The following is a 72089-nucleotide window of genomic DNA, read 5'->3' as shown; positions in this document are numbered from 1 at the left end:
CTCTGTGTCTTCACCGCGAGGCAGAGTTGTTTTCCCTTTAGCTGTTATCGAAGTTATCCTCTGCTTTAAAATGAGCATAAATGCATTTTTAAAAATAAATAAGAATGGTCAGAAATTCCTGGACATTTTTACAGATGACACTATTGCATTTTAAACCCAAACAACTTCAACTACGTGATTACAACTAATTCTAATGTTTCGAAAAGTGGAAGTAGAAAATAGCAACGCTCCTTTTGGATGAAAACTGTAGTGTTTCATTGCACTTTCGCAATTTATTAACAGTCTGTGTTTTGAGCATAGTCAAATAGTCTGTGTTATTTGAGCCATTCCTTGGGAACAGATTTTACAATAATAACATTTTAAACTGTATTTGTGTCCACTGTGCTCGTAAAGACCAATTTCTAGAAGAGTGAGTAAAACAATGACAGTCCTACTGAATTTTGTGAAGCCTTAACACTGAGTTTCCCATTGTTAAGAATCAAAATGTGTCAGAAATCTACTGACTCAGAATAAAATTGCAGGTTACAATTTCACCCTTGGGCTTAATCAAACATGTGGTGTAATATCAAATTTATTGTGTACTTTTGCTTTGAGCTTTGCTGACATTTCAATGCCATCAGCTATAGAAATGTCGAAAAATGTGATTGTCTTTTTCTGCATTTGGATTTGGTGCCACAGTTCACCGTGGCTTTAACAAGTTTCATGATATTGTCCATTTTTTAAGCTGATAGAGGCCATTTTAAAGATCATATTTGTGTATATAAAGAATCTCATATCACTAAGGTTATTATCATGAAAAAACTACCAATCTGCTTTTTCACATTACTATATTGCTGATTTTAATGTCTACATTTGATGATTACTGTATTTATGAATGCAAAGATTATATGATGTAATACAATGAATAATTTACTGGATGTTTTTCTCTTCCAGGCACTCACAATTGTTGTATTTTAAACTCCAGATATATTTTGTATTTTAATCAAATAAATAGATAAATCTATGAGAAATACAGGTATTTGGTGTCATATTGAAGATATGATTTGTTTTTCAAGCTGATATAAAGCTTTCAGGGTAGCTAGGACATATGCATTATTCCTACATACATATAATATATATATATATATATATATATACTGTTTCAATATGTATATATTACAAATGTATAAAATAAAGTAGGGATTTGAAAGCTTGTTTGCTTTCTATTTTAGTTGCATTATTAGAAAACTGCAGTTTATCTATATTTGGAACTAGTCTTGAGGTTTATGCTATTCATGTCTTATTTAGACATCTCAAATTTTTGAGGCAATCTTAACAGTACTCAGAAGAATATAATCTTTTTCTGTGTTTGATATAGAAATTAAAAAACAAGCCTCTTATTCAACAACATCCTTCCTTCAAGGATCACAAGGATCCTTCATGAATGCTGGAAATGAATATTTGCACACACCGGTGAGGATAATATTATATCTGTATTTTAAAAGCACAACAGATGAGACTGTAGAAGAACTGGATCCAGAGACCGAGGTCTCCAACTACTCCATTTTGAAAGCTCTCTCAGGCCACAGGCTCACATATAATGGTCATGGCAATGGCAACACTCCTATATGGAACAATCCCTGCATGTCCCCACTGCCACTGCAACAGGGGGTAGCAACTGCTTTTGTTGGTGCTGTCTCTCAAGATTTCTTGTGATGAAACCGTTGCCTCTTCTGCTGTCAAATCAGGTTGGTGTTTCTAGTCTTTTTCATAGGAGTTTGCACCATCTAAATTACCTGGTCACCTATGTCCAGACACACTCAAGTCTCGATACTGCTGACGTAGCAGATACCCATCTCATGCAGTATTGCAACTGAAGAATTTTGTTCAACCACAGTGCTGAAGTAGAACTGATGTAAAATGTACTTTACACACTTGCATAGGATCTTGTGTCATAGCTGAGAAAATGCAGAACTCCTGAAAGCCAGTAGTGAAACTTCAGAACTGTTTTTTCTTCATGTTGTGTTGCTGATGTCTTTCAGGAAATCAAAGGCTTTATTTTCGTTTTGGAACTATGAAGTCCATATGAAATGCTACTTATTCAGTGCTGTGTGAATATCAGTGATTACCTTTTAACATAAGTGCAACTCAAAAGACTATTACACTCTGATTAGTGCTTGTTATTATTGTTTGTTTCTCTGCTCCATTTTTCTGCAGACCCTCATCTGCTGCCTACAGAGAATGCTGGAAACCATATGAAATAGAAATGAGCTTTAAGTGACATTCACACATCCTAACCTGAGCCATTTGTAATTATTTTATAATCTTACAAGAGAAGCATTAACAGCTGATTGAAACTACAAATGCTGCAGGTAACAGCCACAATGATAAGCCACTGCGAGCTTGCTGCTGCAGGTCTGGCTAGGATCCTTCAAATTCTAAGCCATATGTTAAACACAATCTATATATGACTGACTAAATTCTGGACTGCTCTTTGGAAACTCTCCTGAATAGGAGTGACTTTGCACTGAGTATTGAAAGCTATCACATTATCCCAACTTCTGTGCTCAATCTCTGCCTCCATTAAGCAAATAAAGTACATCACTGTGTTAGCTGCTACTGCATACTGTAGTATCCCTGACTTTTCTTTAACCATTCTGTAAAAAAATCAGTTGTCATCTCTGTCTACTTCAATGCCATTTTTGCCAGCCTTATTCCAATTTTATCTATTTATTGCTTCCTCTTGTATTTGGTTTAATAAATATATATTTATTCCCAGAAGCCTACTGCTACATTCATGAGGCTCAGAGGCCATGTGCAGAGCGTTCTAGGTTGGAGGACACCCTTGACATCTGATCTACATGCTGGCTAGCATCAGGGCTCATGGAAGGCTCAGTAAAACTGTTGTGACCCTAACGTGCTTTTGTGTATCTCTTTTCAGTAACCATCCCTTCTGCACCATGTATGAGCCATCACCTCAGCAAGCAGCCCTATACAAGGGGTTTGTCTGTCACAGAACTTCACCACCGCAATGACCTCATTGGGGAAATATACTGGAACAAGAAAAAGTGTATCAGAGGAAGGTTTAAAGAAAAAATGAAGCTCTGGGCAAGAAGTGAACATGCAGTGATGTGAGGTAATACCTCAGTATTTGCTACGAGAGCAATCGCTTTCTGACTGGGTCTGAGGGCTGCAAACTAGTGCTGATGTTGGTCTCCAGCTCAGCAACATGCATGGAACATTATCTATCTGTGCAGGCTGCAGCTGATGTCAAAGTTGCACTGAGCCATGATGGTTTTTGGCTATGGGAAAAAGATCGAGAATAAAAGGTTGATATTGCTATGAAAGACATAGATATAATTTATGAACTCAACAACTTTAGAGTAACTCAGATATGAGGAAGCCAGACAATTTACTATATAGTGAAATCTTTTGCTTAAACTGCTTTGATATCTCAGAACTGGAAGGCAAATATGTGATGCTGATTTAAAAAAAATAATTCAAGGAGGATCAAGGAACCTACATGTTCTGGCATGAACTTGGCAAATATGGACAGAATAGAAAAATGGAATTAGCAAACATGTAAATAAATAATATATGTTTTGTAGGGGAAAGCACTGGTCTTTGTAAAGAGGAATCACACATAAAAAATCAAGAATGAATGAAGAGCCAGTGATCAGTTAGAGAAGAGAAATACAGCTGCCAGTTTTCTTGCAATCCCAAAAGGCTTTTTACAATGTTATTAAATATCTGTAAAACAGACTATGTTGCCATTGAGTAAGAAACAAAGTTCTGAATAGATGAATAATCACTTAAAATTTAAAGGAAAAAAACGTAAGTTCATATAGTCAAATTTCTCAGTTGAGAGAAGCAACAAGCAGAGATCTACAAAAGTGTGTGCTAAACCTATGATCTTCAACATTGTCATAAATGAGAATGAAGGGTTGATGAAGAGTGAAACAGTGAAGTTTTTTGGTATTATAAAGTCATTCAAGACAAGAGAGATGAGAACCATCTGAGAAAAATTGCAGAATATAATGTTTAGTAACAAAGCAATTTAAATGAAAGGTAAATAAATATGGGGAAAAATAATCTCAACTTTAATTATATATAAATTCTAACTTAACAGATGCAGCCTGTCAACCAGGAACAAGATCTTCAAATTATAAATAGTAGATAATTGTAGAGAAACAGTTATACGAAAATGTCAGCTCAAAATGGAAAATATTATTATACCTCTCTGTAATTTCACAGTGTGCTCACATCTTGAACACTGTAGATATTTTTGGCCCACTTTCCCCTCACTCTTTCTCCAAGTCAAAATGATACAGAGAGACTCACAAGGATAATCAAAAGTATGAAATAGTTTCAGTACAATGTTTAATTAAATAACTTAAGAATCATAAGGCTAGAAAAAAAAAAAGACAAGAGAAGAGGGATGTTTATGAAAACATCAAGATTATGGAGGATTTAAAAGGGGGCTGACGGCACCAAACAAGTGGCTCTCAGATGAAGTTAGTATATGGCAAGATCAAAACTAAAAAGAAATAACTCTTTGTGCAATTATGTTACTACAGGACGTGTGTGGTGCTAAAAGTTGATATAAGCTTAAAAAAGAATTGGAAGAAAAATCCACAAACTACTCAAAAATGCTGTTGAACAGCAAGAACTGCCCAGTTAGTTCTAAAGTGCAAGTATCTATGGCCTAGAAGAGTAGACTCAGGAAATAAATGAAATTATTATTATTACCTGAGATCTTCTGAAGGGAAGTAATCTCTTTCCTTCATTCCTGTGTCCACAGTTGTTGCATTTGAGCAAATTCTGTCTTGCTGCATCCTAGGACCTTGCTATTCTGATATCATTGTTGTGCTTTCCATTGCATTACGCCAGTATAATGTGATATATGACTTACACCTATGTAACCAAGCTGATCAACTTGGTTGCTTGAAGCTCAGTCTTATCTGATGATCCACTTTGCACATTGGTTAAGTTTCAACCTCAGCTGGAAGCACTTTTGGCAGAGGGATGAGTGAAAAGTTTATGGAAATTTCAACACCCGATCTGCAGTAAGGGAAAACTCTGTACCAGCTTTGTTGAGGTCACAGAGCACTTTCCAATCTGGATTCAAAAGATGAAAGAAAAAAGATCCCTATTTTTCTACCCTGATATCTTTTCTGAGGAATGTTGAAGCAAGGAGTTTAAATCTAATCAGGCACTTCTTCCTAGACAGTATTTTAACAGCACTGTAACTGCCCTTTGCACTTCCAGCACTGAGCTCTGTTTCCCAGCACACATCGTATTTCACATGGCATATGAATTTCCCTTAAATAAATAACAATAATAAAAAAGACAACACCCAGCTCATGAGAATGGAGAAGGCAAGCAGTGGCAGGAAGGCTTCTGAACTCAGGCGCTATTAGGGTCAGAATTCAGGAATTCTTCTCATTCCTGGTTTTGCATTGAGGTCATCTTGCTCTTTGATGTAGCTTAGAAAATGAAATGAACTATTAACATCTGGATATGTTTCTCTGTTGAATTAGAAACATTTACAAATCCAACACTACATGTAAAACTTAGGATTTCTCATGATACACTGCAACTAGAGACTGTTTCTAGTATATTCTGGACTGGGTGACCAGCGGCCTCCCTTCCTCCTTTTGGCTTGCATTTTACTTCATTACATAATTGTTACATCTTCTTAAAGGTCAGCCAAAGTATAATTATATTTCATTGGAGGTGAGATGTAAACAAATGCTTGATCTTGCCCTGCCAGTTTTCTTAGGTCTTCTGCAGAGCTGGCCTATAATGTGCCAGTATTCATAAAAGGAGATCATATTTTCAAATCTGTATTGTATTATTCATAAATATTTCAAGGTACCTGCGAACCTAGGTTAATAGCTATCGTGTCTCAGGAAACTAAAAAGGCAGCTCTTTTGCACTCACTGAATTCTGTACAATAAAAACATGCTTCTGTGCAACTGGACGCATATGAATATTTATTTACAGTGCCCACTTTATTCAGTGCTTCCCCATCCTAGCTTGAAAATAATTAAACTCAGGAATGCAAACAAGGAATTCTTGCAAATCTTGTTTCACTAGATGTAAACTCTAAAGCCAAAATATAAATTATTGAATACTTTGTTTTAAGAACTTAAGCATTTATTCATTGAATTTTTACTTTAAACAGATGCTGTAGATACAGATGTAGCCTTTTTGCATTCACATAGGGCTGATATTATTAGGAATATCCACATGAGAAAAGGTTACAAAGGTGAATTGGCATATATTGTAATTTAGAGTACTTTCTGCTGTAGCTGACTGACAGACGCATTTAGAAAACCAGGTACTTTGATGAGAAGATCAACTGCACGATATTCTCCCAGCATCTTCTCCAGAGTCTCAATGCAAACGAACATAAGCATGCTACGTATGTGTCAAGAGAAATAAACACACATTAAAACAGACATTCATTTTCCTCAAACTCAACTCTGAAACCACATGCAACAAAATACTGGGAAAAGGTAGAACTGCCAACTTTATAGCAACAGTCATATTTCAGATAAAGAAATGCTTTTATATGAAGTTGTATCCACAGTGTCTAGCATAAAATATTAATAGTACCAGTGATGTCATTTATAAATGGGAAGGAAATGTTCACAAGAGAGAAGCATTTGATTTAAACATTCTATTGTTCAAAAAATACACAGCATTTGTAATTAAAAATGTTCATCTGTTGGCCATTACCAATAAGAATTCTGGTGCTATATGTTCAATGATTTTATTCAGGTGTATGACCAGAGCTTAACATAGAGCAGCTTTATATAAAATTGCAAAGTATTCCTGTTGAGCTTGTATACCAATGCATTAAATGACCTTATTCTTAATAACTTAATTAACCTAAAATGATCTTCCTGTTTTTTTTGTTTTTTTGTTTTTTTTTTTTTTTTTTTTCATGCAAGGCTAGCTCTAGTTAAATGTTGTATTCGTTTGTCCTCTTTTCTTAAAATAGCCTGGGAGGAACTGAGCAGCATTGTACTTCCTCTCTATATATGCTGGAGGTCAGGCGGTTTTGTTTCACACAGGGCACCTCTGCTTTACATCGCATCTTTCCTGCACAAGGTCCAGAAGAGGCGGCAAGCAGCTTTTGACAACGTGAACCTTGCTGTCCTCGGTGTGAAAAGGAACCTGGTTGTGGTCAGATGTGGGCAGCAAGCTAGCATTTAGAAAATAGTTCTCAGCTAATGGATAAAGTATTTTTAAGCATGCTGGAATGGCTCCACAGCCAAGCTGTTATAAATGAATAGGCCTTTTGTTGGGAGCCTTGATCTCTTCCCTCCTTCCTCCCTTGCTCCCTCCCCCTTCCCCTTTGTCAGGATGAGTCAATATCTTTCTAATTGGGTGTCCTTTCTGGACTTTTTTTCCAGGTTTTAGGCATTAAGAAAGTTCAAATCCTTAAACACATAGCCTTGGTGCCCAGAAACCATTTTTTCTTTAATGGATTTATTGCTTCAAGAGGTATTCATTGCAGAAGGCTCAACAGTATTGTTATGGTTTTTTTTTTTTTTTGCTGTGCACAGAAAATGTAAAAGGCGCTCACTTGTACTTCAGTGAAATGGCATTATCATCCCAAGAATGAACAAACTGATTTGTTATGTCCTTAACAAGAAGTCAGTCAACTTCTAAATAGTGTTGTGGGATTGTTCTGAAACTGTGCCCTGGTATGCTTTCTGAAATAACTATCCTGCTGTCGCAGTGGTAGCTCTTATTTTGTCATCACATTTTCACTAACTCTTTGAGGAAAGAGAAAGGGGGTAAAGCAATCTCTGTCAATAATTCTGCCAGTAAGACAGGCCAAAACTGAGGACCAGAGTCAGAAACAAAACTGAAAATCCATCAATGGTGCCTCCTAATGGAGCCTCCTGACATCCTCTACAGGATGGCTGCCAGGTACATTTGCTAATTTCCCAGATAGTGGGCTGGAGATTATTAACAAAGAATTACTGCTTGGAGTTCGCTGGTGAGAAGCTAGGCTATAGCTTTCCTAGGAAGTAAATCCTACTATCCTTACTTCATAGGCAACAAAAAGAAGGCATACGCAGACTGTTTTGCTTGTTGAAGCTATGAAAGTTTTAGAGGAGAATTGAAGTATCCTACATTATATTAAACAAACAAACAAACAAAAAAAGATAAAGAAAAAATAAAAGAAACAATGGTAGACAGTGCGAGATTCAGAATAAGCTGGGTATTTATGGAAACATGGCTGGGACTCAGAGTTTAGATGCACTGAGACCATGTGGTCTCACCCTGAGGCTTAAGCAATTTCTAGAGGGAAAAAAAGAAATTCCTCATCACATTAAAATATGATTTTTATACATTTCTTTGTGAAGACTTGAATTGTATGAACAACTTAGGCATACAGATAGTCTCTTAAATGGACGAAGTCTGATGTCAGAGGTAATGGAAGCGCAACTTATTGTAAATTAGTGTAAGATCTCATGATGCGTAGCAGTATAGAAATTAGAGCACATTTTGTTACTAAGTTTTTTTGTATGTTTCCCTGGAATACTTGCTGCTGACTGCTCTGCAGGAGAGCAGATGGCTCTAGGAGAGTTTCTGGAGTGATCCAACATGGCAGTTCCTTCCTCCTTCCCTCTCACTGCAGAAGTGTTATGGAGCACCTCTAAGTGAAGGCGAGTGAAAAACAGGGTCCCCCACAACAGTGTTTCTCTGCTTATTTCTTGTCTACTTTCTGAAATTCTTTAGGGAGAAAGAATTAGACATCCAACAGTTGTATATAGAAGTACTTGTGTATTTTACTTTCGAGTAGTAGTCCTCTCCAGTTTCTCTTAGGATGCTGTTGAAAAAAATCTGCTAGGTATGTTCAGCAATTTAGATTTCCTTCCTTTTACCCATGCAGATCATCACTAGTACATATGAAGAAAACTGAAAGGCAGGAAACTGATGGGGCAAATGAGATCTTTCTTTTTCTACCTACTGCTCAGTAAGAAGTAAAAACATTTTCTATTTCTTTTTGATTAGCATTTATGGAAATGACAGATTACCACCGGAAGCAATGTCACCTGCTTCCAATGTAATCTTTGAGACATTCTCCAAAACAGTCTGTCTGACTCTTTAGCATCTTCCCTTCAATTTTTCCTTTGATTCCACTAAATGAAAAGAGGGTTGAATTTCTTCCCACTCTAGACTGAGGTATGTGAGCTCAGAATACTACAAAGGAGTATCCTGAGCAGAAGTACCACGATGAGATTGGTACAGATTACAGTGTCACATTCTTGGTTTTAATGATTTAGCTGCAGAAGACATTGTCTGTGGGTTTTTTTTTTTTTTTTTTTTTTTTTTTTTTTTCTGCAAGAGTACCGCTGATGCCTTCTTTAAAAATAAAATAAAAATTAAAAAAACAACACAACAAGCATGGTCATTTTGTGGATAGCAGACGACCACATGGGTTCTCTGAATGATTTGTATCTCCTGGTATTCACTGTCTAAATAAATATGGAGTAGGCTCTCAGCACTGGTGTTTTTACTCATGACTCACAGCATTAACTAAAAAAAAATAAATTAAAAATCCCCCAATTCCTCAACTCCTATTTCCTCTCCAAGCTCTCATAAGGGTTTTCCAACAGAGCCTCTGTTCTTCTAATTCCATAGTGGCCTACTTCTACAGTATCATTCCTTACTTACTTTATACTTTTGGAGGTATAAATGAAATGAGCCCATTCTCAGAAGACAGGAGAATTGCAGCCACTTTGAACCTGATTCCAACATGGGCTAGCAGGCCAGCTTAGTAGATGACAGTTGTTACTCATTTACAGTAGCAAAATGAAAACGAATCATAAATCTTGACTCAAATCACATATATTCTCACTTGAGTCTCAGCCCTCAATTTCCACACAGGTAACTCCCTCGCACAATGATTTCACTTTAGCTCAGCTCTTAGGGAGATGATCGTGTTCCTGATGAATTCTTCATGTGCTTTACCTATACCTGCCCTTCACATGAAACAAGTGGGAGCTCTCACCTGCATATGCATCACAGCATTTCAAAGTTTCATTTACCCAGCAAAATCTGTCTTTTTAATCTTGTCCATTGAATGTTCTTATATTGCTGGCTGATGAGAAAAGTGTGGCTTAGAATATTCTACCAATAAATAACTCCTGTGATTATCAAATGCCTCAACTCCACTTCAGCATTTAATCACCCTCAAAAGCCATAAATTGCCTCATATACTCCTCCACTATGAACACTGTCTCTTAATCAAACTGGACTAATAAGTTTAAGAGACATTACCCACTTATATGTGGATTTTGGTAGGTCACAAGAATAATGAGACAGATGCACAGGAGTTGTAAAGAACAATAAAAGTGGCAAGTCCTTAACTTAGAGCTCACACAATATGCACAGAGCAAAAAATACATGGTATTAATAGAAAAGGCTACTAACTGGTTCATGCTCATTTACACATGATGTATTTATTTATTCCAGCATTTAAGTTTTTACGTTATTTTTAATCTGTAAGTGTGTTTAAAAAAACCCAACTAATTTAGACCTGCTAACAAGTCTAATTTTCAATACTGTCTGATAAACTATACACTGATACTGACAGTATTTTTACTTGGGAGAAGTATTATATTCCAAATCAGAGCTAAATCCGTTATGTATTCTACAATACTGTGAAGGAGATTTCGTAAAGTGCTGCATTATGCCCTTTTTGGACACCCTTATTTGTGCATCGATGGCTGTATGTATGTCATTTAATCATATTTTTAATAAAAAGTCTCCTGAATATGTGTTTATACAAGATGCTTTAAGCATTCTTGCTGATGGCTGTCCATAAAAGTCAAGTGTACAAACGTGATTACTGCTCATAAATTGTATTAAGAAATTAAAGTTTTTAACACCTTGCCTATCCCTAAGCACTAAAACTCAACAATGTGAACTATCATGAGTTACAAGATAAGCAAACCACAGCTGTATGAGGCAGCACAGTGTGTGAGTGTTTGTGTTTTGAGTCATAAAGTTGCAATGAAATTACATTATGGTAGGATCCTCTCAGTTCCTGTTCAAGTCACAAATTCCGGCTGCAATAATCTAAGTATAATGCTGACTTGGTACAGTATTGTATGTGTTAGCAACTGGAAATAAAAATCTGTGGCTTTCTGTATGCTTGGAGGCATAGCCTATGCTTTGTGAAGAAAAGTGAGATATCATAAACTGAACAGTTTTAAATCTTTTCTGATTTTGCTCAGATGGTGACGATTCTACAACTTTTCTGAACTCAATAGAGCCATATCTCCTTTAATTGAGTTATATTCCCAATTTGCCAAATTGCACATGGCATGCAGAAAGCTGATTCTCTTCCAACAGTGGTATTTCATGAGATTGAATGTAGGTTTATAAACAGCCAGAGTATTTTAAGAGGAGAGCAAAGTCTGAAGACTGAATGGAAAAGTAAAGTAGGAAGAACCTTGTCATAAATTAATGAGCCTAAATGTTCTTCATACATTAAAAAATAAATTGTAGTATTGATTAATGCAGTGAGCAGCCCAATTTAATCCCATGTTATTGTCACTTCAACCTGAACTTGCAATTTTCACATGTTTCAGCATTTATCTTTGGAACAGTCACCTGTCATGCTTAATGAAACTAAGTGACAATTGTATTTCTTTTAGTACATTAATATAATTAGGGTTTTTTGAAACCAACTTCAGGGTTAAAATAAATCATAGAACTTCATTAACTACTAAGATAAGAAATACAGCTTTCTGCTTTTTTCTTAAATATTGTAAGCTTTGCCTTACTGTTACTTTGTCTCCTTTAATAAATATTGATTAGGATTAAATACTTTATAATATATCTTTTCCCATTCAAGAGTTCTAGGCCTCCACCTTCACAAATGAGGATAAATGTATAATCTCATGGTCTATTGTGGCATATCCTTTACATATACACAATGTGAGTATAGTTAACTGTGGGTGTCTAGACAGAATCTTACACAAACATTAATGTATATGAACAGAAGTCTGCTGCGTATTTCTAAGACATCCACCTTATTTTACCACACAGCACATTTCTTGGCAGAGCAAGTTAATATTGTATTTTGCACATTGCTATATCCATGGACCCAGATTCTCATTTTGTTTTCATCACAGAGAGGCAAGAGTCACGGTAATGTTCTCAAGTTCACTCATTTATGTTGAGTAGGGAAGATCCAATGTGTTCTGCTTTATTTTAAGAAGTCTCTGTTGTCACAGGAGATGGTCGCTGGTATTCACCACTTCACGTTCCAGAACAAATGTTATACAGAAATAGAATTTGAAGTGTTACAAGACATAAGAAGCAGCAGATATTATGTGAGAGGGTTTGCTGTTGTTTTTTCTTTTGTACCATAAAGGAAAAAATTATTTATCTATGTGTTTCTCCTACCCTTATGTTTTTGTATGTCTAGCTTCAATTTTATAAATGGAGAAATTGATGACCAACAGCCCAGATGATTCCAAAGATTTAGTTTTTGGATACTAATCCTTGTGCATGTTTTTGCAGTATGATTTGCAATAATTTAAAACTTTTCTTTTTTTTAAAAAATATTTTATTTGTTAGTATACTTGATTCCATTACTACATCAGGCATAACGAGGCACATATCGAATAGAAGACACATTCCTACATTGAAAAGACTTTCTTTGCTGCACAGCTTTACCGTCACTTTAGTCAATGACTAAACCTGGGCTGTGGGATGAAGAGCATCATGCATACATTTTTGAACTAGTGCTATGTTTTGGATCTCCAAGCTGCTGATGAGTAGGAGAGTTCATACTAGTTTGAGTGCTCTGCAACAGAAATTTTTGATGTAAATCATATTTTTTCCCTTAGGAAAATGACACCGTGGTGATGCTACAGTGTTTTGAGAGAACACTTCAAAAACTCTTCTCTAAATTAGCTACGATTTTTTTCAGAACTATTCACAAATGGTAACATGAGGAGGCAAGACATCATCAGACAGTCAGCAGCATTTACTGCTTTGGAGTGCAGGGTCACCACAGGAGAAGAACTCCTACTTACAGCCACAGAACAGACTGATGGTGATGGAAAATGGAGGGGGCTGGAAGTCTCATGTCCTTGCTGCTAGTGACAAATAGCTGAGAAAAAAATGGCAGTACTCTTTGTGTGAAAAAATATTCTGTCTTAATTACATTTATGGTTAAAATAATTAGAAGTATAACTCTGACCCTAGAAACAGGTGTGCAAAACTTAAACTAGTCTGTGTAAAGTATTGGATCAAGTTCAGGATAGGTCCAGTACTACTGAATTAAAAAATCCAACATCTTTTTTTCCATTTTACTAAAACAAAACTGGGCAAAAATTGGAGGAATGGATAGATTTCCAGGACTGGAAAACCAGTGACTCTACTTTGCAGTGAAACCAGCAGTGATACAGTGCTGAGGTTGATTCAATTTTACTTGGCTGTAGGAGATGGTTACCAGAACTTTACTTTTATTACAATAAAACATATTGGATGAAAATACAAACGATTTATTGCAGAGATATAAAAGTCACCTTGGAAAACTACAGAATTTATTTAATTTTTTTTCTGATTCTTGACGATCACAGTAATTTGTGAACTGCTGGCATTTGTATCTTGAAACAATCTGAGACAGAACAGCTAGCATGTTAGAAACCTAAAATAACTGAGTACAAACTATCTTACTTTTATTTACAATCATAAAAGAAAGAAAAAAACAGCTCAGACCTCAAGATAACTGGTTGTATAAGTTTACTACAGCCTGTTTATAGCTTTTATATGTAAAACAATGTTAAATAAAATTATACTTTAACATTATAACTTTTATGGTATTTTCATTAATACTTTAAAATGGTTAAAACAAACCACAGAAAGAAGAAAAGAGAAATGGAGAAATTTGTACATGGCAATAGCCTTCCTCACTATACTAAAATGTAACCATTTATTTTAAAGGAAATCACTAAAATTCCACTGATTTTATGTACGTACACACACACACTCTCTCTCTCTCTGATATGTAACAGACATTACACATTGTACCAGGGAGTATAATCACACCCATCATTCAGTGGGTAGGAACATATCTCCATAAGCATGATCTGAAGGTGCTGCATGCATGGGACTTTTTGATTCTAATCTGAGTTTTCCAATTTTATTATTATTTTAGATGAGATGTTATAATGTTTATCTGTAAGGGCATAAATATTTAATTCTTACATGGTTTTCAGTTTATACTTGCCATTAATTGCCAAAACGCCTATCTGCACACACTTGGAGCTAATATCTGCATTAGTATAAAACCCATGAAATACTTCTCAGTACTGCTTACTAAAGTAATACACTGAAAATATTTAAAAGCTATTACTTGTCACTCTGCACCATGGATGCTATCTAGTTCTTGAAAAATGTAGGTAATTTCTTCTTCACTCTTTCTGGTTATTCCAGTTAGTCTACAGGATGAGGTGGGACAAAGCCAAGTCTTCTCTAGATTTTCTTTTGCTTCCTGCGAAAAACCCCCATCCTGTGGGAACAGACACAGAACTGTAGTAGACCTGGACTCAAGATTCCAAGATCTGTAGTACTTTCATTTAGGTAACAAGAAACTGAAGCAGAAGACTTTATTTACTTCCCTGCCTTTTTTTCCATCTTTATTTGCATAGGATGCCAGGATATTCATTTATTGATGCAGAAAAAAACAATTGTTGATTCAAAAATCATCATATTTTGTGATGTAGAAGAAAGAGCCTTTTCCAATCCAGACTGCTGACTGGGTAAGCAGAAGAACTGTATGTATACTTAGTATTCAAATAAGCACTTGATGCTAAGACCTTAGTCCAGTCACTTACAAGGATGCCAAAATGAGAAATGGAAAGCACGTATTCAGGCAATTAAAAAACCAGTATTTTGATTATAATTAGCAGATAGGAAAAAAATAGTGGAGAAAGAGATATTGTGAAATATTTTACTTTAAGAAAGCCATAGTTTGAAGAATTTTTGCAAGTGGATTTATTTATTTATCTGTTTGTTTGTTTGTTTGTTTATTGTTAGTTGTAAAGACCAGGGAGAGAAATTACTGTGCACAGCTTTGAGTGAGAAGCATGAGCAAATAATTTCTGCTTGTAAGTAGAGAAACAATTTTTTTCTCAAAGATTCGATTGTGCTTTCAGCATTAAGGACTCATAATATGCAAGTACATTCTGTGGTTAACATATAGTAGCAGCATGCATGCTGGAGGTTCCAAAGGAGCTTTTATAAGATATGGTCCAAATACGCCATTAGGAATAATATGCAATACATAACTAAGACCATTCTGTATTACAGAGCTGTAACACAGATGCACAATATCTTTAATATCTGATTCATAGCATACTGACATCTCCAAAGAAACACCTGTACTGTACTGTGCATTATGAATTCGTATTGAAGGTGCACAAATTTAGCTAAATGTTTAGAGATCTCTGGATGTGATTCCATGATGTCATACAGCAAAGTAGCATAGCGTCTTTTGTTTCACTGCATTATTTACTTATATGTAAAATATGCTTGTTCAAATATTTTTCTTTTTAATATAATTGGGAAGGATTGATTAGGTATTCAGTTTATACGGGAATTTTTTTTTTTTTTTTGAAATTCTAGAAATGGTATTTTTGCAAACCTCATTTGATATTGACAGTTAGTTTGGTAGTGCTGAGAAATGATAATGTAAGTTTCATGAATACTCACAATTGTTAAGAATGTGTATAAAATGCTAAGGTAGAATAATGCCAGATGCAGATACTGCCCAGCTCGCAGAAGCCTTGCTAACTTGGTTTTCTTTCACCTGTTATAAACGAAGCTTCTGGGACCAGGTCTAATGTAGTTCTGTGTCTATGCCACAGGATGGGGATTTCCCCCAGGAATTAAAAGAAAAGCTGGGGAAGACTTGGCTTCGTCCCACCTTATCCTGTAGACTGACTGGAATAACCAGAAAGAGTGAGGAGGAAATTACCTACATCATTTCAAGACTCGGTGTCCATGTTGTTTAGGTAAATTCAGTAAGCTATTCTAAATTTATTAAATCTCTATGTATTCCATGTTCCTACATTTTGTATTTAGTTAGCCACAATTTTTAATCCATATTCACTTGAACTGCTTAACTATCCTGTTAACTCAAGAGATGGTGTTTTCCATCGCTTCTCTTTGCAGAGATGATCTGTAACGTCAAAAGAAATTCCAAATAATCTTGAATGCATTGAAGAGTCTGAATAGCCTTTGAAGTGTTTGAAGCGTTCACTTCTGCTGAATTTCAAGTTTCTTCTGAAGAATTAAATAAGTTTTTTATTAAGGTGCAATATTAACTGCAAAGTGAAAAGCTGAGTAACTGAAAAGAATATATGCAAATAAATTATATGTTGCAATCCAGCAGATTTCATTTTAATTGAATATTGAATATTTCTTCGTGACTTATTTGTAGGAATGCAATAAATTATAGTTGCCGTTTTGTTGTGATGAAACGTCATTTTGCAGGCCTCAATACATGATCTGTTACTTTTTCATGTGAGATCTATTATTTGCCTGAGTGAGCTACTTGCTTGAGCTTGCTAAGCAGTAGCTGAAACTACCATAAACCATATCATGTGATGTGCTTCGCCCTAAGTAGGATAAAGCTTGCTGAGCTGCATTCATCTTTCATACAACTCCTTTGGCTCCACTAGAGTTACATCAGGAATAATTCTTCTCAATATATTTTGTTTCATTTTACAATTTATCAATTTTAATGAAATCTTTGCTATACTATTTCACAGAAAATAGTTCATTATAAATAGGAAATCACAGTGAAGAAGGATGTATCTTGCCTTGCCTTGCCTTGCCTTGCCTTGCCTTGCCTTCCTTTCCCTTTTTTTAAAAATTCATATTTACTTTAACTGTAATTCTAATTGCCAGCTTGAGTCTGAACAAAGCAACCATTAAGCCTCACATTCTTTTTCTCCCCACTGAGAAGTCCATCTCGTGGCAGAGAAACACTAGGCCTGGGCAAGAATCATTTATGGTAGAAAGACTTCTTCCTCCAAATGGCAGAGTGCAGCATTACTGGAATTAATTGCTTCTCTGCATTTCTTGACTCTATTTCTGATTGTGGAAGGACTTAAATCTGTATGCCTCCAATTTTGTTTTGGCATCCTAGTGTTTATTTTTCTCTCTGTGCTCTATGGAGATGGATTTCCTTGGAATAGAAGGGATTGGTTGCCCTGCTATAACCAGCTGATGTTTAAAGTGCTGTCAATCCCACTGTATTTCAGTGGTTGTGTTTTAGGGAGTACAAAACCTAATCTAAAACAATCTGCAGGCAGAATCCAGCTATCTGTTGCTTCTAAAGACATTTTGGAGAAGGGTAATATACAAACTAGGCCATGAAAACCAAGAACCCAACCAGTTCAGGCATGCTAATGTCCTTCAAATTGCCCTTTAGTGTGTTTCTTTTCTGCTGAACTTCTTATATTACATATATTCTTGATTTCAATATAAATTAAAATGAATTTTTAAACGTAATTTGAAATGCTGTTATTTTATAACATAGCTTATCTTTAAAACTAACTCTTTTTTTATCCCTCTCAACTATAGCGGTCTTTCCATTTTGGTGTTGCCACACTACAAAATATTTAGGGCAGAGAGCCTGCCGGTATCCCACTAGTGAAAATAGTTGTGAAGTTTAAAATAATAAACATATGCTAAAAATGCTTTTTACAAAATTGAGAATTATGCTTTTAAGTATAGGAGAAGGATGATTTGAGCTCACAGGTACTAAAGTACTAGCTATCAGTCGTGGATTTACTATTTTTGTTCATCTTTCAGAAACCTGAAAGTTACATGGAACATTAAGGACATAAAATCTTTGCACTTTCCCCTGCTCTTGTTGACAGAAGGAAGGCAACATCTGTATAAGAGTAATCTTAAGGAAATAAAGGTATGGGGAGCAAATCCAGGCAGCTACACCTGTACCGATCCAACTATTCAACAATCGCTCCTCTTTACCATGTAAGCAGTAATATTTCTTTGAAGCTATACACAAACTTTCTGCAGCATTGCTGAGAAAAGTAACTCTGCTAGCCAGAACTTCCTCCTTAAGAAACTGATATTCAAAAAAATTCAGACTGAAATTTGTACTTGGAAAACTCAAGCTAAAATACAGCTTAAGGTTTTAACAATGTAAGTAAAAATATCCTAAAATTTGGAGCAGTTTATTTTGGGATGTAATGGATTTAGTTTAAATAACAACTTGTGTCTTTCTAAAATACTTTCACTTAGTAATGAGCCTTATTTTGGTTGGAGGTGATATCTATTTTATGTCTTGTGTGGAGGTCAGTTTTGTCCCGAAGACATATGACTGTGTTTTGCATTTTGTGCACTTTTAATAGGATTTTGTTTTCCAGAAATGTTCAATAAGGAAAGAAACACAGAGAAGGCTTTTAGAAAACTTTTACCTGACTACAAACCATACTTACTGCATTTAAAAATGTTTTGAGCTTACCTTCACATTCACCTCCCAGATCTGCCATTATGATCTTGAAAAGCATACCTGAATTTTCTAATCTAGCAATGAGGTGGTGGAGTCACCGACCCTGGGGGTGTTCAAGGAAAGACTGGATGTTGTGTTGAGGGACATGATTTAGTGGGAGCTATTGGTAATAGGTGAACGGTTGGACTGGATGATCTTTGAGGTCTTTTCCAACCTTGGTGATTCTATGATTCTATGAATGAAGGAGTGTAGTGGAATAGTGCAACAACCTGTACCCTGACTCCTGTAGTAAGATCTGTTGCGTCTCGTGTTTGTAATATACTTGAGGGGCTGCTGCTGTTAGGCTGCCCACTCCCTCAGAAGTTTTAATAATAGTTAAACTTTAAAAAACAGTATGAAACAATCAGTTTAGATTAGCAGTGTTAGGCTGCCAGGAGTGTGCCATATTGTTGGCTTCTGCCAATGAACTTTGCCTACCTGCGGTATCTCACTAACAGTGACCACATCTGGATCTATCTTTTCACAATCAGTAAAACAACTGTGGTACAAGCAGCACCACAGCTCTTCAATGTAGTTGAATGTGTTGCACAGTATTTTTAATGTTATTTCAGTGAACTGAACTTTTTGCATATTGAATTATCTGAACTTGTTTTATTTGATTTTACTTGGGCTTATTGTACACTGCATCAATGGCAGTACGGCAACATCATCTGAAGATCCAATTCAGCTCATTCATTTGGTTGTTTCAATCTCTATATAGGCAGCTACCTTCAGCAGAACCTTCACACAGTGAGTTCATGCCATCATCTTTTTGAAAAAGATAAACTGAACACCAAGACATTCACCATGTGTGTGTTATAGATAAGGTTAAAAAAAAATCAACCGTAAAACCTGCATGGTATCTGCTAGATAGACACGCATTATCCAATGAAACATTTTGAAGGCAGGGTGTGGCCGGCTAAGTTGTTGCTCCTCCCACTGTTCTGTGCTGTTTCCCAGTTTCAGAGGGAAAAACACAGGCTTGGACGTTGAGGATGAGTCATAACTGCTCTTCTGCTACTGACTCACTTGTGAGTTTGAGGTAAGTCCTTCTACCTTATGCCTGAAGTGCTCTGCCTTCAGGGCAGCGAGGAGAGAAGCAGCTGTTGTATACTGGTGCTGTGGAAAGTTATGCAATGTTTTCTTAGATGAGAAGTGCAGATATTGATACCCATATTATTATTATGCAATGCAATATAAGTTTGTGTACACTAAATGGAATTTTTACTTGGCTTCTTCTGGACATAGTGCACTTTTTTTTCCATTATATCATGAAAAAGCTTAAAGAAATATTACATTGTACCAAAGAACATCTTAGTTTACTGAAATACTTAAAAATGATCGTATTTCTCGGCAGAAAATATATAAACCTGAAATAGCATTTCTTAGTAGTTGCATCACACTTACCTCTTGCACCAATAGTGACCAATAATAAAGCTGAACAGTGATGGCTTTTGCAATTAGAAGAGGCCCTAAAGTGGGTGGTGTCCCAAAGGAAATGGCTCCTACTCAGGTATTTACGCTGTACCGTCAGTATGTGAGCATTGCAGGGAAATGCTCAGCTTTAAGAAGAAAACTCTTAATATCTGACCACATTACTTAGTACTTATGATATCAGAAGCAATAACCATCAGTTCTCTTTTCCCATGTTAGGATGCAGCCAAATTTATAATTTGGCTATTTTTAATTCCCAGTTCCAACTTCCTAGAAGGTACCTGCTTGTCCACTGTGATGGGAGACAGCAGTAAATCATCTTCACTAAATCATGCTAGAATTTCTATCTTTTAAAGAAATTACAGACTAAAGACGAACATGTAATAAGAGAGGTGTACAGAGCTGCAGTAGGATGTGCAAGGTATCTTAATGTACGGGTACATTGGTGCATAGTGGCAACACTCCATAGTGTGGGCAGCAGCAGAGCATAAGCCAACCAAACCAATTGGTGTAATGGGAAAGAAATGTGTTTAGAGAACCACAGGTAAGGCTGCTAGGCAGGTACTAGCGGAAGGAGTGGTTTGCTCTCTGGGTTTCTGCAGCTGAAAAATACTTGTCCAGTCCTTCCTCCTCACATACCCGTGCTGTGGGCAGAGGCACACAGGCCAGGACAGGTGTGAGGGGCGGCAGGCCGGGCAGGCAGCAGAGCCCACAGCCCTGACCAGGCTACCAGGCTGCCCGCTTTCTGAGGCGCGACGGGGTGAAGGCAAACAGTAATCACCGCAACGCACAACTTCTGAGGCAGCGGCTGCACCATGAGAAGTGCCTCAGCCAAACCCTACAGCTGCAAGCACTGTCCAGGCATGAAAGCCTTCCTTTCAGGGTGGTGGTTGTTTTTTTTTTTTTTTTTTTTTTTTTTTTTTTCCTTTCTCCCTATTTCTGCCTGACGGGTTTCAGCCTCCCGGGGACTTCCCGTGGCGGGAGGCCCGGCTGGGGGCGGGGGGCGGCCCAGCCCGCGGCCCGGCGCTGGCGGGCGGCGGGACACGCACAGCGGCCGCCCCGAGCCGCGCTCGCCGCCAGCCGGAGTGGGATGTTTCATCGTCCGGAAATGATGGCAAAGCAGTGACTGCGGCGGCGGGGGGCCGGCGGGGGGCGAGTGCGGGTGCGTGAGTGCACGCGTGTGCCCGGGGGAAGGCCCGCGGGGCGCGCGAGGCGGCGGGCGCCGGGGGAGCGGGGACACGGAGGGGGGCCGAGCTGCGCGGCGGAGCGGGAGGAAATGCGGAGGTAGGGCGCGCCCCTCTGCGCCGCGTGGGGCCCCGCGCCCTCCGGCTGCCGGGCCGCCGTCGCCGCCCTCCCCCTCGCCCGCGGCCGCCGCCCCCCGGTCCCGCGGGTGTCGCCGCGGGGGGGCGGGCGGCGCGCCTGGCCGCGAAGTTGCCGCCGCTCCGTCGCTGTCCCTCCGCGGTCCCGCGCCCCGAGCCGTGAGTTTTCTGCGTAGAACGCGCTAACGAGTCCTTTCGCGTGCTTGTTCCTGCAGGGTGGCGTGTTAGTTCGGCTGGAGGGAGTGCAGGCTCTGCGCTACTCGGTGAGAGCTGGCAGATGTCCCAAGTGAGGGAACCTCTTCCTCCAGGGCCTGAAGGGCCAGAGCGGGCTCCGAGTGACGGCGGCGCTTTGATCTCGCTCCCTCGAGGTGAGTCGCTTTAAAGTTTCTCGGTAATTGTTGCGCCTTTTATTTGAATGATGCGTTTACTGACTCGTTCTGTGGGTTTTAACCCCTCGCTGCTGCCCGCTCCCGGCCCCTCCTGGGTGTACCTCTGTAACACTTTCACTACCCCGCCTTATTGTTTTAGCCAGAAATATTCTATGTAAAAAACGCAAAATGGGAAGAAGTAAAGGATGCACTGATGTCAGTGCTGCTTCTCACTGCTTGAAAAACTGCAGTCACTGAGAGGCAGATGCTGCTCCTTGAAACCGCCTCCTCATTGCTCAGCTTTGGCATTTGCTTTTTGGAGCTCTTTGCCAAGCTCTTCTTCTCAGCCCTGCAATGAGTTGAGAAGGGCAGTCCTGGGCCAGCATTGCTGCGCAGGTGGGAGGGCACACTCCTGTTTCTCCTCTTAGTTTATGTTGGTGCTGCGCCTAATGCCTGTTCATAGACTGTTCACTTGTTTTGTGTTTACTGCTCAACTGTTCTTCAGAAGCGTGTTCATCATAGCGAGAAATTCTTCAAACTGTGTGCAGTTTGCACTTGCACAGAGTGTATTGATGCTCTGATCACCTTCATGTAGAGGAGTTTGACAAGGTGTTCTGTAGGTTGTCCTCAAAGCAGGGCAGTGTGTTTGCCTGCTGAGTTCTGGCCTGTGAAGATGAGACTTATTTCTTTTCTTGCATTTACAGCTACTGCTTTGTTTTTCAGAGTTCTGACAGCAGTTTTTTGCCTCTGAAGAACAGACAAATAAGGTTGTTCAAAGGCTGTGACTTTATACATAAGAGGTTAACTTAGCAGAGCCTGGTAACTCGGTTGTGCAACAGCGGATTAAAGATGCAGCCTCTGCTTTTGTAACGTGGAAAATCAATAGCTGTGTGAAATCAAAGTTGAAGACTCATTTGAGAAACCAGAAAGTATCTGCAGCAAAGTTTTTTTTTTTTTTTAAAAAAAAAAGGTCTGGCAGGGAGACATATTAAATTGGCTTATACTTATCTTATTGTTTTGGGTTTGTTGTTTTTTTTTTTTTTTTGTCCTGGAGAATGACTCATAACTTCTAAACAGTAAAAAAAATAATAAAAGAAGATTAGATACAGAAGATCAGGCAGAACAGAACTCTCAGAATCACGTTTTGGCCAGAAAAGAACAGTATTTGTCATGCATGTTTATTTTCCACACTTTTCTCTGTCATGTGATCCAATGGCCACCCTGGTTAAATGCATTGTGTAGGCCATACATCAGAGTTAGGGGATTTTCAAGCCAGTGAGCAAAGTAGCCTAGAGAACAGTCTTCTTACAGTACCACTTTGAATTGTGTTTTAACTTTGAAATAAAGTTGTATATGGTTCAATTTCCATAAGATTTTCAATACCTGCTCTTTCTTCTTATGGAAGGTAAGGAGAAGAGCAGCGGCCTGCACACAGACAAGTTCTGTGCAGAGCCTGAAAGGCACAGCTTCAGCTCAGAGCTGTCAAAGTGAAAGGTTGTAGAGTGACTTTTTCAGGGATCACTAAGGTACAAAGTAGTGTAATGTGTTGACTGAGGTTTGCTCACTGGCCACACCTTTCAAGGCACATGCTCAGTTTTAAGGGACATGCATAGTTCACAGAAAGATAAAGCCTTTTTCATTTTTTTTTTACTCAGTTCAGCATTGAAATGTGCCTTTTAAAAAAAAAAAATTCTAGTGAACTTAGATTTAAGGATAACAGTGGATATTTGTTGCTTTTTTCAAGTCTAATTCTGTTGGGGAAATGGGGGTGGAAAGAGGAAGAGGTGAGTTCATAACATTTCCAGTCTATATTCCAGCATTTCTGTTGTCAGCTTTGCAGTGTGTGGTTACAGGGTTAGGTAGTTGAGATATTCCAGGACTGAAGATCTCAGATAATATATCTGGAACTTTCAACACCCTGCAGCACTTTCTGTACCATCCCACAGGACACACAAAGTGTACTGACTACAGTAGAATTTGAGGATAATTGTAAAAGCTGTGGCTGAAATTTTCATTATTTCTGAAAATGGGCTAGAGTTGTAGTAAGTTGAAATAATTATTAATTTACTTGGAATCATCTCGTAATAGACAGCTGATGACTCCTTATATTTACAATGACGTCTTTTTGGTTTGTGTCCACCTAGGAATAAAAATTCTTTAATCAGAAAAAAATAATTTACATATAGCAAAGTTTTAAGCACACCCTAATGACCAAGAATTTCTGTTTGATAGCATCATACTTTAACATGGGTTCTATATTTGTCTACCTGCTGTAGATATCTTGCATCCTGAGAACAAACTTCTGTTTTCTTCTGAAGTTTGGTGAGGTGTCATAAAAAAATCCAAATTTTGAGGTGCTCGTTTTGTTTGCTCTCATAAGTATTCAGATGCTCTCTTTTTCATAAAAGGAAAAGAAACTAACTGAACTGTAAATACTCAGCAAATAACTATGCTACAATGTGGAGGGAACAAACAAAAGAACTTCACTTTGGGTTGAGATTCAGCTTGGCCTACAGAGGTGGCATTCTCTGACTTTCTCAACTTGAGAGAACGTTCATGCATTGCCTTAAGCAATAGACTCTCTTATCTTCTCCACTGCCACTGTTCTTTTTCAGTTCATTTTATGATTTAACGCATATATAAATATTTCTGAGAATCTTTGGACTTTGCCCCTCCATACTGTGAGAGATAGTTGATGAAATGGTGCTCTTTTTTGGCAATATCAATATTCGGTTTCAGTCTTTAAACTGTCTTTAAACTTTAAATTATTTGTGTGAAAAGTGTGCAGCTGAAAGAGGATGACAGATTTAACCTAATTTCTGCAAACACTGGGTTTGTGTTTTGCCACGTCCTTGCAGAAGCGTAAGTGTAGTTGTGAGCTGTTGTTCAAGATTTTGCTCACATCATCTCTGCTTTTCTGGGCTCCATAGGCCTTGGAATCAAAATATGACTTCATCTACCTGTGTGCAGTACAACGTAGTCAGAATGCATAGTGTCTATATCAGTTTACTTTGACTGTGATCAAGTATTTTCAGCACTGGCAAATGCCAGAATAGTTCAGCATCCCTAAGCAAGGAATTTGATGATTTGTGACCAGCAGCCTTTCTGCTTTAAGGAGAACATTTTGTATATTAGAGGTCACACCATGGTTATTGCTTGGACTATGGGTAGACTTCTTCCCTTAAATCCTCTGCATTTGAATAAACCAGAGAGTACAAGAGAGAACTTTCAACAAACATGGAACTATATTTTGGGAATCAAGCCACATTTTAAAAGATGCAACAGTATCATCTATGAAGTATTTGGAATGCTTCTACTTTTGCCCGTTATCAACTGACTGAGTAGAATAACATGTCAATTAATATTTAACTTTCTGAATTTACAAACAATCTAAAGAAATGAAAAAAAATGATAATCACACAAACTATTAGAAATTTCTAATAGCCATTTATACAATGGAAATCCATTAGGTTTCTTTATTAGGTGATGGGTGTGTATGGCTGAGTCTAGTAGAAGTACTAAGAGATTCTGTAAGTGGCTGTTCTCTCCTGTGCAAATCACGTCACTGTTGCTGAGTGGAGATGCAGTTATGGTTTGGTGCCTGAAGAAACCATATACAGCGGTATTAGTTCATTCAGAACCTCCATCCAGAAAATCACAAAAACAATGTTCTCTTCTTCAGCGATGTGATTCAAACCCCTTAGTATTCTGTGTCTTCAGCTGTTTTCATGACCAGGAGCACTACAGCGCTAGGTAAGATGAGGTGACAGAAAACTCACTCTGGGAACGTCTTGAAGCAGCACCTATAACTGTCACTGTGACTGTTGCACTTTACTAGCAGTGCCCCAATGTTGAGAGTAATGGATTTTCGTTTTAATGGCTAAGTTATACACACAAATTGCTCAAATCTAGGAAGGGTTTGCCCTATTTGAATTTCTACTTAATGTGAAGAGAGTTTAGAGAATCTCTGTTAATTAGTTGTATAGTTTTCTGTCAGCAGTAAAGCATTTATTAAACGTTACTGACTACAGTACCTAAAACTTCCAGAATTGTCTGACTCTAGTTAGTCATAATAATACACTTCTGCTTTCAGTTTCATGTGCATGCAGTTCCAGTAAAGTGATTCATGTCTACATGGGTGTGATAGACTTGTATTTCACAGAGCTGACTGTTAAGGTCTTGCATCAAATTTGAAATATTTTTGTTCCATCTTATAGGCAAGCTTTATATTGCAGTCATGTTTCTCAAATTCTATTTCAGACCTTCAGAAGTTAGGCTTCACTTTAAAACACTTGATTTTTCTTCCTGTTAAGTAGTATCCAGCGATGACCGTGTCTGTGCTAGTGTTTTCTATCTGTAGTGCTGTTTTGAACTGAACACCCTGTTCACCCCTGCTTTGATTTGCTTTCTTGGGGAGTGACCTGGGCTGGATTCCTTTTGAACTAAACAATCTGGAAGGTGTACTGTAGGACTGTGCCTGATGCACCCTAGCCAAGAAATGATCTTGAGACTAGAGTACTAGTGTAGAGTGTGTAGGTCGCTCCAAAAGTAATGCCTCCTATTTATTTCTGCGGATTTACAACGGAGACAAAGAATACAGTGACACTAGTTGATACAGAAAAGTCTCAGCTAAAAAATGATGTTTTTCAACATAGTCACCGCCATTAGCTCTTTATTTTCACTTGTGATGAACAAGAGCCTGCATGCTGTGCTCCTAAAAGTCTGCATCAGCAGAGGTGACCCACTGTCAGTGTCACCACTGCTGAACCACCACCCACTGCCTCACTGTGCTCATATCCACTGTTTGGTTTCCATAAATATTCATCAAGCATCAATGAATCTCAGTGGACGCAATTTTTTCCACATGCAGGAATTCATTGACACACCTTTTCTTCATGCACCCTTCCATGTCAGACGCTGCTAAGGAATGTTGATGGGATGGTTCAATCCTTACTGCCATACCACCAACATTTGCCTCAGACATTGCGGGCTGATATAATAAAATAGGAGGCATTACTTTTGGGGCAGCCTTTATGCATCCCAGCAGTGTCATATCTAGGTGTTTAAATAAGCTTTACCTCACGCTTTCATCATTCTTCTGTCCTTATATAGTGATAGTGTTGAGTTACTCTTGTTTCTGCATTCTTCATGGTGGTCAGCTATGCAAGTCCATTCTGCTTGTTCCTGCATCCTTGATGAGAATGATGCACTCAGGTTTCCAGAAGGCTTTCCCAGCAGCTGCTTTTACTTTATTTGGTGCTGCCTCCCATAGTGTTGGTGAACAGAAAATGAATGCCATAACAACAAAGCCTTTAGTTGTGTCAGCTGCAGGATTTTTAACTTTTTTTGTCTACCACACCCCTATATCAGTACGTGAACTTTGAACCAGTTTCTGAAGTCAAGTTTGTCATGTTGCAGTTCTAGCAATTTTCATCATTCAGCTTTTTGAAAGAGAGGGCTATATCAGTTTATGGTATTATGTGTCATATAATGAATAGAAATCAGCTGCCTGTGACAGTATGAGGTTATCTGACACACTCAATATGGGAAGTCAATTTCATTTTTTTGCTTGTGGAGGGGTTGGATAGTACATAGTTTCTATGCATGAAGGTATGTTTCTATGTTTGATATCTCAGTCTTGCTGTAGCTGTGTTTGAACTCATTGGGACACATTTCTGTGTGAGCTCCAGAGAGACGGTAGGTAGTTGGAGACAGCTGGAAGGTAAAGATATGAATCGACAAGCACTTAAAGAAGGAGAGGTGGGTGTTTGTCAAAGACTGAGGTGTGTCCTTAGAATGCACATCCTTTACCTGTTTTTATTTTGTGTTTTCTGTCAGTTTGCATGCTAATGAAACCAAAACTGAACTTAAAAATCAATATTGCAGTCATTTGCAACTGCAAATACAAAGATTTATTCCATGAAATATGTATGTATTGCTGTGTAGTTCTAGAAACAAATATAAAAAGATTGTGGTACAGTGAATTACTGTAGCATAAAACAAATTTATATATGCTTTAATAATTCCAAATAACTCAGAAGTAAGAGTTCACTTTATTCATTTATTTCATGAAACACATTTTTAGATGTGAATCAAGTTTTTAATTTTTATCTTGTCCATAACATAGATAAGATTTAGATTGTTAATTGTCCCTTTGGCCTCCGTGTTCCTTCTTTTCCTTATTTAAACCTTACATTTGCATTATTCCCTGCACAAGTAGAGTTTGTGCCCATGCTTATGTTCAGGATAAATCACAGAGTGATCTGTGTGGCTATCAAACCCACAGGGCTCTTGGCTAGGAGCTCAGCTCAGGGACTGCTGCTCGCCTAGAGGAGGCATATAGTCATCCAGGTTACTGATCAGGAGGCTGAATATGTCAGTAGAACCAAGTATCTGGGTAAGAAGCCTGTGTTGCTTTTGTGACATAACCTAGAGTAACTTGGAGTGGTTCTGAGGAGAGATTGGATTTCCAAGCACAGCCAGATGCAGAACATAATGATTCTTTTCCTTCCATTATTTGAACTGTTAGGAAGAGCATCTGGTTTTCTTCTTGGCTGTCAGTTTTGAAGGTTAGTCACCGGAGAGTGGAAGAGTGCTTCTAGATGAAGCAGAAGCTAACATACCAAATAAATACTACATAAAATTTCTTAAGGCTAAGCTTAATTAAAGCAGAGAAGTGTTACAAATTTATTTGAAAATACAGCGGAAAAATGACATGCTTGACTGTGGCAATATCCAGCCATTAGTACTGGTGCTTGCTGCAGGTTTTATTAACTCTGTTCTGCCACAAGCATGGCACATCGGAGAAAACTAAGGTTTTTATGTGGATTTTTACTGGTCTCATGAATTCATTACCTTTTATAAAGTATCCGTAACTATTCTTACACACCTAAATAAAAAAATAATGACATCAACAAAATACAGACTCAAGATTGTTCTTGAGGCTGTTTTCATGTGTGATCAGTTGTTGATATGTTGTAGCTGCACTTCAAAAGGGATAAGAATAAAAAGAGAGATACTATGATCCCATCATCAGTTGTTTCTTGTAAGGAAATAATAAAGAAATGCCTTTCTACTAAAATTCAGGCCTGGTGCACTTCAGAGAGAAAGAACAATTGGGACACCAGTATTTGTTTATTTTCAGTGTTCTGCACATCAGTTTTTTTAGTAGTGTGAACTTACAAAAAAATACACACAACTTAAGGCACCATTCTTCTAAATCCCCGCCACACCAAGTCTGGCTAGGATGGAAATAGGTTTCTTCACAGCAGTCAGTGCTGTGTTTTGGATTTCTGACTAAAACAGCATTGATAACACACCAGTGGTTTTGCTGTTGCTGAGCCGTGCTTGCCTCTCACTTGGTGAGAGGCTGGGGGTGGGCAAGAGGCTGCCAGCTGGAATAGCTAGACTGAACTGACCATACCATGTACCCTCATGCTCCTCAGCAAGAACTGAGAGAAAGTTTTATTAGGGGGATGTATCTGTTGCTTGAAAACCCGTGGGAGGTGGTGAGCAATTGCCTTTGTATCACTTGCTTCTGCTTTGTTTCTCCTTATCATCATTTATTACTAGTATATTTTGACCCACAGGTTTCCTCCCTTTTACTCTTTCTGCTATCTCCCCCATGCCTCAATGGGAAGGGTAGGAGCAGCTGTGTGGTGCTTAGCTCTGACCTACCACATCCCTATGGAAGCATCTGACAGGAGTCTGGCTTCTCTGCTGGGTGATGAAGAAGTGGGAAGTAAAATATCAAATAAATGCTTAATGTCACTGGTGCAACTTTGAAGTTATTGCTAGGAACATTCATGGGGAAGATTTAATACAAATTCAATAAATCAAAGAATAGTCACTCAATTCATGTTAACTGGTATTCAGTTGCAGTTGTTGTTTTTGTTTCTTAATAGTGCGTTTTCTTTCTTGTTAACTAATAATATTGTTTACAAGGTTTTGACTGGCTGTTTGTCATATCCAGCTAGAACAATGGAAGTAAACATGGAAAACACAAGTAAAACCCATAAAGAAAAATGTTTATATATATACTGAGCAGAAAACAAGCAGAGGAATGAAAACTAAATTCCTATGAATAATGATGTTTTGGTTGCATTCTGCACTCCTTCAATTTTTGTAGATAAAAATGTAATCTAGAACATCAGCAGCCCCACAAATGCTGATACTAATCTTTCCTTACAGTTGTTTGTTGTTTACTACATCAAATAGCAAGGCACTACAAACATGTATCCTATACAAGAAAATTGTATACAGCAACTCTCCTGTTTTGTACTACAGCTGCAGGGTAGATATTGTTCTAATCTTAAGTGTTTTTACTGCAGTAAAGTAGATCAAGAGCAAAATCTCTTAAAGTAGCTCATTTAAGCTTACTCTGTATGAAAAGGAGATTGTACTGTGCTTGCAGTTCTTTACGCTAGCTCTCTCCAGGACACTACTTATTTTCATTCAGCCTATTGCAGAGCACTTTTCAAACACTTTTGAGAGACATTTGTACCTAATGCCCAACTGCACAGACAAAATTGTTACACTTTAATACAGTCATATTTGTGTCTGATAGATATCTGGGATAAATAATTTGTGACTGAGAGGCCTGTGAAAGAGCTTCAAGAAAATCTGTGTTTGATTTTGGTTTTGGTTTGGAGAGGATGAGTGTCTAGAAGAAGTTAGGTTATAAAGGGCAGTATGCAAAACTCGTTGAAGTTGATGAATATCTTTCCAATCAGTGAGATAACTTTGCACCAATCCTGATGAAACTATTCATCTTAGGATGGACTTGAGGAGATATTGACAAGGTATTGAGGAAATGGTGTTATGAGGGAGCACTGAGAGAGAGGTAACATACAGGTAGCAGGGTCAGAATTTTCAGAGGTAGAAAATAATAGAAGAGGAGCAGCAGTGCTTGAAGGCTCATGCTGCTATACATATAATATGGCATATATTATTTTGAATGATGTTCAGTGGCTCAGTTTAATAGGGTGAATAACAAAGGCAGAAAGTTAGGATTTAAAGTCAGACTGCTGTTGGCTACATAAAGAAGCTAACCATAGCAGCTGTAGAAATCAGTGATTTTTCTGCATCTCAGAACCAGAACAATTGCTTTACTAGTGGATATGAAATCATTACATTGTGATAAATGTGTTATATAGATATATATACATATATACACATATATATATAGTTTATAAACAGATTGAAAAAAAGATCTAACAATTTTCAACAGTTGTTGTTTTACTTTAGTTTTACAGCAGGCATTATATCTCATACATGTCTGAAAAGTAGTTCACATTGAAATGATATAAGCTAATATTCTACATGAATATTAACTATTTCATGAATATGAAAGCTGCCACTCACCTTGGCTTGAGAATATAAAGGCCGTCAAAACAAAAATATCTGCTATCTTTTGAAGTAAGCGTAAGAATTTCTTCTCTGGAAACTTCCCTGCATCTTGTGTGTACTTGGAGAGAGAAAATAATTCTTCTTTTCCTTACAGGCTGTTGAATATAATCGCTAATTCAAAATCTAATTTTTTAGTGGCACACTGTTAAAATAAATTTAATTGTAGTCATCATTTTCGTTTCAAAAATATTGATCTTCAATCGTAAATTGCATTGTAAATAATGGAAAACAGACTTTTGTGGAATTTCTATAGCTTTTATATGCCAGAGGCAGAGGCACATGCACATGGGCAAGAAGTAATGTTTTTGTGTGTGTGTGACAGATTGAAATTTTTATCTGAAAATATCATGGAATGTAACTGAACATAATCAAACTCGATTGTTGTTGTTACAAAAGATGCTGACTGTTATTTTGTGTGACTAAACAAATGATGACTGAAAGACTTTTTTTTAAGGAGGGAATATTTTCATCTGGTTAGGAAAACAAAAATTGTCTTTATTAGGAGTTATATCTAAGGAAAATGTATGAGATGTTAATGAAAGTTGCACTGTATATTCTCTAGTTTTTAACTTTCAAATGTAAGATTTGCTCACCCAGAAGAAAAATACCAAAGAAACTAACAAGCTCACATTTCTTTTGCCTTAGAAAAAACTGACCAACAGAATATTGCAGCAGGAGATAAAGACATAAACCAGTCTTCCAGTAACCAACGTATACAGCCAGAGATACAAGAGCAGTCTGTCTGGGGAAATCGCACTGATGGTGACCTCATCAGAAGTAAGTACTTCCAGAACAAATTGCTGCCATTTAGGCTTGCTTTAGTCGTGTAAAGGGGATACTGCCTGTTGACTCCCTTAAATGTGTGTCAAATGCAATTGTTTTGCAACTGTCATGCATGTCTGAGAATTTATTTCCTGGAATGACTTCTGTCAGCATCTCTAAGAAACAATTTGAAATAACATTGTGATGAGTATGGTGTAATTTATTATATACCTCTACAGGATCAATATTTTAACTCTTAATTATATATTCTTCTGGTAAAATTTGTATCATTTAGTAGGCATGTGAACTGCAGTATGCAGCTGTGCTCAGTCTCATCACCTCAGATTTCTCAGGTTATGGAGGTATGCCATACTGAAAGCAGTTTCTTCCAGTTACACTGAATCAGATGTAATTTTATAAAAAATCTTTGAATCTTCAGGCAGCTAGCTCTCAGAAGTTGAAGAATGTGGCACAACTAGGTTTTAAACCTAAAGTGTTATAGATTGGAGTTTTTAGGGGTTTTAGGGGTTTTTTTTTCAGTTTTTTTTTTTCACATTCCCACATTCCTAGTTTATGTCTTAGGTGCTTTGAATCATAAAAAGTGTAAGATTATTCCCATTTTTGTCTTTCCAGGATCATGTGTTGTCCAAAAGATCATCTACAACTGCACTCTCCTGGGGAGAAAGTATTTTAGTTACCAGAGCTAATGCGACTTTAAAATTCTGTGAATTCTTGAATCTGGATGTTGAAGGGAGAGGCAGCATGAAAAATTCTTCTTAATTGTAGGGTGTATTCAGGAAGCAAATTGGCTGAAAGCGGAGTGGTGCTCCTGATCCCAGTCTGAGATCGTTGTTTGACCACATGCTTTGCTCTTTCATTACACTGAGCATACACTCCACTATTCAGTCAGATAAATTCATAGTTTTTGAGCCCATTGTTGCAGTTGTTCATTTTCTCTGGAGTTACAGAGTTTATTTTTCTCTTTATGTGATTGGCTTCTCATAATTTATAAAATATTTCTTCATGGGCAATAAAAAATTGTTTTACATGATTTTGGAGTTTCCTTAATCCCTAAGGATTATTAATTTAGGCCCAGTACAAGCAATTGGCTGGTGCTTTTGTTGAGGATGTGGGAAGGCAGGTATGGAGTTCGCTCGTTTTGGAGTGTTCTTATTCTAATTCCCCATTTCTTAGTCCCAGACCTTTGGGAAAGCAAATTTATCTGGTAGTGGTTTAACAGCGTGCCTGGACTATGGAAGGAAGGAAGAATCAAGGACAGTAGTATGGCAGTGCTGTGTTTCCTCTGATCTCTTTGATGCAAGGGTGCATATTGGCTGCACCAAGGAACTGCATACATTTTTCAGTGTATGGTAAAATTTGCAGCAGATTTTGCAAGTCCCTGGTAGTGAAAAAAGTGTGAAGTGGCTTAACGGTTAGGTGCAGCTGTATGACTCTGGGATGGGAATTAAAAAAAAAAAAAATAGAAAAGCTAGATACATGGTAATTCTCTTTGTTGAAAGCAAATTTAGGTGAAAGCTGGAAGTTTCTGTAACTCTTTGTCTTGATCATTGTTTAATATACTAGTGGCTTTATTATGGGTTTGAGTAGCTGTTGTGGCACACTACTTTCTGTTTCAAGTTTGATTTTTTTTTTTTTAACCCTTTATTGTTCCTATCAGCAAACAAGGTCTTCTAGAAGGAAGGAAGAATTGAAAATGAAGAAATTAATGCAGCTTTTTTTTTAATTTTTACTTTTTTTTTTTGTGTCTATGAGTAGAGAAGTCAAAATTGAGGAACAGTCTAGGACTGAATGACAGATATCTCTTGTAGCATGCAGGAGGTCTACAAAATAAACTGTATGGTAACTAAAGTTAGAACAGCAGAAGTAGGAGAGAGAGAAGTTGGTTTATCACTTAAGCACTTAATTTTAAATAACTGGCAGTGTAGCTCAAAGTCGCTTTCATTTGACCAAATCTGTTGTCTCACTGGACTAAATTTTGTGGAATATCACATATTGAAAGAAACTTGAGGTTAGGAATAAACAGTGTTTTGGCATTCAAAACTGTCTTAAAACTGTTCCTTTAAGCTGCTTTAGACAGAACACACTTCAGTTTTCTCAAGGATTAAGCAACTATTTGCTACTATCCTAGGGATTTTCTTTCTTTTTTTTCCCATACACATTGTTTTCCTGCCCCACAGCTGATACTTAATCCATTAGTGTTAGTTAGTTTTCACTTCATAAATGGTTCCAGCATTTATTTTCCAAAGTTCTCCTTGTTTGCAGCTGTTTTATCCTGCTGTTATATGGAAGTAGATTAATCAGTCAGTTTTACTGGCACACCAACAACGAAGTCCAGTGTTAGAGACTCTGTAATGACTTCATTATGTATGATTTCTTATTTGCACTTGTAAACTCAGTTTACCAGGCAACATCAATAAGCTGAAATACTGCACTCATTTTCCACACGAAGATACTTTCAGTTCACCTTTACTTCACAGTCCCTTTCTCCAGCCACTTTTAAAAAAGTTTCTAGATTATGAGACTTCCCCCAAATTACCCCTTCCATAACCTGCTTTGGAGCATCCCTTATCCTCAGAATGAAAACTATCATAATATTCTGGTCAAATGGCTGATCTTGGGAAAGTATTATGTATTTATTTAAGCAAGGAATTAATGGGCTTTGAAAAGAGCTTGAGTCGTGTTGGATGAGAATTATCTTCCAGTACAACCCTGTGCTTCAAAAGGCTACTGTATACTGACATGTAAACAGGGAGAGCTAAATAAGATGGAAGTGTTTATATTATCTCTCAGTATTAATTGTTAATGGTTTTCATAACTGTTACTGGAATACTGTGTTCAGTTGGAGAAGGATCAGGGAAGAACCACAAATATCTCAGGAATGGTTGAAAACATGCCTTATTGTGGAAAAACTCCTGGAGTTCAATCTGTTCAGTATTAGCAAGGAATGACTTAGAATCATAGAATCACAGATCCTTAGAGTTGAAAGGGACCTCTGAAGGCCATCTAATCCAAATCTCCTGCAGTGAACAGGGACACCACAGCTAGGACCAGTTGCTCAGGGCCTTATCCAGCCTCACCTTGAAAGTCTCCAGGTCTCTCGGCCTGTCTTCATTGGAGAGGTGTTCCATTTTGTGAATCATTTTTGTGGTTCTTCCCTGGATGCATTCCAACAGGTTTATGTCTCAGACTTGCTTAGTACCTAAGAAGCATGATGCCACAATGAACAGAAATTCAGTAAGATTGGTAAATCTGGTAAATGCTCTGACTGTAGCAGACAAGAACAGCAAAGGGAGAACTAGATCGAATGTATGGAAGTTCATTTGGGCTGGAAATAAGGTGCATTTACTTAGTTTAAATTAAAGAATATTTGAGAACCATTGGAACTGCCAGATATTCCTTACATGCGTTGACCTTGAGAAGTGACCGTTGCTTTTCAGATCCTTCAGTTTCAAAACTTTTGTGAGAAAGAGTCTCGTTTCCAGTGTAGTTCTCCAGACTGGAATAACTTGATTTTTCATATGTTTTTTTTTCATTTATTTGGAGCAGTGCTGTTCCCTACCCTTCATAAATGCATATATAGTTTGCATTTTGTTTAAGACTATGGAGGTCTTGCTTTTAAAAAGAGCTTAGACTTACATAGCTCCATCTGCTTTTTCTTTGTTTTCAGCAATATATTTTAAATATCTGCAAACACCTTCTTCTTATTTTCATTTTATGATCTGGTAGTCTTTACTGGAGACGTTCTGCTTCTGTTATCACTCACCTTTGGCAAGTGAGAAAGAGCAAATGTTAAACCACATAGCAGCATAGCCATCGGCAACAGGAATGAGACGTAGGAGTTTTTGCTGCTCTGCATTACCACAATGACCTGCTTTGTTCTCTAGAAAACATAATTTTGTCCTTTAAGAAAAAAAAAAAAGTGGTAAAGGTGAATTTCAGAATGTTTAGTCAGAAGTTCTATAGAGGGTAGAGGGTAGGTAATTGGCAGTGTGTGCTGCCGGTTACATAGGGGAAGGAATGCTTAGGAGAGAAGAAAATGCCAGTGCCAACACTATTTGCTTGTGAGGATTTAATCTCATTTCCGAGGACCTTAGCTATGTGATATTTAAGAAAACAAAAAACATCTACCATAGATTCAAATTGTCATGAATAATTGATTAATAATAATCCAATTCTCAAGATTAAATACCTAAAATATGCCCATGTTTTACAGATAGAAAGGTCATTGCTATCCATCATTTCCTAGCTTCAATTGCCTCTTTCTCCTCCAGGAAGCAGCCTCCTGATAAGAGTGGTTCTTTAGGGAGGGAGATGCTTCATTCAGCTCTGTGGGAATTAAACAATTTAGCATGTTCCCGTGCTCACTCTTTTGTTAGTACTTTCCTGCATTTTGTTTTATTGAAATCTAAAATTAGATCTTTTTATATTTTTGTTTGGTATATTTTACACTGATGTTTTTATTTATAACAGTGATTTATTTAATTATAATATTTGGAGATTCCCTTTTCCTGCTCGCTAAGTGGGTGACTTCCATAGTTATGCAAGCTTGGATTCGGGACTGTTTTTGCAATCAAGTAGATAGTTTGTTGTTAGAGCTGTTTGTTCCATGTGATAATCATACAAAAGTACCTTTTCTTGTATAGAGCACAGTCATCTTACTGTGATTGTGATTATTTCAGATGACTGTGTTCATACTGTCTAAAAAATAGTACCGGTTCTTGAAATAACTTAAATGGCTCTTTTCAAAGTTAGAAAGTATGACACTTACAGACTTCTTTCATTGTAACCAAATGTGTGAGTATAGAAGTTGTGTAGAATAGGTTAATGGAAATTATTCAAAGTATCTTGCTGAGTCTGAAGGGTATATTCTTTTACTTCAAGAAGTGATTGCATAATGTTCCCTACATATGCAGGTACTTGCTTCATCTGGCTGTGAAGAAATTTGGGGGTGACGGGGGCTGTGGATGAATAGGGCTTCAGTCAATTCAATACTTAAACACTGAAATACAGGAATGCAGTATTTGATATTGTCTTCTTTAAAAAAGACAAGTCTTTGAGAAATCTGGCTTGTAGAAGTTAATGTAGTGTGAAGCATGTATACAAACTCCCCTCCCAGAAAGATTTTCTAATCCTTTCTCCAACAGACAGCTATCCTGTGTCACTCTCCCCCTGACCTGGCAGATCTCTTACTGCTTCTGTTCCAAAATTCCTCAATTATTCTCACGCTTATCAATGAGCCTGATGTTCTATTATTATTTAATATTTATTTATATTATTATTTTTTATCCCAACATATTGTAGTAAGATGATAAGCAATATATGCATTTTTGAAAAATTTCTTTCAAGGTAATATGCATCATTAAATGCCTCTAGAACACACAGAAGCTATAACACCTGTGCAGGACCTTTGGGTTTAATTTGCTTTGAAGATGAACCTGTTCGGCTGAAGAGAAAAATAAGGATTAGCTCTTGAAATGGGCTGAGAAGTGCGAATAGGAAGGCATAAGTAGCTACTATTAGGATCTCAGTAATTTTTAGCAGTTTGTAGGTGGTGCATACCTCAGATTTGATGATTCTGCTGACAATGTTAAGGTTTTTCTGTTGCGGTTTTAATGTGTAATGATAATGATTATGTCTCTCTTCCCAGTCTTACACAACCATAGCGTTTTCATTTAATTTTCATTAAATACCATTCTAATCAGAAAGATGCAATTACAGTCTTCACAGAATCACAGAATCACCAAGTTTGGAAAAGACCTTCAAGATCATCCAGTCTAACCATCCACCTATCACCCATTTCTAAACCATAGAAATTCTCACTAAACCATATCCCTCAACACAACATCCAAACGTTTGTTGAACATCTCCAGGGTTGGTGACTCCACCACCTTCCTGGGCAGCCCATTGCAGTACTTGATCACTCTTTCAGAAAAGCAGTGTTTCCTAACATCCAGCCTAAGTCTCCCATGGTGCAGCTTGAAGCCATTCCCTTTAGTTCTACCACTAGTTGCGAGAGAAGAGGCCAAGCCCCAGCTCACTACAGCCTCCCTTCAAGTAGTTTTAGAGAACAATAAAGTCTCCTCTGAGCCTCCTCCGGACTGAAAAGAATGCAATGTGAGAATGGGTGTTTTTTGAAGCCATTGGTGATCTGAGTGTCACTGCTGCAGTGTTAGTGGGATGCAGAAGGCTTCCATGTAGCCTCTGCCCTTTGACTCTAGGTTGAACGTTTTGAAGCGGTGCAGTTAATGATGGACTGTGACTGGTAAGAAATTTGTACACCCTGTGGTAAATCCATACTAAGAAATAAAATTTTTGCTTTTGCCAATTGGTTTGTAGAACAGTAGTTAGACTTCAGTGAGAACTTTACGCTGCACCAGATGACCATGTGATAAATACAATATTGTGCATATCACAGATAGCCAGAGTTACCTGAAGCCGTTCTTTTTTTTTTTTTTACCTTCTGACTCTGAGAACATCATCTGAATATATGGTCTGTGGCTGGAGAGGTTTGGATGGCGGTAATCATCAGTGCCAGACAAAGGTGAAGTTCTTTAAGTAACGTAAAGATGACTGTGCTTACTGTGTTTTGGTCTGTAGTAAGTTGTATCATAATTTCAGAATATTTTCACTTTGTTCTATCGGTACAGTCTCAGAACCCATGTTCTGTTGTGCCTTAGTGCAGAGTAATGCTTATTCTTTTCCTGATTAGTTCCTCATATAGGGAAAAAAGCACAATATATTTGTAGTGGTTCCTTAAAAGGAAAAATAGAACTCTTGAGTGGGTTCTGCATGAAATGTGATAATACAAAGCCAATGAGTCAGTGTAGTTTCAGTCTGCTATTTTCAGTAATAATGGTATTCAGTTAGCCAGTTTTAGCAAAAAAACACCAAATTACAAAGTGCATGGGAGTATCGTCATACCAGTTGTACTTTTGGGAACCTGTTTTCTTGTAGAAATGTCTTGAATGTAAACCATGGCAAAACATCTGGTTTTTTTTGTTTTTTTTTTTTCCAATGTTTTATTTTTGTTATCGTGTGGATCACTCAGAGTAATTTTATACACCTGGAAAATAGTAGTGCACATTGTGTGTACATCAAAATTCTGAAATTAATTCTTCAAAATTTAGAGAGCCAAACTAGTTTCTAATCTTCTGAATGCTGTGTTTACTGATATAAAAGGAAAAGATGAAGAGGGGCTTAAGGTCGCATCAGAAGACTTACCTAAGTAATTATGGTTAAATATTTTTCTTCTTTAAATAGCGATCCAGAGGAAAGTAAGGTCTGAATACTGCTTACTTACTCTGCATTCATCCACAAGTACCATTTCCCTGAAAGTATTTTTGTAAAGGACGAGCAAAAACAGGGGCCTGTGGCCTATTTGCATGTTGTTGTGCTGGTTTTCTGTTTTCTCCTAAAAATAAAAATATTTAAAAAAATCATGACCCAGACCCAGAAGATCCTTTTGAAAAACATTCAAATGTCAAACAGCTGTTTGGTCACTCACGCTATTTCTAATACTGGTTTTAACTCATTATACTAGTGAGGTATGCTTCCACAAATATTGAGGTTTGATTTGAGGAAGTGATGAAATACTTGCCACCTGAGTCTTGGCTATTCATAAATGAGCTGTAGTGTTCTGGCATGTAGGAAATACAGTTTTCTGTGGTGACTTCTCTTGAAATTTGTGATCATGAGTACTAAGAGCATTCTAGCAGCATTGTAACACAAGAGTTTTCAAATGCCAAGTTCTATATTGGGGCACATGGAAATAAGAGACAAATTCTACTTGAAAACTTGCCTCTCTCTGAGTCTGTGCAAAATCTTGTTTGTCATGTTTTTACTTAAAGGCTGTAAGTACTGTGACATTTGCTTAGAGAAAATTGTAAGATTGAGCAATGTTAATATTAATTACAGGAGCATTTCAAGTAAGAAACTATTTCCTGATACAGAGATTCCTCAAGTTTAAGTGAGTTTTATTGATTTATGGCTCAGACTTAAGGTTGTATAATGTTTGCATAAAGTGTTATGAAGTTTGCTTTTGAGACAAGTCAAGTAGAGCAAACTGTTAGGCAAACCCATAAAATATGTGTCCTGTGAGTCAGATCTGACCTTCAGGGCAAATTTTTGCCCCAGGGAGATGGTACATGCTGTTTGCCTGTTCCTTAGCAGAGCAGGAGTAAGCTTGCCTTCATGTCTGGGTGGCTTCAAAATGCATCTTTCTTGAAAACTGAGACCTCTAATCTGGTTAGAAGGCACTCCTCTTTATTAGGAGACATGCATCTTTTGACTGCTGTTCTGTAAGTTGCAAGTTAAAATAAAATTCGTATTTTAACAGAAAAGCAATGAAAGATTTGTATGAGGACCACAATTGGCCATATGAGCAGTTAAACTGGAGAACACTTTTTAGGTCTTCTGTATAGATTAGTGAATAACACTCATTTTGCTTGAATTTCCAACACAAGGAAAATGTTGTGTTTTGATGAGGTGATTTGGGATCATCCTGACTGGAATGATTTGTCAGAGTCATCAAATTGATTTTTTTGTAGAGGTGACTGAAAAAAAAATAATTCAGATGATAAGGCAAAATAAAGAGCTAAGTTGGGATAATGCATATGGAGATTTCATATAAGTAATTCTATTAAACTAAGCCAACTCATTTAACAATTCAGTATTCACTTTGTGAACTTAAAAATAAACATTTTTCCCTCTTAAATAAATGCTAATATTAGTATATTCTCCCTTTGTAGTGACAATAGTTAATATTGTATTTGTAGTGTAAAATCGGTATTGATAAATATTTTTACATGTAAATAGACCTTTCAGTGGAGCTATATACAAACCACTCTAGGAAGTGTTTTGTTGTGTACCTTTTTGTGTCTGAAGTAGTCATAACATTCTTCCCCATGTTTCGTAACCATCCTCATCACAGCTATTTTGTAAACTGTTCTGTTCAGGCTTGATACTTGGAAACTTCAATCCAGTGTGAGTTTCTATTTAAAACAAAGAAGACAGTGTTTAACTTCAAAAAGATGCGGAGGGGGAGAAGCAGCACAGGAGAAATTTCAAGGGAGGAATTTTGTTAGTGGTTAACTATTTTGTTCTTTGCTCTTCTTATTTCCTTTGTTGTTTAATTTAGCATTGTGTCTGCTTGATTTTCTAATTCGGTATGTATGTTAATGTTCTACCTAAGGAATCTTTTCTCTGTAATTCAAGTGATAAACTCAGTTCTTATTTTAAATAAATTCTTCTGTTTCATTTGTTTGTTTTGACTATTTGTGTATTACATGGTATCTGCTCTGTGACCAAAACATTCTAATGGGGAGACCTTATTTACTGTTATGCTCACCTGCTGAACAGCAAATAACCTGGCAAAAACTTTCTATTGTTGACATAGCTGCATCCACACTGGAGATTCTGCTGGAATAGGTGGAATAGAGTGAGAACTATGGCCCACATTATCGATATTTTTTCAGGTATTTGTGGAACAAGTCCTTGTGGAAAGGGAAATACGGCTTGTTTTCTTAGCTCTTGCACATGCAGGGGTCTACTTTGCTCTCAAAACTTAAACTTAGTGTTAAAAATAATCTTCACAGGTACTATAAAGGAATGGCAATCGAAAGTTTTAATCATAAAATCTTTCCTTTAGATATGGTAGTTTTGAAGGAAAATAAAGAATATGGATTCTTGACATCGTGGCTATCATGGTAGAGTCAGGGTTGGAGGGATGTTGAAGGTTTGTTCTTATTCTTAAAAAACCGTGTTCAGAGCCCTCTTTTCCATATTAACTTTATAAATTATGAATAGAAAGAAAAGGATGATCCATTCTTGTTCTGGTTACTGTCTCTGGGGCATTTTTCTCTGCATCGTTTTCTTTACCACACTCTTACCCACTTTTTTTTTTTTTTTTTTTTTAATTATTACCAGTCCTTTTTAGTGTTTCCCCACTTCTTTCTCTATTACAATAACACAACTGTAAGCAGTGACAGGAGGGTCATGTTTAGAGGGTGGCTGGAAAACTCTAAAGCGCTTCAGTATAAAGTCCTGTTCGCTTTGACTTGGTGTGTTAACATCAACATTTTAAACAACTTCATAAGTAGCAATGAGAACCTTCTTACTAGAATCATTGTTTTTATTACTGGAGAGTGAACAGTAAATTAAAGTTATGAAAAGGTATGGTATGGTGGACTCAGGAAAAAGACCAGATGTTAAATATAAGAGCGCACTATGAAAATCTCAGCTTCTGAAGTCATGTTATTATGTGGGATTTAAATTTTCATAAAATAAAAACATTGACTTGGTCTTAATCTTTGTAGTTTCTAACAAAAGCTGAAAGTTAAAGACTCAAAATTGAGAATGCCAATAGAAGGGACATATTTAAAGATAAAATGATTGATAGTATTTACATAATCTGAGTTGGCAGTACTGTGCTGGAAATAAACCAGGAATTCTGTCTAAATAAGCAGGACACTAATTAAATATAAGGTAGCCTGGGGGTGTTCCCATTGTATTCTGTTAATCCCAGCAGCCAAAGAAAACAATGTGACACAGTAAAATGTAACTAGTGGAGGGACAATAACAAAAAGGGTGCTGGTGTTAATTCCTAGAGGCAAGGCTGTGGCAGCAGTGTAAATAAAATGGCAGATGGCATGAAACTTCAGTAGAGTTGATAAGGATGTTTCAGAAACGCTGCAGTTGTGTCCTTTTGGCGGTTGGTTTGTTGTTTCCTAAAGTTTTTCTTCTTGGGGCCAAGAAATGCAAGGAGAGAGGCTGAGCTGTTCCCTCAGTGCCAAAGAGCTGCAAAGCACAAAGGGATGGAGGCATCAGTTTGGCTTGTTGATGGCTAAACTACTTGAGCTGCTGATGCTGCTGAAGGCATGAATGCTTCTGTGGGGCTGAAGGTTTTTGTAAAAAGCAGGGGAAGGTTGTCTGCATGTAATGTAGTTGCTGTCTTTGCTGTGGAGTGAGGGTTGCTGCTGGCCTTTTGATCCTTCTGGGAAAGAAAGGGTTCCTGCTTGTGCTGTGACTTACTGAAGCTCTTGAACTGTGAAAGGAAAAAAAAAACACAGGCATAACTTAAACTGTTATGTTTTCATTTAAAATGCTGTTTCGATCTTATGAGTCCTTCTGCTTATATGCAAAACATATAACATATAACATAAAACCGAGAGTTCTTAGACGTAAAAACCAGTACTTTTCAGTATAAAGAATAAAGCTGATGTAGCACAAATTTCAACTGTTCTACCTGCACTCCATTTAAAAGAAGTAATTGTGATTGGTGTGATAATTAATTTTCTTTTTCCCCCAAATAAAAGGAAATGTGTCTTCTAAATAAAAGACAAAGCAGAAGGTTTTATCATAAAAGATCCTGATTCAAAGCATGGACCTCATCCAAATTTAAATGCTATAGGAGTATTTCTAAATTATAGGTGAACTAAATAAAGTTTTATAAGTTGGAAGAAGTATTTTTAATATTTAATAGAGAACGAAAATGATTCCCCATGTATGCTGAGTGCTTTTGAACATGTTGAAATAAGAAAATTTGCTTTCTGTACGTTAGAGATAAAACCCAGTATTCTACTGCTATTCAATCAATTTTGTAGCATAAGGACTTGCAAGTGCTACTGGCCTCTACTATATTGAAATGGCTTGAGCGTAATAATTTCACAGAGATTTATATCTTGTTTCATGAACAGAAAGGAGAATCAGAGTTTTAGCTCAGTTGCAGGGTGAAATGAAAAAAGGTTGTATGGATTGTCTTATACAACTGAGATAATTTACCTATTCCTTCATATGATCTGGTACTTTCTCCTTTAAATTAATATGATTGTTTCTCTGAATCTTTGTGCTCGTCACTGGTGATTGTTAATGCGACGCTATATTTTTCTAGCAGTACAGATTTGCAATTGTGTGACTCTGATATCAGAGCTTTCTTGGGAATTGTTTGAGCAGCTTATGTTTTGCTTCCTTTCAGGAAACTTAGTGCATCGTTTTACAGGAAGTTCAGTCTTCACCAGACACAGTCAGCACTCTGACATTTGCTCTTCTGTAAGGGCTGTGTGCATGAGCAGCAGGCAGAAATGCAGATACTATGCAGATACATCTTGCTTCTCTTTCTCCTCCCTTTTTGTTTTTTTTAGGATTGGGAATTGGACACCTCATACATTCTGCTATGTTTCCCCTTCTCTTTTTCCCACTGACAGTCACTTTGTTAATCAACCATTCTGTTGCAAAGACAAAATTAAGTATTGTTGTGGACCTCACATCCAGTCGCTGCTGACACAGGATTTCCATTTTCCATCATTCATGTGTTGCTGAATGTGGCTGATTGCTGGCCTAGGCTCCTAGAGCCTCTCTGACCTTTAGCAGAAGGGGAACTGTTGTTTCAACTCTATCTGAATCACCGTGGAAGTATGATTTTCATTTTATTTCATTGCTTATCAATGAATGGCTTATTTAATTATTTCCTTACATGTAAAGTTTGTAGCAAATGCTTCATCTCTAGTGGATTGTACTTACAATTTTTCTTCTTTTCTGCCCTCACAGATGAAGAGGGCTCATCTCTTCATATATTTTTCCCTTTCCTATATTCTTCCCCTCCAGTGCTGTCTTCTGCTGGGTGTTTACTATCTGCTCCTTTTGATGTTTTTTTTTCCCCTGCTATTGGCTTAATAGTGTAAAATCCCAAGTTCTTGCATGTTCCTTTTGGCTACTACCCATGTGCTTCTCCTCTTCCATTCTCCTTGCAGCTGTGCTTTACTTCTTTCTTCCTTTGGATTTCTGGTATTTGATAGCTGATGCCAAACTTCGCATCAGCTCTAGATTGCTAGAAATAATAGCACAGAGAAAATGAGTGCAGCAGAGGGGTCAGAATCTCAGATATCAATTTATATGTTACTGTTTTTGTTATGATCTTCACTCACTACCTTTTCGCATTCTCCATTCTTCTTGTTGTCCTGATTTTAATCCTGTATCTTTGTGCATCTGGTTAATTTTGTTGATAGCAATTCTGTGAGGCGTTTAGAATTGCAGAGATGATGCAAGACAAAGCGGTAAGAGCAGAGGCTAGAGATATCTGAGCTGGAGCGCTTTTTGGAGTCTTGGGAAATTTTGTATATAGGGTCAGTGGTGAATAAACTTGACCTTTGTGTGTTTGTCTCTCAAAGGTGAGTGCTGAAAGGGCTTGGCTGTGAAGCCAGCTCTGCTCTTTGCCTCACCATTCCATCTTCTTTCCTACAGTTCAATGATAACTAGTTTGTCTGTGCTTGTTGACCTTTGGAGGAAGGGAGTAGAAGATGCTGGAGCCAGGAGGACCTGTTTGTGCACTGGTATAGCCTGTGGCTATTAATGACATTCAGGTTATCTCTCCTGTCTGGTACATCCTGTTGTGCCGCTTATGAGGCAATACCCAGCAAGAGATATCCTGTTGTTTGTAGCTTCTCTTTGAAGTTTGTTTGATTTGGGAACAAGTAACACAGTGGTGAGAGGCATCAAAACTCTTCCAAATATTTGATTTAATGTGTTAGTTTCATGGGACTCCAGTGCGCCTTTATGCATTGGTATAACCATATGTTGTAATATGTACTAATTGCATAAGTGCTGTAATTGTCATGCCAACAGCTTGGATTACCTTTTTGCGCCTGGTGGTTAATTAACCTTCCTTTCAAAATTAGAGCTCCAGAAGCAAACAGTGCTGTTCCTCAGTGAGATGGGATTGTATTGGTTTTGCACCCCTTTGTATCCTTCATAGCATTGGGGACTGTCTTCACATTTATTGAATTACCAATTATTTATGGTCAGGGAATAAATCACTTTTGCCACTTTAGAAATTAACAAAAACTAATACTCTGATTCTTATTCTATGTATCATTTTGTTTTTATATCCGGTTTCTGTAAGACAACATTCTTTAAAAAGCAACATTTAACAAGAACGACAAAAAAATAAAGAGAATCATTATGCCTCTAAATAAGTAAGCTATGTGGAAAACATAGGAAGAAATACCTAAGCATTTTACCTAAATAGGAAAAAAATCACCTTCAGAAGTCATCAGTGAATATGTAAACCACCATTAGTATGCACACAGAATGCTGGAATGATGACTGTAAATTAATCCGGCATTGCACATGTCTGTGCCATGACTGCCACTGCTGTAAGTAGTTGGAATGCCGTGAAACATAAGAGCAAATACACTGCAGTTCTTTCCCAGTTCCCTAGCAGAACATATGAGGTAGAAAATGGGTAGATAATTGTTTTAAGGGGAAAGCTTGGAGTAAAATTTCCCACTTTTGAACACAGCTTTATATAGGAATCTGTTTCCCAGAAATCTGAGTGCTTGTTACCTACAATGGCCTGTTTTGTGTTTGGGTTCTTGTGGATTTTTTATGGCAAGCTACAGCTGTTTGTTCTCATGATTCTTCAGAGAGAGCTGCGTCCCACTTTATGTAGATTTAGTATAACAATCACTGCATTATGTGAATCGTTTTTATTTCTCTGTTACGTTCTAGAAAGAATTTTTTTATCGTCTGCACAGTTTATCATAAATGCCGATATTTTCAGACTCGCTGAGAAACACTGCAGATGGTGGCAAGGTTTGTGTATGATAAGGAAGCAGAGTTTGCTGATAACCTAATGGTAATTAGAAGACAAAAGGATGTTCAGAGTTTTGAGATAGCTGTTAGATGACAGGTGATTAAAAAAATGTGAAGGCTTTACTCAATCTAGCAATGATGAAAATTCGATGTTGCTGTCATTAAAAAAATCAGCAGGCATTTCTTCATTTTGAGAAAACACTTCAGGGAAGAGGATTTGTAAATACAGGAATTCACTCCACGTGTTCAGTTGCCTATCAACTTTGTAAACCTCTGGCTACTGGCCCTTTTCATGCTTCCCTGTGGTAACTGCCTCTTTTGGAGTATGTCAAAGACGTCTTTAAACAATTTCTGCAACTCTTCAAACAATGTGCGAGATCCTGCGGTGCTTCCAGAGGAAGGCACTGCAGGTGTCTTTGCACAGATTGAAGAGTACTTTGGCACCTTCTTGTGCACATGTGTCACCTTCTCAACCCATAAACACACATGCACACATGGCATTCTCGTTGGCCCTTCTCAGATTGAGAACTGACAGCCTTTTCCCTTTGTCCCCCTCCAGCCCCATTTCTGTTATACCTCGCGCTCCCTGGATGTTCTCAGGCATATTTTAACAAGGTGTTCTCAGTGTGGGCCTTGCAAAACTCATACCAGCAATTTTACTGCAGTATTTTCATTACAAAGGGCATCCTGTTTCATAATAATATATTGTATTCATTTTGAAGATGTCCTCGTGTCTTACAAGAAACAGTTCTAAAAAAGTGGTTGATGCCGTTAGTTGAACTTTGTTTTCCTTGTAAAGTCAGCATGGTATAAAAAATTCAGTGTGAAAAATTGATTTTAAAAGATAGATTGTACCTTGATGGTACCTTGTTATTTAGTTAATGTATGCTTTCTATGATATGGAAGCTGCAGTATATGCCATTTATGTCCTAGAAAATATTCAAAAATAATTGCTGACAAAAGCCACTTCACACATTGACTCAGAGGCACATCTTGTAATCTGAATGTTAATATTCTGGATAGCTAGGCAGAGGAAACTATTGATGTAGTTTGAAGATCCACATAGAGACTAGTCAGGATTTTAGTTAAAATGTGGGGAGGGAGAGGGACTGAGATATTTGAGTTCTCCCAGTTTCACTGAAATTTTATGCTTATTGAGCGTATAAATGCATACATATAATTTGTAATAATTTTGAAAAGGTGAGATTTTTCTAGTCAGTTTGAAATGTTGCCTTTTATATTTCAGGAATTTATGTCTTTTCCAGAAGCAATGTGGAATTACCTTAATTTTACTCTAGAATACAGGCAGCTCCTGGTTTTACTGTACAATTCATGTCTATCTGTCATGTGCTTTATTTTTCCCCTCAAGCTTGGGTTTGTGTTATGAAGCAGTACTGATAAGGAACAGAGGCCTGATTCTTACCTTCCTCGCATGTGGTCTCTTCAGTGTGATCCATGCAGAGCGAGCAGGAGCAGCTACCACTGAGATCAAACAATTTCCCAAGCTCAAATTAGCATGTAGATCTTGGCTTTCAGCATTAACAGACCAAAGCAGGACCTCTCTGTTTCCTAAAAGAGTTCATCTGCTTATTGCAGATGCAACTGCAACTTTCTGGGGGAAGCAGAGAAATTCGAAGGATATTCTGAACTGAAATCCTATTTTGTATTGTCCCAATATTTGAAAATGCCAAAGGTTATATTTTTTTACACCCAGCAGTTGTACGTTTTTGTTCCACCCTAATCCACCTGGAAAAATATTGCCTTTCTGACCTGATCTGATGTCGTGAACTGATTTGTCATAAATGAAGAAAATAAGTGCTCTTAACTCTCTGGGTGTGTGTCAGATGACCAGGCTGTAACCGGAGAGTACTTTTTCCATCGGTGGCATTGGCTGGCCTATAAACTCCACGGGCATTTGTATCAGCTGCCTTGGAATTGCTTTTGATGTGATTAGGCTACTAATTAGCTGTCTCAATTTTTCTCTCCCTCCTGATGCTTTCTTTTGATTCGCTTTGACTCTGAGGAGCCTGTATTCTGTGCATGTGTGGTTTTTTGTTTCATCTAAAATCCCTAATGATAGTTTAAACTGTCCTCTTTTTGATGAGCATTTCCCTGTGTTTACATACATTTTTCTGTTAAATGCATACGTCGGGATTTTTCTTGTATGAGTAGCTGTTATTTTGTAGAGGTATAAGCAACGTACTGTCAGTGGGCATACGTATCCATTTTAGGATTATACAGTCAGAATGTGCATATTTACTTCATCCAAAACCATCAGAATCACAGCAAATGTTTAGTATGTGAATATTCACCAGATAATAACCACACAATTAAATAAGAGCAGAAGTGACTGTGTTAAGGCCCGGTTTGCAGTGACAGGGAAGCAGTGAAACGCACTAATAGATTACATGCTATAGCAATATATTGCCTTTTTATTGCTTTTCCACAGGCAGCAGATTCATGTATAGTTATTACTAGCTACATTATCTGCTAGTTTTCTATCAAAAAAGATTCAGTGTATTGAATCATTAATCCAGTATTTATCATTCTTATTGAAAATCCACTAGTGTTAGTACTGTATGAAATATTGATTTAAATGTACTGGTTTTGCTAAAGATTAAAAACATATTAACCTAAAAAGCACAGTACTTTTTAGTACATTTGAAACTATTCATTGTGGGTGCTTAAACTGACAGTATTTCTATGTTGTGGAAGGAATTAAAAAAAAGTCTTCAACATATACTAAGTGACCAATGCCATCCTGATTTGAAGATGCTGAACATTCATCCAACTCATATTTGAAATTTCGATGTGTATTGCTGTTACTGACTATCAAGAATAAAATTTTTGCTCATACATAGTGTAAAATGGGATCTTTTGTAGCAGCACACGGCCTGTTTAGAATGATATAACAGGCGCTGAATGTTCACATATCAAACAAAATGCCATCTTTCTGTAGAAAAGAGGTGTCAAAAAGTTTCTTTGTACCTTTAACGCATGTGATTATGTAGTACAAAATGCAGAGTTTGTAAAATTTCTTGAATATACAGGCAAAAAATGAATAATTCAAAACAACTCATAAGTTCTACATTCTATTGTATCTTTTATAACGCAGGCAGAAGATAGCATTGTGTTCCCAGTAGAGCTGAATTTGCACAAGTTACACCTCTGAAAATGCCAGATGGTCTATGGTCTACTTTTGAGAGCTGTCACATATGTAAAGATTTGAAAAAAGAAAGACAGCTGAATGAGAGCAGTGGATCATTAAAGAGAGAGTGAGAGTCCCTGGGTATCACTGTGTTTTAAGAAGCATTGTGTCGTTCCCCATATTACACTTCTTTTTTTTAAGATAGACACAACCTTTAAAAAATAAGGTAAAAATATTTCAGTTTTAAACGGAGTGGTTGTGGCTTAATCGTGAAACTGTCAGTTGCTTTTGTTCTTTATACTAGAATGCGGTCATATGGTTCCTAATTGCTTTCAAGTGTTTTAACCATAAGATTCAAGTCTCCCTAATGCAAAATTATCAATAAAGTTAAAATAAATTTAAATGGAGATAACTAATTCATTTGGGATTTTGTTCCATTCTGACTTGACCTGCATATCACATGTGAATACTGTAAAGTCAGTCAGCTAAAAAGTTGTGTGGTAATGAAAAAAGACAGAAGTAAGGGTACTTTGGGAACAGGATTATCAAAAAATAAAAAATAAAAAAGCACAACATCTCCCACCCCCCCAAAAAAAAACCTAACAACAACAAAAAAACACAACCTGCCCACCTTAGTAAAAGAAATAATGAAAGCAAAGCCAACTAACTTCTTAGATTCCTATTCATCCAAAATTTGATAGAAAATCTCATAATTTTGTAGATTGAATTTGGGGTAGTTTCCTAAGTTATTGCTTTATAATAGAGTACCAGAGGTACACAGACAGTTGCAAACTGCAGCCACCAATTTAGCTGGCTTGGAAAAGGTCATAACTGTCAGTTTTAGAAACTTGCATGTTTGCATGTCCAGGCATACAGAATTTTTAGTACTGTCTGTTGCTTGAATGTACTGAGGAAGGATAACCCCTCTGTATCACGTTCAGGCTATCAGTACCGCTCCACAGCTGAGAATCATAGGAAGTGCAGTATGAATAACGTGTCTTTGGATGGAACATGAAAAATGCTTTTCCTTAATAACATTTAAATCTGAATGGGAAAATGAGAATAAAGCTATGAGGAGTTAGGAGCATGAACACTAAACTTTAGAGAGTATTAATTTTGATTCCTGATGCTGCTATTGATTTCATTATTGACTGAAGTTAGGTCTGTGTTAAGATGTTTTTTTAATGGAAAAGCTTTTTTTTTGCGCATACATGGAAAATCCTACACAAAGGGTTCCTTGTATTACACTTGTAATGAATCTACTCCTGTTTCACAGTTGTCTTGGAACTCTTACGATAGTTTGGAAGTGTTAACAGAACATGTGTGCAGAGTTGAAAAGTCCCTGGGAGTATTCAAGAAATGTGTGGATGTAGTACTTAGGGACATGGTTAGTGGGCATGATGGTGATGGGTTGGTGATTGGACTAAATGATCTTAGAGGTTTTTCCAACCATGATTCTATGATTCTATGCACTGATGCAAAGATATTTTCAGTGAAAGGAACAGCTGCTTCAGTATTGCCATTGAAAATATTTTGGGACAAGTTCTAGTGCTCCTTGATAGCTTTGTGCTGCCGCTCTGGAGCAGTTACTGCTGGCAATGGAAAGGAGTCACCTTTGTCCCTGCTACATCTTTGGGGAGACTAATAATATACATGTCTACCCCAGCACTTCCTTTCTTTCCTGTAACATACAATTCTCACTTCTGTAAAGTAAGAGTACTGTTAGGGTTGCCTTGTCCTAGTCTGAAGTTGTCAGTGTGGATTGTCTTCTTAAAATTGGGCATGTTGTAGCTAAAAATATCCAACAAAAATATCCAATGGAAAGTAAAAAATCAACCAGTTTTTTTTTTTTCTTCAAAATTTGAACTATTCTAAAAATATCTCTGCCTATGAGTGTGACCAAGACTTAGATTAAGACTTGTCTAAAGTTTAATCTGGTGAGTTGGTAATCATTTGAGGGAGCAATGTGACGATGGTATCGATGTCCTTGATAAAAGTCCTTGAAACTTCGTTGGGCCTGTTTAGAACTCAGAGTTCTTTTAAAGACTTTGTTGCTGTGCGTGTCCTTGTAGTATTTGTCTAAGTTTAGTCATATCAATCTGATCAATGAAGCTGTTTCTTTTAAAGGAAGTTAACTATAATTATCTACACATTTATATCTTATATGTAATCTACAAACAAAGCTACAATGTGAAATCATCAGAAAATTTATGTGAATCATTTGAAAAGAAAACAAACTGCAGTTCTGAGCACTGTTTTCCTTTACTATTGATTTTGTTTAATCTTGCTGCATTCAGAAGAATATGGGCTTTTTCTTCTGCATAAAATCTGAAAATGGTTGAAGATAGGCCTGCTTGAAAACCACTTTATGTCCAAGCATGATAAAGTAGTATTTTGATTAGGAGAGGTGATTGGGCTGATGCTTTTTGATTATGAAATCTTGTTGTGTTACTATCTGTATAGTTTAATTAGTTTTAGAAGCAAATTGGCTTTTTTAAATAAAAATCCTTAATTGGAAACTAGTGTTTTTATTACAAAGATTCACATTAAAAACTTATCTTCTCTTTTCTTTAGATATATACACTTTAAATACATGAAGTATTTCCCATATTATTAAAAATAGACTCCTTTATGATACTGTAGCTTAACAAGGAAAGGAACGATCAAGTTTCATGACCTCTCATTAGAATGATTTTATAACACATTCTCTTGGAGTCCTAACCAGGACGTTGCAGATTTCTACCTTGACAGATTTTGTATTTTTTTGTCTGACCATTTCATTTTGCTGTCATTAAAACCCTAATATGTCCATTATGGCCGTTTGTAACTTCATGATTGTGAAATACAGCGGGGGACTCTAGCCTGCCATGGCTTTGTGCTGTGTTCCCCCCACTTCCTGACAATTTTGAGTGTTTTTGTTCTTTCCAGCAATCCACGAGCTTAGTTTCTAACTAGTATTAATTACTTGAATATTCTTATTCATATCTAATATGCTGGTCTCTTGTGGCTGTCTTTGGGGGTGGCCTTCCCTTGTCGCTCTGGTAATTTTCTAGAGACTGGCAGGTTGCCCAGCCAGAAGTTTCACTTCTGTTACTGCAGACTCTACCTTCTCTTCCATACTTTTTTTTTTTCTTTTAATTTCTGTTTCCCTAATTCTTCTTTGGGCTCCCTTTAACTCAGTTTTCATTCTTTTTTAATCCCACTCTGGGCTTTTTCCTTCTTCCCGTCGCTTGCCTTGTTCTCTCTGCCCGATTCACAGAGAACCAAATATAAGTGCAGTGCTGAGCTAGACCTCATCTAGACATGAGTGAGGCACTTCATAAATGTTTAATTATAATTAATGTTTCTTGTTTTGTCTGGGGATGTTAATTTTTGCCCAGTCTAGCCTAAAGTATTCAGTGTTCAATTTACAGTTTTAATTAACACTTTCTTTCTCTTTCATTTTAAGCACAACCTCAACGTTTGCCTCAGCCAAATACTTCAGCACTGGAAAGAGGTGAGGAAGAAAGTGGCAAAGTGCAAAATGGCCACGCAGGCTTGAGTAATGGAAGTGGAATGCACAACGGGGTCAAGCATGCATCTGCAGACAACAGAAAACTTTCATCTCCTGTTTCAGAAAAAATGCACAGGAAAATTCAGTCCACCTTGTCTGTCAACAGCAATGGCAGCAAGAAGAGTAAAATAAGCTCTGCGTTTTCTCAAAAGCCTTCACCTGAAGGTAAGCAGAAATTCTTATTAAAAAAAACAAATGGAATGAAGACTAGCCAAACCCTATTCTCACTAATAATTACACAATCAACTGAAAATAATTGAAGAGCATGACTCATGCTCCAGAAGCAAATAGAAATCATTATGATAAAAAGCAAGTTACTTCCCCAAAGGAAACTATTAAGTATTTGAAGGAAATTGAAGCAATGGGAGATTTGTTGCTTTCAAATATTATGCCAACATAGTCTGGTGATGTTTTCTTCTTTGTAGTTAGTATCATGAACTGACAGAAACTCCTGTCAACATCATCACAATTATATCAGGGAAAAGTTAAAGCAGTAGTTAAAAACACAGTAAATACTTACTTGCATTAATGGCAGGCTCCAGAAGAGTAGAATTTGCTTTTGAGAATGTTGTGTTAGTAGATATTCTGACTACCTGTGAGGTTTGAACATCATATAAAATTAAGACCTGTATTTGACAATGAATGTGTAAATAATTTGCATGAAGAAGCTTCATACTCCCAGTACACAGCTTAAATAAGCAAAAGTAAATAATTCTGCTTTACATTTTAGCTCTGGGTGTGTTTTCACTGCTTGCAATTACTCTAATGGTTCCAGTGTTCCTGAGCCTTTCCTCAATCCATTGCTGTCCCATTAGCACTGATATACTCAGAGGGCTTTGCTTCTGCCCATTACAACAAGGGTGCAGAAGCTATATACATTTTATTTGTTTGATACAGGCTTTCAGAGTGCAGGCAGGATGCATAGATGTTACTAGTTAAAAAAAAAAAAAAGAGATGAGTAGAGACACAGATTTTCAGAGAAATGGGAGACTGTACTGTTCAGTGAAATGGGGAGGATTCATAGCCGGGATGAAAGCAAAAGGGATCAGAAGGACTGTATGTACTGGCCTGAGTGAATCCCACTGATTTCAGTGGAGTGACTTCTCTTGGCTTCCACTACTTCAATCAAACCTACTGAGTGAATCTATGTGATAATATCAAGTAGAGCAGCTTCACTTGTACTGTGCCATGGGCTGGTCCTCCTTGCTGTAGCCTATTTTCATATATATCTTCAAGAACTTAATGTTATTTTTCAGTTGGGTTTCCAGTCTTTTAAAATTTCTTTCCCAAATCATAACTTAATATATTCTTGTTGTCTCTTTCTATTCTGTGAAAACTGGTTCACCCTCCAGCATGATATTTTTTGTGTATATTGTTCCTTCATGCATTGCACAGAATATATGGAAATGCAGAGTAATCCTTACTATAACATTCAGTTTCTTGGCTTATGTAATATCTAAGATTGATTATATTCAGAAGTATACATATAATCTTGCAATGTTTTAATTTTCTTTGTTGTAAGGTAGACATGCGTTCTGAGTAGCTTGATGCACCTTGCAAATGTCTGTTGCTCTAAGTTTTCTGTTCATCAACACAAGTGAAACATTAGTTGTATTGTGCAGTGGTTAAGGTGTATCCAGAGTACACAGATATGCCAAAAAAGGGAATAGTTGTTGGGGAAAAAAAAATTGTATTTTGCTTTTCAGTTATGTGCAGATGTGTTTTAAATTTGTGTCTACACAGTGCACATACGCAAGCCTTCTGACAGTTTCTTCAGTTTTTCAGTAATTTACCCTGTGACTCTGTGTGGAGGAACTGTAAGTAAGCTCTGAGTAATAGTCTCGATCAGTGACTCTGGCACTGGTCACTTGACATTTGAAAAATAATGCAAGGAACAAATCATAATGTTAAGAAAAATAATTTATCCATAATATTAAAAAAATGCTTATGAATTTAAGAAGTGTTAACTCCTTATGAATACTTCTGGAAATCTATACTATAATCTGTAAGTACAAAAAGTAGATATAATCAGGTTATTTGTTCAAAAGAACTTTATTGCATTTAAAACAGTAATACATATGCTAGATGAGTGCATATAACTATACAGTACTGGAAGAGTGCATTAACAAGTTCTAAAGATGGGGATTGCAAAGACACTCTTTCAAGATGGTCAGTTAATTGAAACATAACTTCTGCAATTTATTCATTCTGAATCTTTGTGGGTAGCATTATTTTTGTGAGCAGCTCTGCTTTCTGATCCAGTGACATGGATCTGTAGAAACTACTGAAAAGATTTACAGAAAGATTCAAAGGTTAAGAAACAATTTGAAAGCTTCTGTATTTTTCTTATCAGCTTGACTTTTCTTTAACTTGTGCCATACTAACTTCACAAGCCAAGTGAAGTGTTGAAGAGCTGCTGGATTTGCATTTACTTGAAGGTGTATGTGCTTAGGCACATCTGTACAGTATAGCATCATAGCCTTTGTGTGATCTGGTATGCAATCTTATGCAGAAATAAATTATGTTAATAATGTCATCAGAAATTAACTTAGCCGTATCAACTTACCAGTGTATCCAGACAATTTTGGTAGAAAGAAATACAAGTAAACGTGTATGTTCTAATTCACTTTAATTAAAAAATGCGATTCCTTGTTTGACTTTGGAATGTATAGATTTAATTTATATTTATTCTTCTCTTTGCTTCACATCACTTTGCTCCTCTGTGCTCTGCTTTGCTTCACTTCACTCTACCCATTTTTTCTTTTAAACACATTCCATGTGTTTTTACTTCACCTACCCAGCCCAGAGGATATCTTGAGTCGTCTGCACTATTGCCAATCAGGAAGATAACTGGTTTTGTTAAGTAAATAAAAGTGGCCAGATTAAAATTCAGTATATAGTGCTACTCCCCACAAAATACCCCTATCATAATTAACAGCTTATTAATTGTTCCATCTGCAAGTTTCACTTGTACTGAACATTACATCTAGTGAGTTGTATTGGAAGTGCTTAAAATGTGAAAGACAACTTGCAATGGTACAGAAGCTTAATTCTGTCTTTTTAAATGAGGACATCATCTATGGAGTCAAGTCATCATACCAGGATATGCTGTTTAGAAATACTTTCACACACAGTGAGGCCTTAGGAGGATGTAAGAGTACTCAATAGCTGAGCTCTTCCTCTGCGTCTATTACTAGTCCATATCATCCCTGAAGAAATAGGGTTGTAGTTATATAGGGTTATATTTATATAGGGTTAGGATGACTTACACTACCAAAAAAAAAACACCCCAAAACCCCACAACAAAGGAATTATGAAACAGAAGGAGTTTCTTAAAAAAACCCAAAACATTTCTGAGCACTTTCAGTTCTAGCAATTTTTCGAAGGGACTGGATAGATTTTGCTGCATGTTGGGAATGAAAGTTGTTTGTTTGTTTGTTTTTAATTCAAAGAAGTATTAATAATATTTAAAATGATCTGTGTTGGAGGTGTTGCAGTTCTTCCAATGCTGTGTTCTGCAGACCACTGGCAAAGTGCATTGTCACTCTTGTGGCTATTACGCATAGCACAGAGGAACCTTGGAGAACTGAAAAAAAAATTGAAAAGGAGTTTAAAAAAAGTCTAGCTGCTGTATTTAGAAGCCTGTGTTTATCTGTAGAAAAGGGGAGAAGAAACTCTTTTCTGCCCAAAGCAACTTAAAGAGGGAAAGAAGTCTAAAGGAGACAGCAGTGAGGCAGCTGTACGATAAATCTAGGTGTTAGGAAATGAAGAGAGCATTAATAACTGAGTACATACACATGTATCAGAATGATGAAAGGTAAATAATAATGACATATTTAGGGTTGCAGAAGGAAAGAGAAGAAGCATGTGGGAGGGGTGGAAGAAGAACTTACTGTGATGGAAAGGAGCAATAAAATGAGTTAGACACAAGTTATTTTGTTAAATAAAAAACATGCTTTTCTACAAGAAACATATGAAGCTTCATGATATTTTTTTTATTTTTATTTTTTGAGAAAGCAATTATTGATAAAAAAAGTAAATGATGGACAGAGGGAATACTGGTTTTGAAATTGATCTCTTGCTTGTGGTCAGGTTGCTGTGACCACACAAGTCCACAAGTCACTGCATTTCTTAGGGCAGTTACCACAATTGTAACAGCTTGTCAGAATCTGAGTTTAGGGTGACACTCCTCATAGTCAGGGTCGAGGTCATACACAGTTACTGTGCTCATGTGGAAAGGCAGCTTGTTAAACTAGGATGAGCAGATTGTGAACCTGATTGCTTTATATGCAGTAGATTTTGCTTTCTTTCTTCCCAAGCCACCTAAACCAGGAATGCAGGAAAAGGCATCTTCTTTCCAAGTTCTGTTTTTTTTTTAAAATAAAGATAGGTTATAGGAAGTGAGATAAGCCTGGTTGCTGGAGTCAGACGAATAAAGAAAAGTCTTCTGGATTGTATATCCTGTGTATCCTGCATTAGAGATGCAGCAATCTCACCCAATATGTGTGTTTTTTTTTTCTTAAAATTAGAAGTTGAAAATTCAGCACTTCAGGATGCATTTGAATGTAACAGTTTTTTCTTCAATTTAGTATCAACTTCATCATCTGCTTTAGATTTGGATGTGATGGGCCCTATTTGACTTGTGTTGCTGTCTACATTAATTAGAATATCCAATGTGATACTGATGTCTTAACTGAAAACAAAACAAATCCAACGAACAGTCTTATAGCGGCGGTCTTAAGAACCAATATGTGCATATACAAAGAAAGTAGTGAGTAGTTGTCTTAGCAGGATAACAGACCTCTATTTGAAGTAGTGGATCTTGTTTTGGTTTGTATAACTTTATATAAACTGGCATAGTTTTCAGTCAACTTCCCTTTCCTTTTGGGCGTATGATTTTGAAGAGGATTTTTTGTCTCTCAAACGCAGTAGTTTTTTGGTTTTTTTTTTAGAAATACTGTTCTGTCTCTAGATTGGTATCACAGATATCCTAATATTGCAGAAATATCTACTAGCAATTAAAGTCCCTCCTTTCCTCTTTATTTTCCTTCGTCTCTTTCCCTTTCTCTCTTTTCATTTCTCTTTTTCTTATATACACTTCTGAAATCCATACCACCAGCATTTAGGCAGCTACTTAATTAAATATCTTTCTAACCTCTTTACTTGTGCCAAAAGTTCTAATGTTATCTTTTGGAACTTGATTTAATCTGGAGGTCTGCCTGAGTACTTCATTATTTCTAACAGTATTTTTGTTAGACAACGTTGTAGCAGAAGGCAGTTGTCAGTCAGTGTGCAAATAACATCATATGATCAAAACATAATTTTTAAGAAGGCATTTTGAAAAGTGATGTATTTTAAGTGTGGTTATATTTTGTTTGCATAGAAATCTTGGCAGGTGATTTACACATTGTGTTAAATGAGCAAGTGGAACACAGGGCCTGTAATGAAGAAAGGTCTTTCCACAGCATCTGTTTTATAAGGTCACAGTCCAGCTGGCATCTGACTAGTCTCAGTATTTGCCATGATGAGCAATGGGAATGAAAGTTGCAGATTCAAAGGAAGCCTTAGGTATTGGAAATTTGCATGTTTCATAGTATGTTTACCAGCTGGATCATTTTTCTTCTGAGGTTATGGCTATATTAAGAGTTTAAAATATAGGCTTTGATGAAAGTTTCCATGTGTGTTGTAAATGTAATTTAACCATTCAAGCAGTATTTTAATTTTCTTGATCAAGAGAGATGATCATTTTATATTTTAAAATGCTGAAATATCACCTATCATAATGTGTAACTTTCTTGTCCCCCATATAAATGTGGCTCTGTTATCTAGGGATAGCTATATTCCACATGACATGTTGGTTTGTTCTCTCTAGATTTCTTATTTTCATGTCACAGTTTTGCCAGGTGTAGTGAATTTTCTAAAAGGGGATGGGTAGCAGAAGCTGCACAGAATCTGCATACATTATGGCCACAGTGTTGCTCGTGCACACACGCAGCCACTCTTAAGCTGACATCCCAGTGTGGGTATCACATACCCCCTGCAAACCTGGGCTGGGGGTGCTTCTCCATGGCTCACTCCTGTTGGTAGGTGAGTGCTGTGCCGCTCTGGTCAGGGCTGTTATCCCTCGCAGTGGGCTATCCCTGCGTGTGGGTTATCCCAGCCTGTGCTGGCAGCAGGAAGCCCTCCGTGCCTGCTGGGGCTTCTGTTCAGGGCGCTGCAGGGGCTTGGCGCGATCCCCCACTGAGGTCCTCTTTGATTGTGGTTTTGTGCTTTTTTGATTCTTGCTGTGAGACAGCGGAGTGCCTGGAGATTTGTTTTGAGTTGTCTGAACTCGGATTAGGATATAGATGGATATAGTTAGTAAAAAGCTGACCAAGGTCACCATTCTGTAAGTGAGCTTATTTACCATTGCAGAGGGGGAGACCTTTTATCGCGTGTGACCTGCTTGGAATGAAAGTGTATTGGGTCAGTTTGTGAGAGGTTAGTGTCAGACGTTACAAAAGCAGCACAGATCAGCCTGCCTCTGCATCTCTCTGTACTTTTTTCAGTTTAACTTCTGCAGATCTTATACAGTTTATGCACATCTCTTAAATCTCTTAAAATCTGTTTCTCAACTGGAACTGCACCATTTAATAAAAATGAAGATGAGAGGATAAAAAGGAAGTTGAAATATAAAAAAATGTATGTTTCAGTATTTAAAGTAAATTAGAGCAACGTGTACACAAATATCTTAAAAATAAATAATGTACATACTTGCACAAATGTTTGAAGACACGTACTTACAAAAATTAAAGTTGTTTTACTGTTAATATTTTCTTTTCCCTAACAGAGCGTGACTTTGTCAATGGAGTAAGATAAAATGTTGGGGTCTACGAGCTTTGAGTATCAGTGGATAAATATTTTTCACAGCCTCACAGAATCATAGAATAATTGCATTGTTTGCATCAAGAGAATTGTGACCAGCAGGTTGAGGGAGGTGGTTCTGCCCTTCTACTCTGCTCTCATGAAACCCCACCTGGAGCACTGCATTCAGTTCTGAGGCCCCTGACTTAAGAAGGACATAGAGCTATTTGAGTGTGTCCAGTGGGAGATCACAAAGATGATCAGAGGGCTGGAGCACCTCCCATGTGGGGTCAGGCTGACGGAGTTCGGGCTGTTCAGCCTGGAGGAAAGAAGGTTCTGGGGGGACTTTATAACCTTATAGCAGCCTTCCAGTACCTGAAGGAGGCGTACAGGAAAGCTGGGGAGAGCCTTCTTGTAAGGGCAGGTAGTAACAAAATGAGGGGAAATGGCTTTAAACTGAAAGATTTAGGCTAGATATTAGGAAGAAATTCTTTACTGTGAGGGTGGTGAGAAACTGGAACAGGTTGCCATTAGTGCCCTGAAGGCGTTCAAAGCCAGGCTGGACGGGGTTTTGAGCAGCCTGGTCTAGAGAGAGGTGTCCCTGCCTATAACTGGATTGGAGCTAGATGATCTTAGGGTCCCTTCCAATCCAAACTATTCTATGATCATAGGAGATCATCCAGACCCACACTTTGCTAAAGCAGGTTCCCTACAGTGTGTTGCACAGGAAAGTGTCCAGGTGGGTTTTGAATATTTACAGAGAAGTAAATTCCACAGCCGCTCTGGGCAGCATGTTCCAGTGCTCTGTCATCCTCACAGAAAATAAGCTTTTCCTCACGTTCACATAGAACTTCTTGTGTTCCAGTTTGTCACTGGGTACAACTGAAAAAAGCCTGACTGCCACCCTTCAGATATTTATAAACATTGGTCAGATCTCCCCTCAGCCTTCTCTTTTGGAGGATGAACAGCCCCAGATCTCTCAGCCTTTCTTCTCATAAGGAGGTGCTCCAGGCCCCTGAGCATCTTTATGGTCCTTCAGTTGACTCCCTGTAAAAGTTCCTGTCTTTTTTAACCTGGTGAGCCCTGACTTGAACAGTGTTCCAGATGTGGTCTCACCAGGGCAGAGTAAAGGGGGAGGATCACCTCCCTTGACCTGCTGTCCACATTTTTTGTAATGCACTCCAAGATACCATTGGTCTTCTTGGCCACAAGGGCACACTGCTGGCTTAAGGTCAGATTTTAATATGCTAGTGTAGCATATCTGAGATATGTGCATCCCGATTAAAGTATTATTTGTAACATAAATGCTCTTGTGCTCCAGCACAAAGTAGCTGGAATTGCATCCATGATCTAAGCTTGACTGAGTTTGTTGAGATTCTGTTTGCCTTGGCATTGTTTAAAGTTCCCTAACAAATCTGTCACTTTTGGAGATGTGCCAAAGAACTAAGGAAACAGCTTTACTTACATCTGTGTATAAAAATGCCTCATGGAATGACTCTTTTAATTTGGGTCTTACTTTCATCCAATTCAAAATGAAAGGATAACTCTGAATGAACTTGCATATCTGAAAGTGGATCTGCTTTTTTCTCTTTACTGTGGATTGGTCTAGTGAGAGATACTCTCTCAGCTGAGAGACCAAGCCTAACATAATTTATGCCATTCAGCAGAGCCTTTGGAGCTTGAGTGTTAGTCAACAAATGTGATAGTGTTGTGATGAAATCATAAATGCATTTGATAAAAGAGCAAGGGCAGACATATCCTTTTTCTGTTTTAATGTGCAAAATATACATCTGTGTAGTGTTTAACACCCCACATCCATATTTTTGTGTAGCATTCATCTGTAGTGCAGTACTTCAGTGTTAATTAGAGAAAAGTGTGATAGAAGAATTGAAAAGCAAAGGAAATTTGAGATTGTTACAGTTTAGTTTGTAAGTCATGAGGAAAGTCTTATCTTAATTAATGGATTTATATAATGAGAAATAGGCTAAATTCTCTCTCTTTGAAAGTATTTAGGTGAAAACTTAAATTTCAAAAAACTTGTAAGTTAGCTGTTCAGCAGTTGTGCTATATCATCAACAGCAGGGCACATGGAGTCTGGTCCTTGATAAAAGGGCACCCCTGATTCTTATTTGCATGACTATACCTAATGGAAAAAGAAGAATGGAAACAAGTCTGGTTCCTAAAAATAAAAAATAAAAAATAAAAAAGTTAACCTTTCAAATTAACGTAGATATTGCATCATGACTGATACTGCTTTATCATTTCTTGAACAGAAAAGACTAAAATATGTTCAGAGTTTCTGGAAAATGTGTTACTAGTCTTTAAGAGCATCAAATTTACTTTTTTACATTTTATTTCCCAGCTATAATAAATGAAGTTTAATTCCAGTTTGAATGAAGTGTTCCACTTCACTCATCTGCAGAAACTGTTAGGATTTTATGTAGTAAGGTCAAAGAATGGCAGTTAAGTACAGTCTTAATGTGTTAAAATAGTTGGTCATGGAAGCAGGGAAGAATTACCAGCTTGTGCAAGCATTGAAGTACATTTTAGTTGTCTCCAAGGTGGTACTGATATCACTGTCATTATCTCTGTGGGAGTGAGTGTGTTATAGTATCTTCTTCATGGCCATGTCTCTTTTGCTGTGGCACACCACTACAGCAACCAAAGAAAGCATTTTAAACCATGTGGGTTCTTAGGAGCTGACAGTTTGGAGTACTGCAAAAGAGGGTACTGTAGAAGGATGTGTGAGTTTTATGTAATATGTTAGGAAACCTTAAGGCCTCATATTACTGCTGCTGAAAAACCAGCCTGATATCTTTTCATCTTGCTAGTATTATATCAGTAGATGAGAAGCTAAGATGTAGTTTTAATGCATGGAAGAAATTCTTCCGATCATCTACCCAGAAAGAAAGGTATTGCAGATGTATAGAGTTTCGATTCTGAATTTAGCTGGTTAGTTAGGGTGAGGTAAGAACATGCTTTGTCATGTGCTTACTAATAGCTAACATGGTTAGCTATTAAAAGCCAATATATGAAGAATATAAAAGCATGATTATTTCAATTTTGTCATTGAAATGTGGATCAAATTTTATTTTCACTGTACAAATGAAGACTGAGGAGATCAACAAAAGGTATCTTCATGTTAATAAATGCTTATGCACTTCAAGTAAAATAGTTAGGTAAAGATGAGTTTTACAGTCCTGGCACTGGGAAATAAAAAAGTAAGAAAATACTCTTACAGTGTTTCAGTCAGTAAAGAAAAAATGACTTACAGAGATTGCATCGTGGCACTAAAGACATTTGTGTCTGTTGCTATTTTGGAATTATCATCATTTAAATCAGCATGGCTTCTCCTTGTCAGTACTGACTTAGTGTGAAGATTTTTTGTATTTCAGGGAAAATATATTTTAGGTCCACCATGTGCTTTTGTTTTAACTTACGGATTGTTTCTCTTGTCCAGTAACAAATACCTGTGTTAGAATTTATGTAAAACTTCATTTCTCACCCTACAATTCTATATAGCCCTATGTGAAGCAGACATGATGACATTATCTATTTGAGCATCCTATTTTCAGTACTGATACTCAGAAAGTTTTATTGAGGAATTTTATTTAAAAATATATTTGCAGTTGAAAATTTGTTATATTAGCTTCTTGCAGCTGTGTTTTAAACACGCAAAACAGAAGATATCTCAGTTCCTCAAATATGAAGGCTTCTTAGATACAACTCTTGGCTTATTTATCTTTCTCCTTCACATTAAAAGAAAATCTGAAAGGAGATTGTACCTGAACAAATTTAACACCATCTCCATGACAACCAGCTAATTAATTGCTATTGGTATGGCTTTGGTCCTCTTCAGTGAACTGATACTCCCCAGCTTTTTTTCACGTATCTTCTGGGTTTTCTGTGAAGGTCATTTATTTAGTGACAGCATATACTTAGAAAAAGCAGCTTTTCAGTACAGGCAACAACTTTCTTTAAAAATAGATCAGTCTTTCCTGTGTTTTCCTCCCAGTTTTACTTCCTGCACAGTAACATGAGTTTTGTGGCAGGGTTCTTCTTGCTTTTCATTTCTTTTGATTGTTTGTGTTTATTATGTATATCATGACTGTGACAACACTGCAGTACAGGCATTCCCCAGCTTAGTTTATGTAAGACTGTAGTAATAAAGAGAAATTCATCTGCAGCATTGCGGTGGTAGCGTAGGCTAAGAGCTAAGGTAGTTCATTTCATTCTTGGGAAAGATCTTCTAAATGATGTTGAACTTTGAACTGCATTTCTGTACTTGTGCATGCTATTGTAAAGATAATTGTTCACTGCCTCTTACAATCTTCATTGATGGTACGTTTCTTATGGGAGGATATTCAACTGTTGGTTGAATGGTCTCACTTGAAGTGTTGTGGGCAACAGCTCAATATTCAGGTGGACACCAGTGATGAGTGATGTGCCTCAAGGAACAGTGTTGGGACCAGCACTGCTTAACATCTTTGTTGGTGACGTGAACAGTGAGGATTGAGTGTGCCCTCTGCAAGTTTGTGAATCACACCAAGCTGTGTGGTGCTGTCAACACAGCAGAGGGTAGGGGTACCATCCGTAGGGACTTTGACAGGCTCAAGAGGTAGGCTCATGTGAACAACATGCCATTTGACAAGGCAAAATAACAAGGTTCTGCAGCTGGGTTTGTGTTGGTCATGTCTAATTGATGTATGAATTGCTTGAAGCTGTTCTATAAATTTGTTTATTGGGTGCCAGATTTTTTGCTGACAGTTTGTGGAATATTTCTGCAGTTATCTCAGGTAACTTACTAATACTTGTGGGAGATGCATTTTGATATTCAGTTATTGTTATGAACTCTCTTGAAACAAAGTAAAACATTAAAAGGATTGACAAGAGACTTGTGTAGGAAAAGGAAACTTCCACCAAAACTGGTAGTGAATTGGAGATGTAAGGCTGCTTAAGTGACCTTGAAGATAGGGAACATGTTCTTTATGATACTCGATTATGTCTACTCTGAATCATTATCTTTCAACTACTTATCTGACATTGTGCATTTAAAATGACATATTAATGTTTTTTTTTGTTTTTCCTTTTTTCTTTAATATGTGATGTTCTACTGGACATGTGAAGATTGCTGTGTTCACTGTATCCTGGCTTGCTTGTTCTGTGAATTTCTCACCCTCTGTAACATTGTTCTGGGACAAGCATCCTGTGGCATCTGCACATCGGAGTCCTGCTGCTGTTGCTGTGGGGATGAGATGGGGGATGACTGTAACTGCCCGTGTGATATGGACTGTGGCATCATGGACGCATGTTGTGAATCTTCAGATTGCTTGGAGATCTGCATGGAATGCTGTGGGATCTGCTTCCCATCCTGAAATACTTTCTTTTCCTAGTTTTTTTCTCTTAAAAACTGGAGACAGCTTTTCTTTAAATACATTTGAAGAGAGACAAGGTAAGATTTTCACACAACCAACTGGTATTGCACTGCTCATTCCCGATACATAAATATATTTTTTAAGCAATCCTCAAGTCTGTATTCTAACACAAATTGTATAGTTTTGTATGTGAATCTCAAGCTACATTCCAGCTTTCTTTTGGCTTTGCAAAGGGAAGATTTTATTGAAACTGAACTATAGGCCTGCTGCTGCAGGTGATACATGAGGGCAAAGTTGCCATTTGAATTTCGTGACTGGTTTTGGTCAGAGAAGAGACTACAGGGCAAAGCCTTAAGTACTTGTCTTTACCTACTTTAATATTTAAATGCTCGAGTGGCTCCATACATAACATTCCTTTACAGGAATTCTTAAGTTCTTTTTTCAGTCTCCTTAGGGGTTGAAAACAACCTATAATTTTAATCTAAGTTAAATTCTTAGCACCAGTAATCTACTGTTGATTTTGCTACCGACATCACATTGACAGTGTTTCTTTTGTTTTGAATATTTCATTGGTTTGAGTGAGATTCTTCGTATTTTCCATTGTTGCTAATACCTGAAGATTTAGCAAACTAAAGTAAATGTAGGTTTTGCCATCTATTAGGATACCAGGATTTTGTTGCTGTCAGTCAAGACAGAAAAGAGAAATTATATTTTACTTCAGTACTAATATTACTTGAAATGCTTCTTTTTAGAAAGAGACTTCGGCAATTTCTGTAGACATTAAATATATCCTTACACTAACAAACTAATAGACTAATAAATCTTTAAAATTTGGCTATAAAAAGGAAATTATCAAAAGTTTACTCAAGAGTCAAAACATAAATGATCCTGTCAGTTTTTGTTGTTTCACAGATAGTGTTGCATTATTTAATATTTATTCACTGTGTAGGAAATGTCCATAGAGGATAGCACCATTGAAACACGGTGTAAAGACTAAATTAATACTGAATCAATCAAGGAATTCTGTTGTCATATGCAAAAAGCAAATACAGTATTCTTATACACGTTTTTAAGTGTTACTTAAAAATAAGCTGTGTAGAAAATTTATACTTTGGAAACATGTATCCTTTTCAAAAAAGAATAACATGATCTGAAATGTTTGATAAGTTGGGATTTGGTTGGCAATTTTTTATCTATTACACCGTTAAGGGCTTCTAGTTAATATCTGTTTTTGTCATTGAAACTGTGAAATGAATTTGGTCCAACACATAAAGAGGTTTACGAGATTCCCAGATTTAGGGAATAAAGGTACCCATTTTCTTTCCCATTTGCTACTTTCTCCCCTCTACATCTGTAAACTATTAACTTTTCTGCACAAACCACCTGTACATCTTGATTTCACATAGTGTAACTTTCCTATCTACACTCCAGATTTCCCATTTGTAGATTATTGTATGTAGTAAACTTGTTAAAAGGTCATCAATAGCCAATACCTTACTTCTGTTAAGTGAATTGACCATTAATGTCTCTTTCCACTGTAGTGGAATTCAGTTTATGTAAATGTGACAAACTAAGTATTGCAGGAATGTGAAGCTAAGTCAACAAATTGTCTAATATTAACCCAAGCTTCTCCCTGTGAACACTGACTAGTAGTGCTTACTACTGCAAGTTATCACTGAAGGTAAAATAGCCAAATCCTCAACTATAACAGGAAGCTGGGAGGTGCCTTAACATCTGCAGTATTGTGGCATATTCTGGTGCAATGCAGTTTTACTCAGAAGGTGTCTGATCTGTTTCTTGACTCATATTTTTTGGTTTTGTTTTATTTCCTCCTATATATTGGGCCAGATTCAGATCAGTGTTGCATTAACTAAGTACATTTCCATTAATGTCAGAATTTTCCATTGGTGTAGCTCCAGTTAGGGAGCACAAAGGTATTATGGTAATAGGCAGGCTAATAAGCAATCATATAGTTAAATTGATAAATTCCCCGAGCTCAGAATCAGGCCCATGGGGCTCAATTATGACTCCTAAAAGTCTGAACCACATTGGGAAGGGGGAAGAGGTGCATTGGTTGAGTGGCAGTGCCTGGAGGCATTTTGCCTTTGTAAGGCATAATGCCTCTGGGGAAACTGGGGGCATCACGGTGAGCACTGGGACTTGATGCACCTTGGAAAAAGTGTAGACAGTGCTTCACCCATCGGAGGCCTGTGGTTGACACAGTGGTGATGGGGACATGTTCTCTGGGGCTAGGTAGCAACACTAGCTGTCCTTCCTTGTGTCCTCATCACAGAGAGGTGAGTTATGGCTGTTTCTTGTCTGCTTGTGCTTCTGGAGGTGGGAAAAAGGACTTCCTGTCTCCTGTCCTGCTGGGATGTCTCTGCCTGAGCAGTTCCTGCTTCGTGTTTGGAAAACTGCACATTTGCTTTCAGTGAATACTGGATGTTAGTAAAAATTACTTTTACCACAGGTTAAGATAGTATGAAAATGTAAATGTCAATCCAGGGAGTCTTTTTTCTATGTAAAAATTCACACAGTTTACATAAGCCTTGTTTCTACTTACAGGAACTCAGATATTTTTTTCCTTCACTGAAATTATGAGATCCTAAGAAATGTATTTACCATTAAGAATTTATTTCCTGTTAAAATACAAATTCTAAATACGAGAGCTCTATTTATACGTACATGCATGTGTACAAACACTCCTACACATCTGTACACATACACACATATACAGATACATTACTTTTTTCCCACTTCCTTTGTGAAATACTAAGAACTGAAAATGCTGTGTTTGTTTACCCTTGTAGTGATTAGAACTATCAAAGTATTACAGACAATTTAAAAAATAAAACGTGAGAGTTGTTTGTCATTTAAATGTAATCTGCTACTATTTGTCATAGAGATATTAGCACTTTTGTAAAATGTATCTTCGTAGCAGAGAATATTAGTGCATAGTTTAAGGACTTTCTTTCTGTATTTATATTATTAAATTCTGTTTTATAATTTTCACTCCATAGGCAATCTTGTAAGCACCTTGTGTAATAAAAATAAGCAGAATTAGAAGGAGACAAATGTGAAAATATAGTTTAAGTAAAATTAAACCATCAGAACTTAACTGTGTGTTTTATAACAGTTCTTGTGAACCTGTACAGTGTTTCAGTATATAGCTCTGAAAACTGCCCCATTTGAAAAAATGGTAACTTGCTTTTTGTATTTTATATTAACTGGATGTGCTATTCTCAAACACTATTTTGAAATAAAGATCTTTATTTTGAAACTTTGGGATATCTTACTCTGTTGAGTTTTTATTGCGAGTAATAATTCAGTGTCTTATTTGTGCTTTTTCTGTTACAGCACTTATTGAAGGCTTTGGCCTTTGGCTGCTTTGCACAAAGTGGTTGAGCCAGTGTAGGTGAGCAGAATTGCAGGTGGATCTGTAACAGCTCAGATGCTCCTGGCATGACACTCCATCATACAGAACAGCAGTGGAACAGTTTATCATTAAGGGGCCAAATTCATGTCTTAGTGTAATTAATAAATGGAATTCCAGTCATTAATAAATTTGATCAAAATGAGAATTATTTAAATACAGCTGCTGCAACAGTATTTGGTTTTCTAAAAACAAGCTGAGTATTTGTTTGGTTCATAACATACTGTAAATAGATAATGATGATGAAATAGCCTCTGTGGGCTATGAAACTAAAGGTTTGTATGCAATACCACTACTTTAAATTGAAAATTTAAATTTTAAAAATTTAAATTTAAAAATCAGTTTGTTTAAACTTAGAGTAGACCATTTCATGTGTGATGGAAGCAGGTATTTCTTCATGTGGCTTAAACAGATGAGAACAGGTTTATGCTACTTTAAAACTGCAGAAACAGTACTAACTTGCACATTTTCCTGTATCTGTTTTAAGGTTATTGAATGTTCTACTGTGTCAGTGTGCATGTGGGTTTTCAGAATGTCTAAAATAAAAATACACCTCTTGGAGATGTTTTCACAAGTAGCATGAGACAGACATTCTGTGTACCATAAGTTCTTGGTAGTGAGATGATGCTGGAAACTTCTCATAGTAAATAATTGGACAAGTCGATGCACTTGAGACTTGCTGCAGTGTTCTAAGCAGTATCTATATAACATAATATTCCCCCCAGCTCCTCCCACAAAAAATAAAAAGGCTTTATGAAAAAGGATTGTGATCAGCAGCATAAGGGACCTTTTGGATTGAATAATTCTATTTCAGCTACTATGCTCATGCTAAGAACTTCATGTTGAGTATGGTGAATCCTTTGGTGTAGTCTCTGGATGAAAAGATTTTATCTATGGTTGTGTTGTTTTTTTTTTTATCTTAATGGTTGGAATAAATGATGTATATTCTTTGAGAACATTACCATTTATATTGCTGTATTTCTGCAGAAAAGCTTTTATCAGCAGCCTAGTAACCTTGTGCAAGAAGGAAAGATTAAGACTTAGACCCAGAATTAAATCAAAGATTTGAGAAATATGTCTGTTATCTTCTCTCTCTTGTTCTGTGTGTATACGTGTACACCACATGTTGAAGGACTTAATGTTGATAGTGACAACAAAAACTTTAGGCATTAATCTTACAGTATTGTTTTTAATCTCCTAAACCTTCTGTCAGTTGTTTTCACTTACAAATAGAGCAATTCAACTTTACCTCAATCTTTAGTATCAGTATACTGAAAAAAGATAAATAAAAATAATACCCTGCACCCAGTTCCATGATTACCTTCTTTGCTGTACTCAGTAAACTCAAATGTGGAGTTGATTGCTTCTACAAAATTCAACCTTCTCATAAGCACACTCTTAAGCTATTTACCGATGATTTGATGCTAGTGACATAAAAGAATGGCCTTCCTCTCCTTCACAAACCTCTGATGTGATAGCCTGTTTCTACTGTAGATGGAATATGAGAATTTTCTATTAATTTCCATTCTGCAAAACAGCAGGTGTTGAGTTTGATTAGGTAGTTTTAAGCTCTATATAGGTTATAGCATATCAGCTCATCTCTCTTGAAAATAATTTAATAAAACACTAGATACAATCCAGGTTGCCTTTTTTGTGTATATGTATTATAGCAATTGTTACACATTACCATTCAGTACTCATAAAAATGTGATGTTAGGTGAAAGATTGTGTAGTACCTTTTTATACCTTTAATAGTACCTTAACTAATTTTCATTGATATGCATATGCTGTTTTAACTGACAAAATACTCCATTGTAATTGGAGCTCTTTATATCATCTCAGTGGTATGTAATTGGTGCCCAAGCACTATACAATTCCTCTTCAATCAGTGGCATAGGCTTCTGCAATTTCTCTCATCTCCAAGTTGTTGCAAGAGTGACCACACAGTGAATATGCTGTACTCCAGTTTGTATGCCTCTCACATAACCATCTTTTTTTTCACAGTAACCGTTTCTTTAAATTAATCACACTGTGATTTTTGCTGTTGTGTATTTACTTATTTTTTTAAGTATCTTTGTTATTCAAAGAAGAGCAGACAAAGGACTTTTATGTGATGGCAGGAAAATATTACATTGTAAGTTACTTCTTTCTTTTCTGTGTGTTCACTGCTATATGCAACTCCTAATCAGAGACTTGTGAAACTGGTGTGTTTGGAAATTTAGAATATATCTAATTTACTGTAGTTCATTTGTTTTACATTTGAATATAAAAACCTCAAACAAACTTGAATTCTGCCTTGCTCAATGAAATAAGGAACTGAAAGTGCTGTTAGTTGAGATGTACTCTGCAGTCGTGCAAGCCAGCAGTCTTCAAAATAGTTCTCACAAGAGTAAGACCAATACATTATTTTCAAATTAATAGATTTTGCAGTGTCATACAAGCTTTTAGATTCTGTGCTACTTTCAGTTACTGAAGACTAGTAAGAACATGCTTGGAAAAAGGAATGTACTAAGCACCATGGGTTTGCTTTCCTCCCTAGGAAATCTAGCTCCACTTGTCTGTTTCTTCTCTGATGAGGAGACACCTTGATTACATATTTAATGTAGAGTAACAGCGATGGTTTAGAATCCGTGATAACTTCAAGGTCATTATGAGTAGTGTGTGAAGGATAGAGCGAAACACTGCACAAGTATTTCGCTACTGTTGACAACTGCTGTCTGTGTGTCAGTAATCTGCTTTGCAGCTACCATGCTTTCATAAGGTTAAGTATAAAAAAAATTAAGGTATCCATGACTGAAATGTTATATTCTGACTTGTTTCTTTTGACAGAATAATTAAACTTATTTACACAGTTACATTTTAGTAAACTATTAGCACCAGCTTAACTGTAACACATATTCTGGTGAAAGTACATTAAACAGCAATCCAAATGCAATTTAGCTGCTGAAGGCATTATTTTCTATCTAATTATTCATAAATTAATGAATAAAATTAAATTCCAATCACTGAAAAAAAAATGAAGCAATGGTGAGAATCAGAACTACAGATTAGTTAAAGCTATGCAATGCATAACAGAATTAAAGCTTTCTTTTATTCAAATTCAATGCTTAAAAAAGAACAAATCCATCATCTTGAAATTTGACTTGTAGCTTGACATTAAAAATAATATGAGTAGAATTTTCAGTGGGGTAAGCACAAAACTAGTTCAAGTAGTGTCACTCTCAATTAATGTACTCAGGTGGTGTGCCCATTAAAATTCCCACTTGTGGGTTCAGCTTTCTATGCA

The 72089-nt window shown here is 37.0% G+C and overlaps 1 protein-coding gene and 1 long non-coding RNA gene across 3 annotated transcripts; one reads left to right on the top strand and one right to left on the bottom strand.

Annotated features, from left to right (window-relative positions):
- Nucleotides 1-19510: 19510 nt before the first annotated feature.
- On the top strand, nt 19511-68650 carry MDFIC (MyoD family inhibitor domain containing). Of its 2 annotated transcripts, XM_042872763.1 has the most exons (6): nt 19511-19595; nt 21522-21674; nt 31728-31859; nt 53048-53095; nt 53216-53317; nt 65123-68650. In XM_042872763.1, the coding sequence occupies exons 2-6, from the start codon at nt 21584-21586 to the stop codon at nt 65368-65370; spliced, it is 621 nt and encodes a 206-aa protein (XP_042728697.1). In that variant the 5' UTR covers nt 19511-19595; nt 21522-21583; the 3' UTR covers nt 65371-68650. The 2 variants fall into 2 exon arrangements, with proteins under 2 accessions (XP_042728697.1, XP_042728696.1); XM_042872762.1 differs by having other exon boundaries at nt 53048-53317.
- Nucleotides 40739-47889, bottom strand: LOC122180848. The gene is made up of 3 exons (XR_006179240.1): nt 47875-47889; nt 42894-42906; nt 40739-40855 (listed from the first exon to the last, which is right to left on the bottom strand). It is a non-coding gene; the product is annotated as an uncharacterized LOC122180848 (long non-coding RNA).
- Nucleotides 68651-72089: the final 3439 nt, after the last annotated feature.

This window comes from Lagopus leucura, unplaced genomic scaffold, assembly GCF_019238085.1.
Source record: "Lagopus leucura isolate 7727_CA_CO unplaced genomic scaffold, USGS_WTPT01 Super-Scaffold_100008, whole genome shotgun sequence".
Taxonomy (NCBI): domain Eukaryota; kingdom Metazoa; phylum Chordata; class Aves; order Galliformes; family Phasianidae; genus Lagopus; species Lagopus leucura.
The sequence above is the reverse complement of the archived record's forward strand: the minus strand, read 5'-3'. Positions and strand labels throughout refer to the sequence as shown.

Excerpts from the sequence above, each read along its gene's own strand:
- MDFIC (XM_042872762.1), top strand. The coding sequence starts at position 21,584 with ATGTCCCAAGTGAGGGAACCTCTTCCTCCAGGGCCTGAAGGGCCAGAG. Across the intron at positions 21,675-31,727 it reads TTTGATCTCGCTCCCTCGAG|AAAAAACTGACCAACAGAAT; the intron begins GTGAGTCGCTTT and ends CTTTTGCCTTAG. Across the intron at positions 53,318-65,122 it reads TCAAAAGCCTTCACCTGAAG|ATTGCTGTGTTCACTGTATC; the intron begins GTAAGCAGAAAT and ends GGACATGTGAAG.